This window comes from Rutidosis leptorrhynchoides, chromosome 3 (assembly GCF_046630445.1).
Source record: "Rutidosis leptorrhynchoides isolate AG116_Rl617_1_P2 chromosome 3, CSIRO_AGI_Rlap_v1, whole genome shotgun sequence".
NCBI classification, from domain to species: Eukaryota; Viridiplantae; Streptophyta; class Magnoliopsida; order Asterales; family Asteraceae; genus Rutidosis; species Rutidosis leptorrhynchoides.
Window position 1 is genome coordinate 654,844,220 of NC_092335.1, and position 72,089 is coordinate 654,916,308.

The 72,089-nt window shown below is 34.5% G+C and overlaps 3 protein-coding genes across 5 annotated transcripts; 2 read left to right on the forward strand and 1 right to left on the reverse strand.

The window, feature by feature from the left end:
* The first annotated feature begins 29,015 nt into the window (after window positions 1-29,015).
* Window positions 29,016-32,705, forward strand: LOC139899201 (26S proteasome regulatory subunit 4 homolog A-like). Its single transcript, XM_071882022.1, has 6 exons — window positions 29,016-29,567; window positions 30,189-30,434; window positions 31,381-31,550; window positions 31,654-31,870; window positions 32,089-32,229; window positions 32,405-32,705. The coding sequence occupies exons 1-6, from the start codon at window positions 29,091-29,093 to the stop codon at window positions 32,486-32,488; spliced, it is 1,335 nt and encodes a 444-aa protein (XP_071738123.1). The 5' UTR covers window positions 29,016-29,090; the 3' UTR covers window positions 32,489-32,705.
* A 928-nt stretch (window positions 32,706-33,633) lies between these two features.
* LOC139902983 (uncharacterized) lies at window positions 33,634-36,227 on the forward strand. Of its 2 annotated transcripts, none has more exons than XM_071885715.1 (8): window positions 33,634-33,865; window positions 33,967-33,998; window positions 34,928-34,972; window positions 35,201-35,290; window positions 35,405-35,493; window positions 35,610-35,660; window positions 35,749-35,790; window positions 35,935-36,227. In XM_071885715.1, the coding sequence occupies exons 1-7, from the start codon at window positions 33,750-33,752 to the stop codon at window positions 35,788-35,790; spliced, it is 465 nt and encodes a 154-aa protein (XP_071741816.1). In that variant the 5' UTR covers window positions 33,634-33,749; the 3' UTR covers window positions 35,935-36,227. The 2 variants fall into 2 exon arrangements, with proteins under 2 accessions (XP_071741816.1, XP_071741817.1); XM_071885716.1 differs by having other exon boundaries at window positions 35,951-36,227.
* Window positions 36,228-36,456: 229 nt separating this feature from the next.
* On the reverse strand, window positions 36,457-43,603 carry LOC139902981 (transcription factor PIF1-like). Of its 2 annotated transcripts, none has more exons than XM_071885714.1 (9): window positions 43,598-43,603; window positions 42,589-42,694; window positions 41,611-42,487; window positions 38,383-38,481; window positions 38,220-38,285; window positions 38,070-38,135; window positions 37,417-37,812; window positions 36,777-36,846; window positions 36,457-36,692 (listed from the first exon to the last, which is right to left on the reverse strand). In XM_071885714.1, the coding sequence occupies exons 2-9, from the start codon at window positions 42,675-42,677 to the stop codon at window positions 36,688-36,690; spliced, it is 1,668 nt and encodes a 555-aa protein (XP_071741815.1). In that variant the 5' UTR covers window positions 42,678-42,694; window positions 43,598-43,603; the 3' UTR covers window positions 36,457-36,687. The 2 variants fall into 2 exon arrangements, with proteins under 2 accessions (XP_071741815.1, XP_071741814.1); XM_071885713.1 differs by lacking the exon at window positions 43,598-43,603 and adding an exon at window positions 42,787-42,943.
* Window positions 43,604-72,089: the final 28,486 nt, after the last annotated feature.

Consider the following 72,089-nt stretch of genomic DNA (forward strand, 5'->3'; position numbering starts at 1 on the left):
ATGACCAAGAACACGGTGAACATTTGAGAAAGGTGTTAGAAGTATTGAGGAAGGGAGAATTGTACGCTAAATTTTCAAAGTGTGCATTTTGGTTGGAAGAAGTTCAATTCCTCGGTCACATAGTGAACAAAAAAGGTATTAAGATGGATCCGGCAAAGATAGAAACTGTTGAAAAGTGGGAAACCCCGAAAACTCCGAAACACATACGCCAGTTTTTAGGACTAGCTGGTTACTACAGAAGGTTCATCCAAGACTTTTCCAGAATAGCAAAACCCTTGACTGCATTAACGCATAAAGGGAAGAAATTTGAATGGAAGGATGAACAAGAGAAAGCGTTTCAGTTATTGAAGAAAAAGCTAACTACGGCACCTATATTGTCATTGCCTGAAGGGAATGATGATTTTGTGATTTATTGTGACGCATCAAAGCAAGGTCTCGGTTGTGTATTAATGCAACGAACGAAGGTGGTTGCTTATGCGTCTAGACAATTGAAGATTCACGAGCAAAATTATACGACGCATGATTTGGAATTAGGCGCGGTTGTTTTTGCATTAAAGACTTGGAGGCACTACTTATATGGGGTCTATATATACCGACCACAAAAGTCTTCAACACATATTTAATCAGAAACAACTGAATATGAGGCAGCGTAGGTGGATTGAATTGTTGAATGATTACGACTTTGAGATTCGTTACCACCCGGGGAAGGCAAATGTGGTAGCCGATGCCTTGAGCAGGAAGGACAGAGAACCCATTCGAGTAAAATCTATGAATATAATGATTCATAATAACCTTACTACTCAAATAAAGGAGGCGCAACAAGGAGTTTTAAAAGAAGGAAATTTAAAGGATGAAATACCCAAAGGATCGGAGCAACATCTTAATATTCGGGAAGACGGAACCCGGTATAGGCCTGAAAGGATTTGGGTACCAAAATTTGGAGATATGAGAGAAATGGTACTTAGAGAAGCTCATAATACCAGATACTCAATACATCCTGGAACGGGGAAGATGTACAAGGATCTCAAGAAACATTTTTGGTGGCCGGGTATGAAAGTCGATGTTGCTAAATACGTAGGAGAATGTTTGACGTGTTCTAAGGTCAAAGCTGAGCATCAGAAACCATCAGGTCTACTTCAACAACCCGAAATCCCAGAATGGAAATGGGAAAACATTACCATGGATTTCATCACTAAATTGCCAAGGACTGCAAGTGGTTTTGATACTATTTGGGTAATAGTTGATCGTCTCACCAAATCAGCACACTTCCTGCCAATAAGAGAAGATGACAAGATGGAGAAGTTAGCACGACTGTATTTGAAGGAAGTCGTCTCCAGACATGGAATACCAATCTCTATTATCTCTGATAGGGATGGCAGATTTATTTCAAGATTCTGGCAGACATTACAGCAAGCATTAGGAACTCGTCTAGACATGAGTACTGCCTTTCATCCACAAACTGATGGGCAGAGCGAAAGGACGATACAAACGCTTGAAGACATGCTACGAGCATGTGTTATTGATTTCGGAAACAGTTGGGATTGACATCTACCGTTAGCAGAATTTTCCTACAACAACAGCTACCATTCAAGCATTGAGATGGCGCCGTTTGAAGCACTTTATGGTAGAAAGTGCAGGTCTCCGATTTGTTGGAGTGAAGTGGGGGATAGACAGATTACGGGTCCGGAGATTATACAAGAAACTACCGAGAAGATCATCCAAATTCAACAACGGTTGAAAACCGCCCAAATTCGACAAAAGAGCTACGCTGACATTAAAAGAAAAGATATAGAATTTGAAATTGGAGAGATGATCACGCTTAAATTTGCACCTTGGAAAGGCGTTGTTCGATTTGGTAAACGAGGGAAATTAAATCCAAGGTATATTGGACCATTCAAGATTATTGATCGTGTTGGACCAGTAGCTTACCGACTTGAGTTACCTCAACAACTCGCGGCTGTACATAACACTTTCCACGTCTCGAATTTGAAGAAATGTTTTGCTAAAGAAGATCTCACTATTCCGTTAGATGAAATCCAAATCAACAAAAAACTCCAATTCATCGAAGAACCCGTCGAAATAATGGATCGTGAAGTTAAAAGACTTAAGCAAAACAAGATACCAATTGTTAAGGTTCGATGGAATGCTCGTAGAGGACCCGAGTTTACCTAGGAGCGTGAAGATCAGATGAAGAAGAAATACCCGCATCTATTTCCAGAAGATTCGTCAACACCTTCAACAGCTTAAAATTTCGGGACGAAATTTATTTAACGGGTAGGTACTGTAGTGACCCGAACTTTTCCATGTTTATATATATTAATTGAGATTGATATTTACATGATTAAATGTTTCCAACATGTTAAGCAATCAAACTTGTTAAGACTTGATTAATTGAAATATGTTTCATATAGACAATTGACCACCCAAGTTGACCGGCGATTCACGAACGTTAAAACTTGTAAAAACGACATGACGATATATATATGGATATACATATGGTTAACATGATATTATGATAAGTAAGTATCTCCATAAGTATATTAACAATGAGTTATATACATATAAACAAGACTACTAACTTAAGGATTTCGAGACATATATGTAACGATTATCGTTGTAACGACATTTAAATGTATATATATCATATTAAGATATATTAATATATCATAATATCATGATAATATAATAATTTAACATATCATTAGATATAATAAACAATGGGTTAACAACATTAATTGAGATCGTTAACTTAAAGGTTTCAAAACAACACTTACATGTAACGACTAACGATGACTTAACGACTCAGTTAAAATGTATATACATGTAGTGTATTTAGATGTATTAAAATACTTTTGGAAGACTTTAAGACATATATCAAAACACTCATACTTAAAGAAAATGGTTACAGTTACTTTCCCATTCTTTTCTTTCATCAAGAATTCTAGTCGTATTCTTACCCGTATTATACACAGCTTCAAAACGTACTTACTATGGGTATATACCAATAGTAACTAGCATGGGATTCCACTCTTGATTATGTCATGTATGACTAATCAATTTTAACTTCTACCATGAGCTAGTTAACTAACTAGAACTCCTTTTAACCCCACTCACCACTCACCAATTACCACTCATCATTCACTCCATTTCACTTCCAATTCTCTTTCTAATTCTCTCTCAACACACACACACACTATTATGAACGTATTTTTCCAGTAGTTAATCATCATCTTCATCAAAAATCACTTCAAGAATCAAGCTATAATCATCATAGGAAGAACACTTCAAGAACACTTCAAAAATCCCTTCAAGTTTACTAATTTACTTCCAAGCTTTCTAATCCATTCCAAGTAATCATCTAAGATCAAGAAACCTTTGTTATATACAGTAGGTTATCTTTCTTATTCAAGGTAATATTCATATTCAAACTTTGATTCAATTTCTATAACTATAAACTATCTTAATTCGAGTAAAAATCTTACTTGAACTTGTTTTTGTGTCATGATCCTACTTCAAGAACTTTCAAGCCATCCAAGATCCTTTGAAGCTAGATCACTTCTTGTCACTTCCAGTAGGTTTACCTACTAAACTTGAGTTAGTAATGATGTTCATAACATCATTCGATTCATATATATAAGACTATCTTATTCGAAGGTTTAAACTCGTAATCACTAGAACATAGTTTAGTTAATTCTAAACTTGTTCGCAAACAAAAGTTAATCCTTCTAACTTGACTTTTAAAATTAACTAAACACATGTTCTATATCTATATGATATGCTAACTTAATGATTTAAAACCTGGAAACACAAAAAACACCGTAAAACCGGATTTACGCAGTCGTAGTAACACCGCGGGCTGTTTTGGGTTAGTTAATTAAAAACTATGATAAACTTTGATTTAAAAGTTGTTATTCTGAGAAAATGATTTTTATTATGAACATGAAACTATATCCAAAAATTATGGTTAAACTCAAAGTGAAAGTATATTTTCTAAAATGGTCATCTAGACGTCGTTCTTTCGACTGAAATGACTACCTTTACAAAAACGACTTGTAACTTATTTTTCTGACTATAAACCTATACTTTTTCTGTTTAGATTCATAAAATAGAGTTCAATATGAAACCATAGCAATTTGATTCACTCAAAACGGATTTAAAATGAAGAAGTTATGGGTAAAACAAGATTGGATAATTTTTCTCATTTTAGCTACGTGAAAATTGGTAACAAATCTATTCCAACCATAACTTAATCAACTTGTATTGTATATTATGTAATCTTGAGATACCATAGACACGTATACAATGTTTCGACCTATCATGTCGACACATCTATATATATTTCGGAACAACCATAGACACTCTATATGTGAATGTTGGAGTTAGCTATACAGGGTTGAGGTTGATTCCAAAATATATATAGTTTGAGTTGTGATCAATACTGAGATACGTATACACTGGGTCGTGGATTGATTCAAGATAATATTTATCGATTTATTTTGGTACATCTAACTGTGGACAACTAGTTGTAGGTTACTAACGAGGACAGCTGACTTAATAAACTTAAAACATCAAAATATATTAAAAGTGTTGTAAATATAGTTTGAACATACTTTAATATATATGTATATATTGTTATAGGTTCGTGAATCAGCAGTGGCCAAGTCTTACTTCTCGACGAAGTAAAAATCTGTGAAAGTGAGTTATAGTCCCACTTTTAAAATCTAATATTTTTGGGATGAGAATACATGCAGGTTTTATAAATGATTTACAAAATAGACACAAGTACTTGAAACTACATTCTATGGTTGAATTATCGAAATCGAATATGCCCCTTTTTATTAAGTCTGGTAATCTAAGAATTAGGGAACAGACACCCTAATTGACGCGAATCCTAAAGATAGATCTATTGGGCCTAACAAACCCCATCCAAAGTACCGGATGCTTTAGTACTTCAAAATTTATATCATATCCGAAGGGTGTCCCGGAATGATGGGGATATTCTTATATATGCATCTTGTTAATGTCGGTTACTAGGTGTTCACCATATGAATGATTTTTATCTCTATGTATGGGATGTGTATTGAAATATGAAATCTTGTGGTCTATTGTTACGATTTGATATATATAGGTTAAACCTATAACTCACCAACATTTTTGTTGACGTTTAAAGCATGTTTATTCTCAGGTGAATATTAAGAGCTTCCGCTGTTACATACTAAAATAAGGACAATATTTGGAGTCCATGTTTGTATGATATTATGTAAAAACTGCATTCAAGAAACTGATTTCGATGTAACATATTTGTATTGTAAACCATTATGTAATGGTCGTGTGTAAACAGGATATTTTAGATTATCATTATTTGATAATCTACGTAAAGCTTTTTAAACCTTTGTTTATGAAATAAAGGTTATGGTTTGTTTTAAAAATGAATGCAGTCTTTGAAAAAACGTCTCATATAGAGGTCAAAACCTCGCAACGAAATCAATTAATATGGAACGTTTTTAATCAATAAGAACGGAACATTTCAATTAGGGTTTGGTGAGATGGAGATGAACGTACGGGAGTAATATTTGGGGAAGAATCTAGAAAAATGAAGATAATTCTCCCCACCTACACACTTAAGGGTTAAAAACCCATACATCACAACACACGGGTATTTATCAGTTATCTGAATTCTTTCGTATCTCATTTGGTGACCCAAACGAAGTCCAAATTAAATAAACAAACCTGTTCTGTGACCCTTGTCACCAACTGGTCCTATCCACAACATTAAATAATACAAAATATAAAATTAGAAAAAAAGCATATAATAACACCACATAACCTGAGGGCAAAATAGTAATCTAACAGCTTAGCCCGCTTCGAGGGTGTTACAGCACTTATGATCAGATTTGTGGTGGTTGAAGCACATTCAACACAACCACCAACACCATCTTTAATTCTACTTTAATCTAGAGAGAGAAACCCTTTAAGAGAGAGAAAGCTTGAATCAAGGAGGAAGAAGCTTGATACGGGTTAAAGCTCAAGTATTAAAGTTGTTCATCTAGCCTTTAGCTACATTTCGGTTGTGGTGGTATGTTCAAACCTCAATTTCCCTATTTTAATTTGTCTAAGGGTTAGAGTTTGGGTTATTGATGGACATAAAACCCATATTTGGTGATTTTGGGTGTTCTTGGGTAAGATTGTGTCATGAAGACTCAATAGCAACTAACCTAGGGCTTCAAAGTGTTAATTGGTGTTTATGAGCCTTAATTGGTTAGTTAATTACCAGCACATCTAGATGTTTAGTAAATGGGTGTTATGTGGGTTTGTGGATGATCCGAAATGGGTGTGTTGACCTTAAAATGGTTAAATGGGTAATAATTGACCTAGTTGGGAAAGATGGGTATGAAATACCCTAATTGTGTATTAGTTAGGGTTGTTGAACCTTAATCACTAGCTTTTAGTGGTTCGTGATGGTCTTGACCTTAAATGGATGGTTTTGGAGTAAATGGGTGGTTTAATGCATTAAGTCATTAAATGCACATTAGTGAATGGTTGGTGTTTAGTCCAACTAATTTGTGTGTTGTTTGAGTACTTATTGTAATAGGTACTGTGATTTGAAGCTTGCGGAAGTGTAAAACCATCACCGAATCGTTAAGGTGAGTGGAGTAATTATACATGTATGTATATGGTGTATTTATTTGTATGCTATGGTATGACCCACGGAGCTGGGAGTGCCATAGTGTGTGTGAGTGTACTATGATGTGAACCACGGAGCCGGTAGCATCATGATGCATGTGTTGTGATGTGAACCACGGAGCCGGTAGCATCAAAGTGTGAACCACGGAGCCGGTAGCACTATAAAATGAGGTGTGAACCACGGAGCCGGAAACACAGAAGTGTGAACCACGGAGCCGGTAGCACTATAAAAGAGTATGACTCCAATGCATAGTGACGTGAACCATGGAGCCGGTAGCGTCATAGCATTACGTATGGTGTAAACCACGGAGCCGGTAGCACCATGACGTGTGTATGGTTAACCATATAGTTTGTGTATGTGTCGTTGTATAGCATAATATATTATTTCGGTGAATATGCTATTGATTACGCTAGTTGCGGTATTTGGAGGTTATTAGCTTATACTCGGAGTTTGTATACTAATTGTTATTGTTAGCGATTATACGGTGTATGTAAGTGTATGCAAGTAGGTATATTATATATGTATATGTATAATTATTACATTCACTAAGCTTTTCTTACCCTCTCGTTATTTACCTTTTTATAGGCTCGGGCGTTGACAAGGGTAATGGCGTTCGATTGGATTAGAGATCCCGCTTTGTTTTGATAGGGGACGCATTTTGGATGTGTTAGATTTTGAAGTTTGACCGAGAGTTGGGTAGTTTAACCCCCAAACATCATGCTCTAGTGTCGTTTGGAATTTAAACTAATTCAGTTGAAACTTATATATTTTGTACGAAACTCGTATTTCGGCCATATGTGGGCCCGGGTTCGTAAAACTTGTTTTATCATTGAAATGTGTTAGTTTTACATATTTAAACATGTTGTGAAAAGCGTTTCATCTAAATATGTCGGGAAGTGGGAGATCTTTATTTGAAAAATGACCAAACCGGACAGAAGCTGGAATGGCCTGTGCGCGCCGCGCACCCTAGGGTGCTGCGCGCCGCGCACTGTTTTATTAAAAAAAAAATTCGCGTATTCGTTTGGATATTAGGTTGGGTTATTACAAGTGGTATCAGAGCATGGTCTAAGGGATTTAGGCGACTTGAGATAGATGCCTAGACTTAGACTTTATTGTGTATGCGCTTTATGCGGGACTTGTAGGAGACGGGTCGGACCGGGTGTGACGATCGCTCCAAATCCATATGGACGAACACGTCATTCATCGATTTCATTGCGAGGTATTTGACCTCTATATGATACGTTTTGTAAACATTGCATTCTTTTGAAAAGGCACACCATAAATGAATATTTAAATCAAAGATTTTCGACATCTGATGATTTTTACATATAGACAATCACCGTAAATAATAGTTTACAATAGTACTTCCGTTGACAATACAGTCAAAATAAGATACATGGTGATGATTTGGTGAATGGAACGCTTCCTTGAAAAATATGCCATGTACGACTCCATGCACATAGCTTGTCTAACATATAAGCAAACAGCGGAAGACTTTTAGGAAACCTCAGAATAAACATGCTAACAAGTGTCAACACAAAGATTGGTGAGTTCATAGTTTTAGTGTTTCGCATAATCTGTATATAAAAGTGGATCACAAGATTTCAGTTGTTTCATCCAGAAACGTTTTTCAAAAGTTTGTCAATAGATTCTACGTAACAGAGCACCCTGGTAACTAAACTTTAACGTTTTAATAAGTACCCCTGTTTTAACATACATGCAACCAACATGTACAATACACGCAAACTAACGTGTACTAACCTCAAATAGCATACGTCTGTTTTATAGTTCAGGCTAGGGTTTCTATACCTGGAACAGATGGGGATGTCAAGCCCTATGGATCCATATACTACTACTCGCGCCCACCAGTTCTTATAACCGGCAGTTACTAGTTACCAAAGCTAAGGGATTTTCGGTTCAAACTCAGTATAGAATTTAGTATGTACTTGTGTCCATTGTTTAAAATAAAGTGCATGTATTCTCAGCCCAAAAATATATATTGCAAAAGCATTTAAAAAGGGAGCAAATAAAACTCACCTTAGCAGCATATAAAGTTGTTCACCAAAATGTGACTGAAACTCGGATTATCAAATAATCGTGGATCTCAACCTAGAGAATATATGTTGGTCAATAAATGTCTATCAAGCTAGGTCAGGTCATAGTGTATCACAATCCTAATGCTCGAGATCGACATACAAAAGTTATCCAAAGTCGTTTCAAAAAGTCAATTTTGACAATAGTTCAACAAAACGAGACGTACCTTATATAAGGATTCATTTACTCGGTTGGTAATATTCAAAAATCCAATTTATCAATCTTACAAACAAGTTTTTTAAATATTAATTGCAGATTCAAAAGCAATTTCAATTAACTTCAATCATAATTCAGTTGATCATATCTTTTAATCCGTTCATCGAAACTATTCGATATCTAAATGAAAAGTTATTGGTTTTTCGCCAGCTTTCCAAAAACATGTATATCATATACCTTTTTCCAGTAATATATGTATTTAATTCGTGATTCATTGTAAACTGTTTAACGACGAAATTTAGCATACAAGCATGTATAAATATATATACTCGAGCACTAGACATGTATACACTATTAATTTATAAAAGATAAAATATAAATGCTTACATATCAATATTGTGATTCAATATTGCAGAAAAGTACGTAGACGTAACAAAGATGATAAACACTAGGTTTGACTTTACGCGCATAACCCTTGAACAATACCCATAACCTCCTTAGTAATAACCCATAATTTTCTTAGCTCTATCCCGCTCGTAAAACTCATTTTTAAAGTGACACGCTCATGACTTTGTCGTAGTATTTTATGTATAATAATACTACTACTACTACTACTACTACTACTAATAATAATAATAATAATAATAATAATAATAATAATAATAATAATAATAATAATAATAATAATAATAATAATAATAATAATAATAATAATTTAAATATATACAGAGATGAGAGTGTGAAGAAACAAGTCGCGAATTCGATCAATTTATAGTAGTTGGCCAGCAAAAGGGTGCCATGCGATCGCATGGCTTCCCTAGCCATTTTCCATGCGATCGCATGGAGTGATTTTCCAGCTCACTTGTGTTTAACTTCTTCCTCGTCGACATAATAAAATATTACGTAAATCGAATATTAAAATTTTAAAAAGTCGTATTTATTAAATACTTCAGGGGTATTCTATGTAACTTATAATTAATAATTTCTATCATGTCGTTTTCATGTGAATAGTAAATGAATTAATTTAAATTCAACTATTTAAGCTACACGTTGTACGTTGTGCTTTACAAATTGTACATTATTAATTTAACTTCGTTTCTTAAAAAAAATTACAAAAATTATATCATAAAAATAAAATGACTTAATACGTAAAATTTTTAATTTGAAATAGCATCGTTTAATAGTAAATTTTTAATCATTTCGTATATAAATATTATTCGCATGATTCCGTATATATCGAAAACTCTTATATTTATTAAAATATGTATATAATACATGTTATGACGTTCGTGAATCGTTGGACAAACAGGGTGGTCAACCATTATATAAAAAAAATTATTTTCAAAAGTTTTAAAACTTGTCAAAATTCATTGCTTATCATGCCGAAAATATTAAATCATATAGAGAATTGGTTTAAATAAGTCGAAATTTTCCGGGTCATCACAGTACCTCCCCGTTAAAGAAATTTCGTCCCGAAATTTGAGTGAGGTCATCATGGTTAACAATAAAAATATTTTTATGACGAATATGAGTTGATAAATAGAATTTCTATCACCGTTGCATAATATGGATAAAACAATCCAATTACTCGAAGCGTATGAGGGAAGTTATCGTAAAAGAGTGAAATGGAGAATAGAGATGTGTCTTATCTCTTGACGTAGTAACGATTCATAATCTAAATAAGATTTGATTCTTCGGAATTTGCGGAAATTAAGATTTTCTTTGATTAAATGCGTAATCTGCCTCGATTGCTATGTATGATATTTCACTATAAATTGACCTCTTCCGTTTTATTTATTTTCACCACTCCTATAATCTTCTTCCTTATTTAATACTTCTTAATAAATTGTGCAAATGCTTCATCCAGTTCTGATTCTTGATATACTCCTAACTTTCATATCTATCATTCTTCTTTTTCATCTGCCGCCGGAGGAATCTATTCACTTTTACTATACTCTTGGCTTTATAGTGTTTTTAGTTCTCCCGTGTCTTTACGTTGCAATACTTATTGATATTCATGGTTTGTAATTTATGTGTTTTTATCGGGCTTTATATTCTCCGTTATATTTCGAAGCTTCATGCTTTCGTTCTATCTTCCCGCCTTCAAGTCAAGCGAATAATGGTCCAGAATTCGTAGGTATGGATTTTGAAATGAACATAGTTAATGTTCTAAGAAGGGAATTGTAATGGCACGATCTTGATTTGTCAAATTACTAGAATATCCAGAAAAGACCGAATCATCAAGAAATATATTTTCTTGATATATTTAGAGATTATATAGAATGAAAGAGTTATGTAACATGGTTCATGATGAGGGTAGAATCTGTGAACCTTTATCACATTCCATTAGAAACTCAGCATGACTTACTGTAATATAATCACGTTGATCAAGTGTCATTATATTATATTAATTCATGCTTCAGTTCCCAACACTACTTCAAAACATTTATATTTTAAACTTGAAGGTTTCAGAATTTAGAAACTAAAATAGTTTCTTTTATGATGTAATACAGATAGCGCGAAGAGATGAATGATTTCAGATAAGAATAGTTATGAAGATATCTCCAGAAATATCGAGGATATTTATAATGAAAGATACGATGATATCTTAGAATTTCTAATATCAGAGGATGATGCAGAAAATCTGTCTGTGAAGGTTTAGAATGAGGAGTAAGGTGTTTGCTAACGATTTTAGCAGACACTGAATCACTTGGATCCTTTGAAGGTAGATTTCATCCTTGTGATTTGTCCACAGCCTCCTTCATGGTTTGCTCAATCCGTTTTCCAGTTTCAAACCTTCTCTTTTTCTCAACTTTACCACCATACTATTCTTTATCATCAAACTTTTGACTGTTAAGGTCGTTTACAGTTTTTGCTGCTTCATCAGCATTGTTCCAATTTCAAAGAACTAGTTCATAGTTTGGGATGTTTTTCAGAAACTTCACATTCGGAGTAAATAAGTCTAGGAGATAGACATTATATGTTTATATATAACTGTTGGCGTAGAATTGCTGCGAAATTCGAAATACTGATTGCTAATTCCCGATAGTTGGTATGGAAATTATCATTAGAAGATGTAGATGAGTACATGATAGGGTTTCAATGAGTATAAGGATTTTTCAGAAGGTCAGGGATCAATGAAGTTGTTGGTAAATTTACTACTAATGTGGTGGAACATAAAAGGTTCCCCAGTAACAAGAACGTATATATCAAAATTACAATAAGGCTTAATCTGAAAAGTTGAAGTTGACTGATTGGAAGTGCGGTAAAACTGGATACTTTGAAAAGGAATTGCAAGGTTATTTTTGGTAAAAACAATACCAAAGGATCTTTCACAGTTTTGAAGTCAAAGTATAGCTTTGAAAGATGTAGAGATCTAAGAATGATTTCACCGGTTCAGAGTTATGCCTTGGATTCTGATCCGTCAATATTAGAATATGTAATTGAATTTGTATAAAAACGATTGTATATCGTTGTGAGCATTGTTAATAATTTTTGAATCAAAGTTGAAGAATGTACAGTGTAACATATTAATTGTGAACTTATATATTTCCCGAGTATTACCTACCCGTTAAAGATTTCACAAGTAATATTTTGTACAAAAGAATTTTTATTACCGTCTTTATGAAAATATATGTATGTATATTTTCTTCAGATGTAACACAGATTTAATGAGTTAATATCATATTAAGCTCATTTAATTTTTGGCTGGATTAGAAATGAATAATCTCTAAAACATTAAAGATTTCATAATCTTCGTGGAGTATTTTACTAATGTAATCAATACTTCGTTATTTAGTTTTATTGATATTTCCTCAGTGAATCATGTTGGTGCTTATGGAACTCTTGCTAACTTCGCAAGGTACAAATGATATTTTCTGGAAAGTTTCGAGTATATCGAAAATGAAAATGTAAAATCAATTATGTAATTGAATAATACACTTAGTTTATTATGAAATGGAATTCATTAAGTTGAAACAGAGATTGTAGTTAACAATGGTTAAGTTGTTAAGGAAGGATGTACATCATTGCATATTAGTAATATGAACTAACCGAGTAGTACCTACCAGTTAAGATTCACACGTAATAGCTTAGTACGAAAAGATTTATTTTGATTTCAAAATTCATATATATTAAATATACATAAAATTTCTTCAGGGAAAATGAGTTAATACTTCATCAGTTATTGTTGCTGGTATTTCTTGGTAACTATGGTGCGTATGACGTTGATGCTCGTGGAACAGATTGTGAAGTTGAGGTTTGCGATGCGGATGTTGTTGGTGGTGGTAATGGTACTGTTGGTATTGTTGTCGGTGGTACTGTTGATGTCGGTATGCTGCTGGTGCTTGTAACCTTTGCACCATATTCTCCAAAGCCACTACCCGAGCGCGAAGCTCGTTGACTTCTTCTACTACACCGGGATGATTGGCGGTTCGGACGAGCGGATGAATAAGATCCAGAATTTGAGATAGTATATTATCGTGACGAGATATTCTGGAAATGAGAGAGAAAATGGTGTCTCGAATAGGTTCGCCGGTAAGTGCTTCAGATTCTTCACCAAGAGGGCAATGTGGTGGATGGAAGGGATCGCCTTCTTCTTATCTCTAATAATTAAGTAGGCTACGAACCCATCCCCAATTCATCCAGAATAGATGATGGCTAATTGGTTGATCCATTCCGGTTACACTGTCTTCGGAATTCAGGTGAATATCCATATCGGAATAGCTGTCAGAGTTTAAGGAATTTGAACTAGATACGGGATCCATCTTGTATAATTAGGGAGATAATTTTTTATATGAATTAGATTATAGAATTTAGTTTGGTATTCTTCAATACATAATTTACATATGTATATATAATACCAAATTCCATAAATCACGGAGAAATTTTCAGAAGATGTCAGGAAAAGTTTACAGCTAAGATATGTATTTTGTCTATACACTATTCATGCAATCAATGCAGTAAGACGTGTCTAGACTAGGAATGATAAGCAGGTAATTTCCGACAAGAAATGATAAGCAAAACTTCTGACATGCAGACACAGTCGAAGTCCAGACTTACTAATGCATCCTAACAACTATCAGTTAGACACACTTATGCAAGACCTGGTTCACTAGGACCAACGCTCTGATACCAACTATGATGATCGCTCCAAATCTATATGGACGAACACGTCATTCATCGATTTCATTGCGAGGTATTTGACCTCTATATGATACGTTTTGTAAACATTGCATTCTTTTGAAAAGGCACACCATAAATGAATATTTAAATCAAAGATTTTCGACATCTGATGATTTTTACATATAGACAATCACCGTAAATAATAGTTTACAATAGTACTTCCGTTGACAATACAGTCAAAATAAGATACATGGTGATGATTTGGTGAATGCAACGTTTCCTTGAAAAATATGCCATGTACGACTCCATGCACATAGCTTGTCTAACATATAAGCAAACAGCGGAAGACTTCTAGGAAACCTGAGAATAAATATGCTAACAAGTGTCAACACAAAGGTTGGGGAGTTCATAGTTTTAGTGTTTCGCATAATCTGTATATAAAAGTGGATCACAAGATTTCAGTTGTTTCATCCAGAAACGTTTTTCAAAAGTTTGTCAATAGATTCTACGTAACAGAGCACCCTGGTAACTAAACTTTAACGTTTTAATAAGTACCCCTGTTTTAACATACATGCAACCAACATGTACAATACACGCAAACTAACGTGTACTAACCTCAAATAGCATACGTCTGTTTTATAGTTCAGGCTAGGGTTTCTATACCTGGAACAGACGGGGATGTCAAGCCCTATGGATCCATATACTACTACTCCCGCCCACCAGTTCTTATAACCGGCAGTTACTAGTTACCAAAGCTAAGAGATTTTCGGTTCAAACTCAGTATAGAATTTAGTATGTACTTGTGTCCATTGTTTAAAATAAAGTGCATGTATTCTCAGCCCAAAACTATATATTGCAAAAGCATTTAAAAAGGGAGCAAATGAAACTCACCTTAGCAGCATATAAATTTGTTCACCAAAATGTGACTGAAACTCGGATTATCAAATAATCATGGATCTCAAGCTAGGTCAGGTCATAGTGTATCACAATCCTAATGCTCGAGATCGACATACAAAAGTTATCCAAAGTCGTTTCAAAAAGTCAATTTTGACAATAGTTCAACAAAACGAGACGTACCTTATATAAGGATTCATTTACTCGGTTGGTAATATTCAAAAATCCAATTTATCAATCTTATAAACAAGTTGTTTAAATATTAATTGCAGATTCAAAAGCAATTTCAATTAACTTCAATCATAATTCAGTTGATCATATCTTTTAATCCGTTCATCGAAACTATTCGATATCTAAATGAAAAGTTATTGGTTTTTCGCCAGCTTTCCAAAAACATGTATATCATATACCTTTTTCCAGTAATATATGTATTTAATTCGTGATTCATTATAAACTGTTTAACGACGAAATTTAGCATACAAGCATGTATAAATATATATACTCGAGCACTAGACATGTATACACTATTAATTTATAAAAGATAAAATATAAATGCTTACATATCAATATTGTGATTCAATATTGCAGAAAAGTATGTAGACGTAACAGAGATGATAAACACTAGGTTTGACTTTACAAGCATAACCCTTGAACAATACCCATAACCTCCTTAGTAATAACCCATAATGTAACGACTCGTCAAAATCGCTATTGACGCGGCACGTTAATCATTGATTCCACAGTGAGGTTTTGACCTCTATATGATACGTTTTGATAAAATATTGCATTCATTAAAATAAGTGACTTTCTAAACATAGAAAGTTATAAACATGTGGGCGAGTGCTTAGGTATAAGCAAAACCCCGAAATACATAAGTCTTTAATTTACAGGTTGACATCACAGTCCAATTATTTATTACACAACGCAGTTTTATTTTGAATGCAATAAACTTTGTACAAAGCATGAGAGACTCCATGCAGGCAACAAGCACATCACAGCGGAAGCATTCTAAGGACCTGATAATAAAACATGCTAAAAAGTCAACACGAATGTTGGTGAGTTATAGGTTTAATTGCTCGAGTCATAAACATGTATAAAGATAGACCACAAGATTTCATCAAAAGTTTATCAATAGATTCTACGTAACAGAGCACCCTGGTAACTAAACTTAACGCTATAGTGATAATTACCCCATTCGTTTTAATACACGCAAATCAACGTGTCTTAAACTCAAATAACATACGTTCGTTAAAAGGCTAGCGCTCTAGCTCGGACGGGGATGTCAAGCCCTATGGATCCATATACAATTATTCGCGCCCACCAGTCCATATCCTATGTACTGGCAGCTACTAGTTACCAAAGCTAAAGGATTTCTGGTTTAACTCAGTGTAGAATTTAGTATGTACTTGTGTCTTATCGCGTTTAAAATAAATTGCATGTATTCTCAGCCTAAAAATATTTAAAGTGTTTAAAAAGGGATCTATAACTCACAGTTCAATATTGAGACTCAATATTGTTGGCAAATTGCGTAGACGTAATGATGGTAGACGACTGTATGGTTGGCCTTGGATTCAAGAATAATACCCCGAACAATACCCAATATTTCCTTAGCTTAAAGCGGTTTGAAACCCGAATTAAAACACCCTCGAATATACTTTATTATTATTAAACTTAAATTATAATTATAATTATAAATTAAAATTTAAGTTACAGAAATAATTATGAAAAATTTCGTCGAGCAAAACTGACCTTTTATAGTACTTTTCGATTTACTGTAGCTCATGCGATCGCATGAGTTTTCAGTGTTTTTGCCATGCGATCGCATGGCCGCCTTTTCTGTTTTTGTTTGCTAGTTCGTTGACATCAAATAGTGTTTACTGTAGCAAATAGTGTTTCACTGTAGCAAACTCTTTTTCACTGTAGCACTGTAGCAAAATACGGTTTACTGTAGCAAATAGTGTTTTACTGTAGCAAATTGTGTTTTACTGTAGCAAGTTGTGTTTTACTGTAGCAAGGTAATTTTTACTGTAGCAAGTAGGGTTTTACTGTAGGAAAGTCGTTTTTACTTGTACATATATATATACATACATATAATTGTTCATGAATCGTCGAGAGTAATCAAATGTAATTGTATATATGAAACAGTTCTAAAATTTTGAGACTCAATCTAACAGACTTTGTTTAGCGTGTTAAAATAATAAATCGTATAGAGAATTGGTTTAAATAAGTCAAAAATTTTCGGGTCATCACAGTACCTCCCCCTTAAAGAAAATTTCGTCCCGAAATTTTGAGTAGTACCTGTTTCATGAGCGATATCAGTGAACAAATGTGGATACTTTTGCTTCATCTGATCTTCAAGTTCCCAAGTAAACTCGGGTCCTCGTCTTGCATTCCAACGAACCTTAACTATCGGTATTTTGCTTTGTTTTAATTGTTTGACCTCACGGTCCATGATTTCAACAGGTTCTTCGATAAAATGGAGTTTATCATTGATTCGTATTTCGTCAAGAGGAATTACGACATCCTCTTCAGCTAAACATTTCTTCAAATTTGACACGTGAAATGTGTTGTGAACACTACTAAGTTCTTGCGGTAGCTTTAATCGATAAGCAACTGTTCCAATTCTTTCGGTGATTTCAAAGGGTCCTACGTACCTAGGACTTAGCTTTCCTCGTTTACCGAATCGTACAACGCCTTTCCAGGGTGACACTTTCAACATGACTTTGTCGCCCACTTGAAATTCTAGCGGTTTTCTTCTTACATCAGCATAACTCTTTTGGCGACTCATGGCCATTTTCAATCGCTGTTGTATTTGAATGATCTTTTCGGTGGTTTCGTGAATAATTTCTTTTCTAGTAAGTTGTCTTTCTCCTACTTCACTCCAACATATAGGAGATCTGCACTTTCTACCGTAAAGTGCTTCAAATGGCGCTGCGTTGATGCTCGTATGATAGCTGTTATTGTATGAAAATTCTGCCAACGGTAAGTGTCGATCCCAACTGGTTCCAAAGTCAATCACGTATGCCCGTAACATGTCTTCCAATGTTTGTATTGTTCTTTCACTTTGACCATCTGTCTGTGGGTGATAAGCGGTGCTCATATCTAATCGAGTTCCCAATGCTTTTTGTAATGACTGCCAGAAACGTGATGTGAATCGGGTGTCGCGATCAGATATGATAGAAATGGGTACACCATGCCTGAAAACTACTTCCTTCAAATATAGGCGTGCTAATTTCTCCATACTGTCTGTCTCCTTTATTGGTAGAAAGTGAGCTGATTTAGTTAGACGATCAACTATCACCCAAATAGTATCATGACTACTTGCAGTCCTTGGCAATTTCGTAATGAAATCCATAGTTATTCTTTCCCATTTCCACTGCGGAATTTCTGGTTGTTGCAGTAATCCTGACGGCTTTTGGTGCTCAGCTTTGACCTTTGCACACGTCAAACATTTGCTTACATAAGTAGCAATTTCTGTCTTCATATTAGGCCACCAATAAAACTTCTTGAGATCGTGGTACATTTTCTCGTTTCCTGGGTGAATTGAGTACCTCGTTTTGTGTGCTTCATCTAGTACTAGTTGCCTTAGATTACCATGTTTTGGTACCCATATCCTATCAGCAAAATACAGGGTTCCATCGGCTTTTACTTCAAGCTGTTTTTCTAACCCTCTGCTCATTTCGCCTTTTTCATTTTCTTCTTTTAAAGCCTCTAACTGTGCTGCTTGAATTTGCTTTGTGAGATCAGTACGAATTGTAATATTCAAAGCTCGGACCCTAAGAGGTTTTACTCTTTCTTTTCGACTTAGGGCATCAGCTACAACATTAGCCTTTCCGGGGTGGTAACGGATTTCACAATCGTAATCGTTTAATAACTCTACCCAGCGACGTTGCCTCATATTGAGTTGTTTTTGATCAAAAATATGCTGAAGACTCTTATGGTCGGTGTACACTGTACACTTGGTGCCATATAGATAGTGTCTCCATATTTTGAGTGCAAAAACTACTGCTCCAAGTTCCAAATCGTGCGTCGTATAGTCCTTTTCATGAATTTTTAGTTGTCGTGAGGCGTATGCGATGACTTTTGTGTGTTGCATTAATACACATCCTAAACCTTGGCGGAAAGCATCACAATAGATCACGAAATCATCATTTCCTTCCGGTAATGACAAAATGGGTGCAGACGTTAACTTCTTCTTTAATAACTGGAATGAGGATTCCTGTTCTGTGGACCAATCATACTTCTTTCCCTTTTGAGTCAATGCAGTTAAGGGTTTGGCGATTCTAGAGAAATCTTGAATGAATCTTCTGTAGTAACCAGCAAGACCTAAGAATTGGCGGATTTGTGTTGGAGTCTTCGGTGTTTCCCATTTACTAATGGCTTCGATCTTGGCGGGGTCAACTTTAATTCCATGTTTACTGACAACATGGCCCAAAAATTGTACTTCTTGTAACCAGAAATCACACTTCGAAAATTTTGCGTACAATTCTTCTTTCTTGAGTATCTCCAGTACCAGTCTTAAGTGTTGCTCATGTTCTTCCTTGTTCTTCGAGTAAATCAATATGTCGTCGATAAAAACAATGACAAATTTGTCTAAATATGGTCTACAGATGCGATTCATTAGATCCATGAATACTGCTGGAGCATTAGTTAATCCAAAAGGCATGACTAGAAACTCATAGTGACCGTAACAGGTTCTGAACGCGGTTTTAGGAACATCTTCTTCCTTCACTCTCAGTTGATGATATCTGGAGCGTAGATCAATCTTAGAATAAACACTTGATCCTTGCAATTGATCAAACAAATCATCAATCCTCGGTAATGGGTACCGATTCTTGATCGTTAATTTGTTTAATTCTCGGTAATCTATGCACATTCTCATAGATCCATCCTTCTTCTTGACGAACAGAATAGGAGCACCCCAAGGTGAAAAACTAGGACGAATAAATCCACGGTCCGATAATTCTTGCAACTGGTCTTGTAATTCTTGCATTTCTGAAGGTGCAAGTCTATATGGAGATCGGGCTACAGGTGCAGCTCCTGGTATGAGATCAATCTGGAATTCTACACATCTGTGTGGAGGTAGCCCCGGTAATTCTTCTGGAAATACTCCTGGATATTCTCTTACAACCGGCATGTCATTAATGCTTCTTTCTTCAGTATCGATCTTCTTTACATGTGCCAGAATAGCATAACAACCTTTTCTTATAAGTTTCTGGGCCTTCATACAGCTGATAAAGTTCAGCTTTGAGTTGCTCTTCTCCCCATAAATCATTAATGACGTTTCATCCTTACGAGGGATGCGAATTGCTTTCTCAGCGCAAACAACTTCCGCTCTAGTTTTGGACATCCAGTCCATGCCAACGATTACGTCAAAACTTCCTAATTCTACGGGTATCAAATCGATTTTGAAGGTTTCACCAGCGAGATTCATTTCGCAACCATGGCAAATTTTATCGGCTTTTATCAGTTTACCATTAGCTAATTCAATAGTATATTTATCGTCTAGAGGTAATGATGCACATTTTAGTTTAAAACTAAAGTCTTTACACATATAACTTCTATCAGCACCCGTATCAAACATAATAGAAGCTAGTTGATTATTAACGGTAAACGTACCCGTGACAAGATTAGGATCCTCACGTGCTTTACTGGCACTAACATTAAATGCCCTCCCACGTGCGGGTTCTTTGTTCTTCTCCTTATCAGGGCATTGATTTATAAAGTGACCAGACTTCCCGCATCCAAAACATTTCTTGACATCGGTCAGTTTTGTCTTTACTTCAGAAACGGTGGCATAACAATCTTTCGCCACATGTCCTTTCTTATTGCACTTATCACAGACCACTTGACAATAACCTGCATGATGTGTGTAACATCTTTTGCAGAACGGATGGGGTCCCTTATAGTTTGGACTTGCAGTTGCCCCATCTTGTTTACCTTTAAAAGTTTCTTGTTTCTTCAGGTGAGTACTTTTGCCCTTATAGTCTTCCCATTTCCTCTTTCCTTCAGTTGTCTTGACTTCGGTAATTGGTGCCTTAATCGAACTCTCTGTGATCTGGTCCATGAGTTGGTGTGCCATTGTCATGGCTTCCTGCATCGTATTCGGTTTGGACGATGTAACATTTCCTTTGATATTGATCGATAAACCGTCAATATACATTTCTATCTTTCGTTTCTCGTTTGGCACCAATTCGGGACACAACAAGGCTAGTTCCATGAAACGCTTTTCATAGTTATTGAGATTCGCGCCGATAACCTTCAGATTACGTAACTCAGATTCCATTTTTCTGATCTCGTTTCGAGGACAGTACTTCTCTATTAGCATCATTTTCAGTTCTTCCCAAGAGATATCATATGCCGTATCTATTCCTTCTGCTTTAGCATAATTGTTCCACCAAGTAAGTGCACCATCTTGCAACGTGCACGAAGCATACTTTGACTTGTCTCCGTTCGCACAATTACTGATTTTGAAAACGGACTCCATCTTTTCAAACCATCGGGTTAGACCGACTGGTCCCTCGGTTCCACTAAACGTCTGTGGTTTGCATCATTGAAAAGTTTTGTATGAGCATCCGTTTCGTGAGTTTGTGTTTACGGCTACTGCTTTGGCTGCTGCTTCGGCTGTTGCTTTTGCTGCTTCGGTTGCAGCAATTCTTTCATTCACACGTTTCTCGACTAGTTGCTCAAACTCAGCATCCGACATTTGAGACATGTTTCTTCAATAAACACAACAGATATAATTTAATCATATAGAATATTATAGGTAAAATGAGTTGTCAATAGTTAATCGTAGCATATTAATAATATGAACCAATTATTATAAAAGCCTTTTCTTCTTATTAGCATTTTGTAATTATTTCTAGGGTATTACCTACCCGTTAAGTTCATACATAATAGCTAGTACAAGGAATTAACTACTAAAATCCTAATAATATTCCACTATGAAAAATTATAGCGAGTTACTACATTATTATGTAATAATAATAATAAGAAGTAGTAATAATACAAATAATCATTCCATGCATTTATTATTAATAAACCAAAATAATACAATACCATACAATACTGATATTTTACATATGCTTATTTTACATAACAAGATAGAGTAGCACACATAAGCAATAAAATAGCGCATGGAAGATTTATGGTTGGGAGGTCGTTTATTCAGAACTATCAGAAACTTCTTCCCATTTGGTTCTCTCTGCCAATTGTTTGTGTGCACATGGTCCGACAGACATTCTGGCAGTGTATTTTATTTTTAGTTCGAGTTTTGAGGTACCCGTTGCCTCAGTGGGTTTAATACAAAAAGGGTGGTTACGGATCGAATGGTCCTGTTCTTTTTTAATAATTAAGGACATTTTATTATTGTGGTTGTTTTTATTATCTATAGCAAGTTGGAATTTCTCCTTAGTGATCTCTTTTATTTCATTAGCGAAATTCTCCTCCTTACTGATCTCGTCTGATGACGAACTGTCTGAGTCATGTGTAGGAGAATATGATGACGAACTGCAAGAATATGTACCGGTGGTCATGAACCGAAATCTGCCAGGCGTAATTGGCACAACCCGCCCGTCGGTGGTATATCTGGACCAATGTCCATATTTGTTTAGAAATGGACGATCCTCGTTTACTCCAGGGATCATGGGTCCATGCCAACGATACTGTGGCTCCGGAAAACTAAAGCTGGGTGGAGCTGGAACCTCCTCTGGGTTTACCGGGAGTTGAGATTCCCCGGCTAACACAATTTCTTCTTTAATAGGTATTGGAACGCCCTTTTCAGTTGTGGATAGAATAGATTCAGTGTCCGATTCCGAGTCGTACAAAATGATAGGATTAGAGGAAGTCATCTATCACATAATTGAAACAACAATTACGTTAGCATATAAATATATCACATATAATGTTTTTGACCAAATAATAAGCAAAAATCAGTAAAAACAGATATGGTCATAGTCCAGACTTACTAATGCATCCTAACAATTACCAGTTAAACACACTAATGTAATTTCTGGTTCCCTATGACCTCAAGCTCGGATACCAACTGTAACGACCCGTCAAAATCGCTATTGACGCGGCACGTTAATCATTGATTCCACAGTGAGGTTTTGACCTCTATATGATACGTTTTGATAAAATATTGCATTCATTAAAATAAGTGACTTTCTAAACATAGAAAGTTATAAACATGTGGGCGAGTGCTTAGGTATAAGCAAAACCCCGAAATACATAAGTCTTTAATTTACAGGTTGACATCACAATCCAATTATTTATTACACAACGCAGTTTTATTTTGAATGCAATAAACTTTGTACAAAGCATGAGAGACTCCATGCAGGCAACAAGCACATCACAGCGGAAGCATTCTAAGGACCTGAGAATAAAACATGCTAAAAATTTAACACGAATGTTGGTGAGTTATAGGTTTAATTGCTCGAGTCATAAACATGTATAAAGATAGACCACAAGATTTCATCAAAAGTTTATCAATAGATTCTACGTAACAGAGCACCCTGGTAACTAAACTTAACGCTATAGTGATAATTACCCCATTCGTTTTAATACACGCAAATCAACGTGTCTTAAACTCAAATAACATACGTCCGTTAAAAGGCTAGCGCTCTAGCTCGGACGGGGATGTCAAGCCCTATGGATCCATATACAATTATTCGCGTCCACCAGTCCATATCCTATGTACTAGCAGCTACTAGTTACCAAAGCTAAAGGATTTCTGGTTTAACTCAGTGTAGAATTTAGTATGTACTTGTGTCTTATCGCGTTTAAAATAAATTGCATGTATTCTCAGCCCAAAAATATTTAAAGTATTTAAAAAGGGATCTATAACTCACAGTTCAATATTGAGACTCAATATTGTTGGCAAATTGCGTAGACGTAATGATGGTAGACGACTGTATGGTTGGCCTTGGATTCAAGAATAATACCCCGAACAATACCCAATATTTCCTTAGCTTAAAGCGGTTTGAAACCCGAATTAAAACACCCTCGAATATACTTTATTATTATTAAACTTAAATTATAATTATAATTATAAATTAAAATTTAAGTTACAGAAATAATTATGAAAAATTTCGTCGAGCAAAACTGACCTTTTATAGTACTTTTCGATTTACTGTAGCTCATGCGATCGCATGAGTTTTCAGTGTTTTTGCCATGCTATCGCATGGCCGCCTTTTCTGTTTTTGTTTGCTAGTTCGTCGACATCAAATAGTGTTACTGTAGCAAATAGTGTTTACTGTAGCAATAGTGTTTACTGTAGCAAATAGTGCTTCACTGTAGCACTGTAGCAAAATACGGTTTCACTGTAGCAAATAGTGTTTTACTGTAGCAAATTGTGTTTTACTGTAGCAAGTTGTGTTTTACTGTAGCAAGGTAATTTTTACTGTAGCAAATAGGGTTTTACTGTAGGAAAGTCGTTTTTACTTGTACATATATATATACATACATATAATTGTTCATGAATCGTCGAGAGTAATCAAAGGTAATTGTATATATGAAACAGTTCTAAAATTTTGAGACTCAATCTAACAGACTTTGTTTAGCGTGTTAAAATAATAAATCGTATAGAGAATTGGTTTAAATAAGTCAAAAATTTTCGGGTCATCACACATAATTTCCTTAGCTCTATCCCGCTCGTAAAACTCATTTTTAAAGTGAATCGCTCATGACTTCGTCGTAGTATTTTATGTATAATAATACTACTACTAATAATAAGATTAATAATAATAATAATAATAATAATAATAATAATAATAATAATAATAATAATAATAATAATTTAAATATATACAGAGATGAGAGTGTGAAGAAACAAGTCGCGAATTCGATCAATTTATAGTAGTTGGCCAGCAAAAGGGTGCCATGCGATCGCATGGCTTCCCTAGCCATTTTCCATGCGATCGCATGGAGTAATTTTCCAGCTCACTTGTGTTTAACTTCTTCCTCGTCGACATAATAAAAAATATTAAAATTTTAAAAAGTCGTATTTATTAAATACTTCAGGGGTATTCTATGTAACTTATAATTAATAATTTCTATCATGTCGTTTTCATGTGAATAGTAAATGAATTAATTTAAATTCAACTATTTAAGCTACACGTTGTACGTTGTGCTTTACAAATTGTACATTATTAATTTAACTTCGTTTATTAAAAAAAATTACAAAAATTATATCATAAAAATAAAATGACTTAATACGTAAAAATTTTAATTTGAAATAGCATCGTTTAATAGTAAATTTTTAATCATTTCGTATATAAATATTATTCGCATGATTCCGTATATATCGGAAACTCTTATATTTATTAAAATATGTATATAATACATGTTATGACGTTCGTGAATCGTTGGACAAACAGGGTGGTCAACCATTATATAAAAAAAATCATTTTCAAAAGTTTTAAAACTTGTCAAAATTCATTGCTTATCATGCCGAAAATATTAAATCATATAGAGAATTGGTTTAAATATGTCGAAATTTTCCGGGTCATCACACCGGGAAATGGGTTAGTGCCTAGGTTTAGGTGAACTAACTATGCGCTAATTGTTTTGTGTTGTGTTTTGCGATCATCAAGCGAGATAGACGTTGTACTATCAAGTTAATGCGACGTGCTCGCGTAACAATGATTAGCTACCATTATTACGGGTTCAAATCGTGTCAAACGAGCAATGTACGACGATTGTTGAGCAAGATGGAGCGGTGAGGTGTATATGTATATATTTTGTGTCTTGTCCTCTCGTTTCATTGTTTAATCTATTTCCGTTTTATAGTATGAAGACGAGAAACGGACCAAAGAACAATGATGGAGGTACGAGTGAGGATGTTGAGTTCACGGCCAAAGTTGAGGCCATCTTTAAACGTTAAAAAGCGGAGTTTCTCGAAGACGTTAAGAAGATGTTTCTAGATACGATTGACGAGCAACTAGTCAATGTGGTTAAGGAACAAGTTAAGCTTGTTCTACAAGAAGATAATGTGGGAAGACGGGACTTCTTTTATAAGAATTTCAAGGATTCTCAACCTCCCACTTTTGATGGCGAAAGGGATCCACTAAAAAGCAATCGTTGGATCTCCGATATGGAGGGGGCTTTTCGAACTTGTGAATGCCCTATTGAAAAGAAGACAAGGTACGAGTGTAGTATCTTGCGGGGCGATGCTAAATTGTGGTGGGACGCGAAGATCCAACTTTATGGTGAAGAACAATGTATGAATTTCACTTGGGAAGAGTTCAAGGCGTAGTTTTTCAACGAGTACCGAACTTCGGCCGATCTTACTAGACTTAAGGACGAGTTGCGTGCCTTGAGGCAAGGGTCGATGGATTTGAACACTCTCAAATCCATTTTCTTGTCAGAGACCCAATTTTGCCCGGAGTATGTCGGGAACGATAAAATGTTGAAGGAAGACTTCTATCAAATCTTGAACGACAACTATCAAGATAAGATTAGTGTAAACGTGGTGAAAAGTTTTGATGAGTTGTTTGATATGGCCAAAGGTTTTGATACCTTTTAAAAAGTGATACTAATTTGGAGTGTTACTAAATTACCCTTTAAATTACTAGTTCTTCCAGTTATTTCTTTTTTCTTGGTTCTCATTTGAACCTACCACTATATATATATATATATATATATATATATATATATATATATATATATATATATATATATATATATATATATAGAGGTAGGATCCAGAGGGAAGTAACTAAACGCGGGGAAGCGGGGGAAAGCAAAAACTTTTTTTTTTCGTTTTTTGAAAAAACTTTGTTCACGAACATTATAGATGGGATGAAAATATGAACATTTAGTAGAGACACTTTGTGATAAATATTTTTATTTTGGCGGGAAAACGCTCGAAGAAGTAATATATAACAATTATCGTGTTTTTCGAGCGTATGTTGAGGTTTTAGCTATTGGGGTTTAGATATTAGGGTTTAGATATTAGGGTTTATAGGGTTTAGATATTAGGGTTTAGAAATTTAGGGTTAGGGTTTAGATTTAGGGTTTAGATTTAGGATTTAGATTGAGTTTTAAACCCGAACCCTAAACCCTAAACTCTAAATCGGGCTAAATTTTACTTCACAAAACATGAAGAAAAAAAACGTTCATATTCTTCACGAACAATATTATCTTGAATGTTATTTTTGTCGATCGTTTTCCCGCCTAAATAATAACATTCATCACGAAGTGTCTCTTCTAAATGTTCATATTTTCGTGTGATCTTGATGCCGGGAAAAAAAATTCCAAAAAAAATGAATTTTTTTTTTGCTTCCCCCCCGATTGGTTACTTCCCATTGATCCTGCCCCTATATATATATAGTGGTAGGATCAAGAGGGAAGTAACCATTCGGGGGGAAGCGAGGGGAAGCAAAAACTTTTTTTTTTCGTTTTTTGAAAAAACTTTGTTCACGAACATTATAGATGAGATGAAAATATGAACATTTAGTACAGACACTTTGTGATAAATGTTTTTATTTTAGCGGGAAAACGCTCGAAGAAGTAATATATAGCAATTATCGTGTTTTTCGAGCGTATTTTGAGGTTTTAGCTATTGGGGTTTAGATATTAGGGTTAATATGGTTTAGAAATTTAGGGTTTAGGGTTTAGATTTAGGGTTTAGATTTAGGATTTAGATTGAGTTTTTAACACGAACGGTTTAGAGTTTAGGGTTTAGGGTTTGGTGTTTTGGGTTTATGGAATAAACCCAAAACACCAAACCCTAAACTCTAAATCGGGCTAAATTTTACTTCACAAAACATGAAGAAAAAAAAACGTTCATATTCTTCACAAACAATATTATCTTGAATGTTATTTTTGTCGATCGTTTTTCCGCCTAAATAATAACATTCATCACGAAGTGTCTCTTCTAAATGTTCATATTTTCGTGTGATCTTGATGCCGAAATTTTTTTTTTAAAAAAAAACGAAAAAAAAATTTGCTTCTCCCCGCCTCCCCCGATTGGTTACTTCCCCATTGATCCTGGCCCTATATATATATATATATATATATATATATATATATATATATATATATATATATATATATATATATATATATATATATATATATATATATATATATATATATATATATATATATATATATATATATATATATTCCAGATTATTGATTCTTGGGCGATTGTCCATCTTTTCCCTGCCTTAAGTCGCCTTTGTTTTCATGAAATGGTAGGATGTAAATTTAAAGAAGCGTGGTTTTATTACCAACCAACTGTTAGCGCAGCTGGCAAAAGGTACCCGTCTCCTTTGAACCCCGAGGCCACTGTTGGATGTCCTTTGCCAAAATGTGAGACGCAGGTTCGATTCTCGGCCTGCACCAACTGTTGGGTGTTAGGGGGAGGAGTTTCTATGGCATATTGGCCCTGCGGGGTGGGTGGTATGGGTGCTACGGCACTCGGAGTTAAGGTTTCTCTGCCAAATTTAAACCTTTTACCAAAATTCAAAGAAGCGCTAGTTAATTAGTTATTTAGTTGGTTGTTATAGAGTATTTTTTTCATATTTGTTTTTTTCACTTTTTAGGGAATGACGGGTGTATTACCTCTAAAAAAATATTACCGAGTATTAATGTAGGATTATCCTCCTTCTATTGATAAACTTTATGTTTTTTACTTATTGGACCAACTTTTTAATGGGCCTCTTCTATTAGTGTGTAGTTTTTTTTTTTTTTTTTTTTTTTTTTTTCGAAAAAGTTAAAGGAAAAAGCACAAGGAACACTAAAAGATATTTTTCTACCTTTTATTTTCTAGTTAAAGAAAGAAAATTACATCAACCTTTTTTGGATGCTTATTTAAAAAAAAAAAAACTAGGATTTAAACATTTATCTTTTTTTAAGAGGTTTTTAGAAAAAAGCAAGAGCGTTTTAGATACATTTAACTTGCGTTGAACACTTGAACCTATCTAATATTAGCTGCATACGAAATCTTCAAGTCCACAACCCAAAAGTCAATCGGCCCAACTATATCAAATCAACTAAATCTAGACCCGACCCGAATTCAACACGGATATACAAATATCCCGAATCTCATCTTTCTTGTACAGAAATTCATCATCGCAAATCAAACCTAGAAAAACCCAAATCCACTTTCACTTCAAATTCACACAATCAAATGGGTCAAGGAACACCAGGCGGCGGTTTAAACAGGCCAGGAGGCAGCGATCGAAAACCGGACGACAAAAAAGAAAAAAAATTCGAACCGGCAGCACCACCGGCTCGCGTCGGCCGGAAACAACGAAAACAAAAAGGACCAGAAGCAGCAGCTAGGCTACCAACAGTAACACCACATACAAAATGCAGGTTACGATTATTGAAACTAGAAAGAATCAAAGATTACTTGTTGATGGAAGAAGAATTTGTTGCAAATCAGGAACGATTGAAACCTCAAGAAGAGAAAACTGAAGAGGATCGATCGAAAGTTGATGATTTGCGTGGGTCTCCGATGAGTGTAGGCAATTTGGAAGAGTTAATTGATGAGAATCATGCGATTGTTTCGAGCTCGATTGGACCGGAATATTATGTAGGGATATTGTCGTTCGTTGATAAGGATCAGTTGGAACCTGGTTGTGCTATCTTGATGCATAATAAGGTATAATTTGTTATTTTAGGGTTCTATATGCATTTGATTGTTTGTTTACTTATTTAGTAGGGCAAAATCCATAAAAAGGTAAGATATTATATCAGTTTTCCTATTTTCGATAATTTATTTAATTTCTCTATAAAAAAGGAGTGTATTTTCGAAAGTTAATCAAGAAGAGGTGTATCGTTAACTTTGTCTGTTAAGTGTCAACTTTGCATTACATGTCAAGTCCTTTATCGACCAATGTTTTCAAATCGCGATTTCGGCGCACGTTTTCGACGCTCGATTCTGAAACACGTTTTCGAGGCGTGTTTTTCTATGCGTGTTTTTCGATGCGCGCGTTCGAGGCGTGTTTTTCGATGCGCGTTTTGGATGCGTGTTTTTCCCATATAAAGTAATTCCCGAAGACATGATCGAAAATGTTACTGTAGTAGTATTATGTATATCTAGCTTAGTTGTATATTATTATCAAACTTTATAGTTTCTGTTAATGATTCTAGGGGTTGTTAGATTTTTATTTGTTCATATTGAATGTGTAAAGTTTGGTAATTACTAATTAATATACAAATATGATGCTGTTTATGGTACATGAATGCGCTAATGGTCCTTTATATTGATATGCTGTATCAGGTTCTATCTGTTGTTGGACTCCTGCAAGATGATGTGGACCCAATGGTGTCTGTGATGAAGGTTGAAAAGGCTCCTTTGGAATCGTATGCTGATATTGGTGGGTTGGATGCTCAAATACAAGAAATTAAGGAGGCAGTCGAGCTACCTTTGACTCACCCTGAGCTATATGAAGACATTGGGATCAAACCTCCTAAGGGGGTTATATTGTATGGAGAACCTGGAACCGGCAAGACCTTACTAGCAAAGGTATGCACACTTTAAGTTATTTTTGAAGATTATGATTGTATCCTACTCATTCAAGACTTTCCTTCAGTCAATATGGAATATGGGATTTTGCTCCTGAACTTATGTGATTTGCATATCCAACTTTCACCACCTTTGTTATGAATTTATAATGCTGTTAAGCCTGTAGAATGACTTCAAGGGTTAAATGTTTACTTATTACAAGATTAGTTTCCATAAAACTATATAGGTTGTGATCAGAACTAGCTGGAGTTATTGTAATTGTAGAAAGGAATCAAATGAGAGAGCATTATTAGGAGAGTAACCTCTGATAATGGCAATGCCGACCGGCATAAGATAACGATACAGTTGACCTATATTCGGAACATATACTCCTTCATTATCATTGTTTATTTATTTTCTTTTTTGAGTTAATGTTAAAATTCTTGTATTTTATCTGGGTTTTGTAATATAAACTACACGTTGTGAAGATTATCATTATTAATTAACTAATTAAATAAAAACTGGGAAAGAACTTTTCAGGGTATACACATTAATATCTACTGTAGTTGTAATGTAGGTTTACCCTACTTTGAATGAAACCTTTGAGCAAAAAAATGACATTTTTTTCTTTATCAATTTCTGTCATTATTTTTTTTTTATCAATTTCTGAAAGAATCTTCATTTTGATTTCTTGTTTGAACACTTAAGGGATGTAAGATGTCATAGGTCGTCTTTTAAGCCCATTTTTATTCATTCCTTTTGGCACCATCACTGATGTCATAGGTCGTCTTTTAAGCCCATTTTTATTCATTCCTTTTGGCACCATCACTGCTTGTACTTAACGTTCCAAATGTGGTTGTTTAGACACTTCTTATTGTAGTTATTTTTTGTTTTCTAGTACTATTAGTGCACTTAGCTATAAGCATAAAATCCATTATAATTCCTATATATTTGTTCTACTATATAGGCAGTGGCAAACTCCACATCAGCAACGTTTCTGCGTGTTGTTGGAAGTGAGTTGATTCAAAAGTACCTTGGAGACGGTCCTAAATTGGTTAGAGAACTCTTTAGAGTTGCAGATGATCTCTCTCCATCTATTGTCTTTATTGATGAAATTGATGCCGTTGGTACAAAGAGGTATTCCCTTTGATACTAAATGTGTAGATGGGTTAACCCAACCCTTACCCAAATTGATTTCTTTTGACACGTTACCCAATCCCTGACCATGTTTCTTATGCAGGTACGATGCTCACTCTGGCGGTGAACGTGAGATTCAGAGAACCATGTTGGAGTTACTGAACCAGCTTGATGGGTTTGATTCAAGAGGTGATGTTAAAGTGATTTTGGCCACAAACAAAATTGAAAGTCTTGACCCAGCGTTGCTCCGGCCTGGTCGTATTGATAGGAAAATAGAGTTTCCACTTCCCGACATAAAAACCAGGAGGAGAATTTTCACGGTATTAAAAATATGATTACAAAATATGATTTTTATGCATAAAAATATGATATGATTTTTTGACTTTGGGTAGATATGCTCATATGACTTGTTTGATCTTTTGTATTCATTTGAATTGATCCATTGAAAATGTAAAAGACGATGCATTATGAAATTGCCAGCTTTATGTTGACTTCTTGACTTTAGTAATTTTTTGGTTAATGGTTGTATGAATGGTAGATACATACATCAAGAATGACTTTATCTGACGATGTCAACTTGGAAGAATTTGTTATGACCAAAGACGAGTTCTCGGGAGCTGATATCAAGGCCATATGTACTGAGGCTGGGTTGCTTGCTTTAAGAGAACGTCGGATGAAGGTTAGTAAATATATTTATCGTTTATGATTTAAAGGTTGGAATTTTAACACTAAATGTTTTCGAATGATGGTCATTTAGTTTGTAAAATTATAGGTCTGGTCATAATGGGATAAGATATTGTTTTGGAAGTCATTGAACACATGCTGATGTTTACTTTTTGTGTGGGGTAAATCAGGTGACACATGCAGATTTCAAGGCGGCAAAGGACAAGGTTATGTTCAAGAAGAAAGAGGGTGTACCAGAAGGACTTTATATGTGATGATGCTTTTCTTCTGTTAAACTCATACTGTCTCAACAAAACCTTGTTTTGGTTGTTATTTACTCTAAATGGTGATGTAACTATGATATTATTCTCAGTTTTGAGAATGGATGCAAAGTTGCATTCTCATGCGTTCCTTTTATCTATTGAAAAAGCATGTATGATACTATATATCTCATCTTCTTGTAGTTGTTGCTTCATTTTGTCTTTGTTTAAAGCTTTTGTTGCAGCTTATTTCTCAAATGTATAACGCATTGAAACATTATGCTTTGTTGGTTGCGGGTAGTAGGTTCAAGGGTGTTTGTTCTGGCATCCATTTGCTTGCTTTATTTTCCCGTAACTTTAGTCTTCAAGTCAGGTTCCCACTGTTCCTTTACTTTCAAGTTTGACGTCATGTGATTGAGACTTGTTTGTTGTAGGTGTAGTTTGGGTAACTCATTATCCGGGGTTCGGATGTTGTTTGTGATGGTTGTCATTTGTAGATTCAACCGTTGTTATGTTGTGTTAGGTTGTCAAAGGTGTTTGGCATGCTGTTTTTCTTTGAATTGTTTGAAGTTAAGGGAATTCAATTGTTACGATTCACACTTTGGTTTGCAAGAGGATGACAACACTTGGGTCGATGTTTTAGTAGTTTAATATGGTTGGTTTAAACTTTTACATTAGGATTTGTTCAATTAATTCGAGATAATTGGTTTCCTGTGCAGTGGCGGATCTAGGATTGGTAGTCATTGGTATCACCGGTTAAAACCCCAAAAAAATTTCTACTACATGGCTTATTTTAATGAAAAACTTTCAATACCCGTAACAATTAACAAAGACTTCTTATTAACAGATCCATTTCAGATGAGAGTGATGCTTCAAAACTCACCTTTTAGATGCATCATTAATTAAGAATATCTTCTAAAAATATCTTTAAATGAAGGGAGATGATGTATCCCCTCTCTTTTTACTTCTTCCACCAATATTTCATCACTCTTTTCTAAAATACCGCTCTACAAATTATAATAAAAAGTTTTAATTACTCTGTATAACATAAAATTTTCTAAAAATGCCCTAATAAAATGAATTACTCCGTATTACAAAATTTTGTGGACATCATTAAGGGGTATTTCAGGTATTTTGAGTGTATCTAATCTAATGAGAACCCATTCGAGATGACCTGACATGTACCCGACTGCACCGACGACGTCGACTACTATCTAGCCATCCTTCACCGCCGAGTCGCCGACTGCCGCAATAACCTGTGATCAATCGATTTCATATGAGGAAGCCAAATAAAACTTCTAAAGAGTCGATAAAAGCACCGCCTAAAAAAAGCTGTAAAATATGTGAAATAACTGATTCAAAATACAAGTGCCCTACCTGTTTCGTTCCATAGTAAGTTTCAATTCCTCTTTATTAAGGTTCATCATTTGTTATCACATGAATTTTTGATGTTGAATCATCTTGTCAAATTTTTAATTTGTTTAATTTTGCAGTTGCTCGCTCACCTGTTTTAAGAAACATAAAGGTAAATGTTCTATTGTTTTCTGTTTAATTAGTTCTAATTATGAAAAAGTTTTCTGATAGTTTTGTGAATTGATGTTGAATTAGCTAGTTAGGGTTTGTGTTTATTGTATTAGTTATTACAGTAGTAAACTTGAATGCTTATTATTGTGTTAATGCTTAATGTTGATGTACAGATATAAGTAAAAAAAAAAAAAAAGGTAATTTAACCACTTTGATTTTTATCAATACTGAGGGAAAAAGTTAGGAGTGATTATGCTTTAACTGGATGCACTACTGATTCACAAAGTTTTGAAATGTTTTATTTTAATGTGATACCTTAATGATGATTAAGTGGGAGTGATTAAAGTTTGAGCATTCATATATGATGCTAAGCGAAGTTAAAAAATTGGGCATTCACGTGTGACATGGCGTATAAGAAAGTTGAGGAAATTTCACGCGTATGTGCTAGTTTATTTGTGGGAGATAGTTGACTAGTCGTTGAATTGGATGTGGAGGATGAATATGTAGATTTTTATAAGCATTTTTCAGGGTAGGCAGTGACTGTGAGGTAGACTTGTAGATGAATAGACAAGAACGATGCCTTATTTATTTCTTGGTTATTTATTAGTGAAATGAAGGATTATATTACTTGTGGTGAATGAAGGATTATATTACTTGTGTTAAAAAAATTAGGTTCACTATTTTGTGTTGTTTTATTGAATGTAAATTTGCATTTTCTTTTTTCCTTCATCCATACTAATAGAGTACTTAATAGTGTTTAGTGTTTCGAAGTAATTTATAGTGTTTTTGTTAGTTGGGTACATACAATAGGAATTTTGAAACTTAGATACATATAATAGTAAAAACTGTATGGTTTAAAGTTCAGTTTGAAACAATAAATTCAAATTTACATTCAAATTAGCTAATATAGAAATGTCTGATTTTGTGCAGAAATTACATGTGTTAAACCAGCCCCTGCTTCGGAGAATGATAAAAGTAAGTTTAAAATACTTATTCAAGAATCAATTCCTTTTCTTTATAGATTTTAAAGTTTAACCATTATTGTAAATAACTCACAAACTTTCATCTTCTCAATTATTATTATCTTAAGAAAAAAACCAAAGCTTTAATTCCTATCGTGGATAAGAATTTTAGGATTTTTGTACTAGTGTAATTCGTGCTTGCTTAAAGTGACGATCTAACATTGTGTAACTCTATTTTCAGACTCACCTATTCCACCAGTTGACGTTGATAGACCCTGTTATATTGACGATTTCAGTGATGTGCTACCACAGTCCCAACTAGAGTCCATATGTATGATTTTAGTTCTACCACCTTCTTCTTAGATTCATTCTTTTTAGATCTATCTAATATTTCTTAAACTTGACCACCTATTTTTCTTTGACGTATGTAAGATTTTGGGTGCAGCTACGTCTAATGAGATTCGTGATGCTTTGAAAGACAAAGAGCTGCGAAAACTTGTACGCAACATAGATTGTTCCGCAAACACTGAAATAGTAAGTGATATTCTACTCCATATCTTTTTGCCTTTTTTTATTTTCTTGCTTTCAAAGGGATAAAATCGAATCCATGATGCATACAAGTAACGCTAAACTTTTCTCAAATGTTTCAGGAACTTGACAAAGCTATGGAACAAGAAGTGTTTCGCCTGTTTACAGAAAAGGTATGGTTCTTTAATATCTCAATTTTTTACTTGGCGAATTTATGATTTTCCATGAAAGATATTAGCTTTATGTTTTCTGTATATATAGATCTTGTCAACGGTGAACCAGTCTGCCAATCAAGAGTTGTAGGTATGTGAATGATATCTGATGAAGAATCTCTCTTTTAATGAAGCTTTCTTTTTCGTATCGAAAGAGATTCGCAACATGAAAAAGATCCTTTTATTTCTCTGGCCATTTCACACATGCAATAGTTTTTTTTTATCTTTCTAAAAGGTGGTGTCGGACACAGATCTAGTGGCGAACAAGTAACAGGCTTTCGCTGCTTAATAATGATGTAAAGTGATATGCTCTGTAGCTTGACTGTTATCTTTCACCTCAGAATCATGGCCCCAGTTCTTTTTAGATATAAAGTTGCACCATTTGAACACATATTCTCAAGTTAACTACTAGTGCCCACAACTAAAAAGCTACTTTCTCATTATCAAAGTTTCTTTCACAAGTACAGAAGAGAACATCGAATCCCTATCTGCGTGCATCGCATATGAAAAAATAAGTGTATCACATCAACTTATTAAGTTATAATCAAAAGTCCTATTTGAATGATTATCGTCTCAAGTGGTTAACTCATTTACTGCATTCATCGTATATGCGGGTTATGTTTTAACTAAGGTCGATATTTTGATAAACATGTACCATTATTTAATGTATAATTTTGGTGAACTAATCACAATTTAGAGTTAAATTCACCTTCTCATTGGTTATTAGTTTCCTGTGAAAAAAATATGAACAAGGTCATGGGAAAACACAAAATACTTAAATATAATCTCTAGCACATTTCTTTAAACCTATACACAATGTCACAATGCCTTGTTTAAGGCAATTATGTTGCACATATCATGGTATAATTATACATAAGCTATGGTATATCGTGTGAACCGCGCCACCTTAAAATGCATTGTATACTCATCTCGCACTTTTAACTACAAAATTTAGTCGGCTAATTCAGAGCCTGAACTTCCCTGAAGATCAGCCTACAAAGACACAAAGATTTATCTCAATGTCATATTCGAATTCAGATAGATATTAATATTACTACCAAAAATAGCAAATCTTACCAGTTGGTTGATGTTCGGGACCCCTAACGTCTTTGCTGCTGCTCGGCTTGCTTGTAACGCCAGTAGGATTCTGCACAAATGAATATGTTAAAGGTTTTCAACGCGCGTTAATCAACTGATTTTGATATCGACTAATTAGAATAAGAGAACTAGATATGTGTTTTGATGCTTTTCAGTTGTTGAATTGAATGTTGTAATATTTGATTGTTAATTTTATGAGTGTTTAACAAGTTTCAAATGGTTAATTAAATACTAGTAACATTCATTGATTCAAAAGGACATTCTATTAGTAAATAAAATAATTAGAACTACAATTATTGATTAATTTCTAACAAAAGATTTTTTCATAAAAAGATTACTAATTATGAACAATATGAACACAGGTGAAAAGTTAATAGGTAACAATGAGAGATATACATGAGTTATATATATGCCAGTTCTTCACTAAACAATGAGTTTTCTAAGTATGAAACTGATTTACTCACCCTTAAGTAGTAGGATAATCAAATCAGAATCGTTTTATCCAAACGATAAAAATTGTTATCGCGACTTGAAGTCACAATAATCAGTAATCAGTTTCACAATCATGAAATTTGGATGTTACAAACTGTAATGTATAATTTATATATATTTAACGTGCCTGGGGTTGTGGCATTTGCGTTTGTGGTAGACCAACGTATTGTTGATATGGATCTGCAAATGGAACCCGTGGTTGGTTTACGTTTTGTAACGGAAATGAGTTCATCATCATCATCGGATCTGATGGTTGACCTCCTTGACTTCTTTGTGGGCCCATCATCGGAACTTGCGCCATTGGAAACCGTGGAACTGGAAAACGCTGATTGAGATGGGCGGCTGCTGCTGCTGGATTTGGCATTAGGGCTGGACCTGGTAAAACGGGCGGGTATGGAACCATGGGTCGGTTCATTGCTACCTGATCCATACCCATGCCCATTCCCATAGCAGCCATTGCTGGCATGTATCGTTGCATACCTGGGAACATCATGGGAACCATGCTGTATCCCATGGACATCATCTGCATCAACGGTCAGATTGAGAAAGGTGTCAAAATGGGTAATTAATAAGCAGAGGCCAATATGGGTCGATTGGGTGAGGTCGACCCACAATAGCCTTTTATCCGTTCCTCACAACTTTTAGTAATTTGAATGCATTTTCTATGAATGAATTATAATCATTTGACCCGTTCTCTGTTTGTTCAGACTAACCCATTTGAACCCTTAACTAGTAAATAGGTAAAAACAGCGGCCAGATCTTAAATAAAATCATACATACCTGTACTTGCATTTGAAGTGACTTCAAATACTCAATTGCCTCATCAAGCATAGAAGCTTTGTCCGACTGGAATTCAAAGATATTAAACAAGTTTTAGTAGGTAAATTCAAAACTATTTCAAAAACAACGAGAACAAGTAGTGTAACCAACCTTGTTGCAACGAGGTATTAGTTCTTGTAACGCCTTCATCTTTTCATTAATTCTATCTCTACGTCTCTGCACACAAATCAATATTCATTACATGTAATTGTCAAAGTTAATTACAGTATTAAGAATAATTAATCACATAATATGAAACTAGTGAAGTACAAACCCTTTCTGAGAGATTGTGTACTTCTGCAGCGCGAGCCCTCTTAGTAGACGTTGATCCACGTGATTGCTTCTTTGCATCATGATACTCAAACTCCACATCCTTCATTTAAATTTAGAAATAATAAGAAATAAGAAATCCCAGTACACGGAGCCGATTATATAACATCACACATTAGACGCACTTTCTAACACCATCTACTTAAATCCAATATTTTCATCAGATAATCAGCTTCAGAATGCGAATTTAGACAACCCAAAACAATTATGTTCCCTTTATTCACTGAGTTTCATTGGGCATCAAGCCATCAAGGCGTATCTATTAACATAGTAGTGCCGTATTGGTGTCAAGTTTTTGAATTTTTTATTTTTTATTTTTATTTTTTTTACAAGGTACCCTTCAAATTACCAATAAATTCAACTACGACACTCATATATATTTAGAATTTATGGCTTTTTTGAAGTAAACGGTCACTAAATATAAATAGTCAACTTAAGAAGGCTTTAAGTTTTAATCCTAGATTTCTTGAGCATGCAAGATTAAAGTTGAAAAAATTTAAGGAAAGTAAAAGCATGCACCATCAATGACCATATATATATGGTAACTAATATGCACATGATACTCCTAACATAAATGCTTGAAGTAATTGTATACAATCCCAAATTGGGAAAACAACTTGCAGAAAATTGGCAAATCAAGTCCATATATTATTGAAGTTTGGAAGAAGCGCGTGAGTTAACATTTAATTAGATTTGCAAGATCCCAAAACTTGAAGCAAACAAAACTGAAGATGATGGCGATAAAAACATAAAGGGTTGATGTAAAAGCATATACATAATAGTTTTGAGAGTTGAGACCCTTTATACAGATCCAAAGTTACAAATGTACGTACACGTTGCACAAATTAGACATGGCCGTGTGCACGTTCAAAAGTGAAGCACAATGCCCTTTCTTTTGTGTGTGAAGTTGTCATGATCTCATGGGACGAACCGGAGAGATCCAAAGCCGACCCTGGGACGAACCGGAGGTAAGCTCGGACTAGCCATAAGATCAAGTGTAGAACTCACTCCCAAAAGCTAGCTTAAAGGAGGAGGGGACAACTTGCCTTATAAGCCATCACCCAATCCCATACTTGGGCGATGTGGGATCATAACAGAAGTTTGGGTTACGCTTGTTGTAACTAATGATAATAAGTACTGTATAATGCAGAAAAAGCATACGTTGCCCAAAAACTTTCTTGGCAGTTGAGATGGTGAATTTGTGATATATGACAAGACAATACATTCCAAATTTGAGTAGTATGTATCATGGCCAATATATTAATAATTTGAGTTGTTGTTGTTGTATCATTAGAAACCAAACCAAATACTGTTCACGAGATTATTATATTCAATTTGATTCATATTATGGTAAAACCTGCTTAAATTGCAATATCAAAGAAACATTCTAAAAGTGTATTAAACTCAAACAGAGTAATAATATATGTATTAATTATACAATTAAGGTTATCACATTAACAACATAGAAAAGTATGGTTAATGTCAAAAAATTAGCTTATTTTATTCTTCAACTTGTTTGAATATACACTCACCCTCTAGCTACTCTACACTGTACAATGTGAATGGGTCAAATTTAGAAAATTTTAGCTAAGGGGTATAAATCCCCACCACCTTTGTAGTAACAATACGTTTAAACAAAAACTTGTAAACCCAATATAATCGGATTTGATAAATCCAATTCTGTACACCAAGGCATAAACTGGAGTTGCAAAATCCAGTTTTGTCCCATGTCGAGCGCACCTATGATCACTATTCCTGATACGGATCTCCCAAATCCGGTTTTCAATCACTTTATCTGACAACTATTCACAATTCGGATTTGGGAGATCATGTTTTCAGTCACTTTATCATACCACCATTCACAATCCGGATTTGAGATATCTGATTTGGTCAGAAAATTTTGAAATCCGGATTTGGCATATGCTAGTTACTTTTAAAATTAGTAGAATGTTTTAGAAACACCCTCAAGCCAAAACAATGCAGGTGTACGTGTAAGTATTACATGCTCATTTACACGTGAGTTAAAACCGGACTTGTGAAGTCCGGTTTAGACCAAGGTGTACAAAAGCAAACTTCCCAAATTCGGTTATACTTGTTTTGCAATTTTTCGTTTTGAACATACTTTTACTACAAATGTGGTGGGTATTTATACCTTCTAGCCAAACTTTCGTTATATTTACGTGGTGAAACATCCATAATTCTCCTTTACTTAATAAATAATGATATAAGTAAGTTTTTAAAACATCCAATGCCTAATAGAGGATTCCCTAGTAAAAAAATTATATACTTCTTAATATGATGATTTAAGTAAAAAGTTTGAACGGATGAAGATATTTAAAAATAAAAAAGATAATTTATTGTGTTGTCATCGATAAATAGGTTAAATGGAGTTTATTTTTTTTCAGGTTATTGCAAGAGTGAAAATATTTCTATTCAAGTATGTACGGTTTTGTAGATTTATTATGTGATCAGTTCTAACTATTTCCTTAGTCAATAAAATATGATGCTAGTAACATAGCAAGACTTCTTTTTTCCTTTAAACATATCTACATGAAACCTATGCAATCGATACTTATCTTGTTATCAGTGATGAAGTAGAAAATTAATGAAGTTGTCGTTTAGTGAAATTGATCTCCAAAAATATATGAAGGTGCAGATGTGTAGTGAGTGTGCTCCTTGCAAGATACACGTGCCAACACTATATATATTCCGAAATTGATTTTTTAGACGTATTTACAAAACATTTAAGTAAAAAAAAAAAAAAAAACAATTGGATTTATTATGGTTTTCAGCATATTTTAAAAGGATAATGATATGTATACAACCAATATTTAAACATACACAATCAAACATGTTTTATAGTGTTGTAGTGTATAATACTAAAAAGCATGTTTGATTCTGTACATGTAAAAAATGATTGTATATATATCACTCCCTATTTCAAAAACACTGAATTTTACTCCGTAACAATTAAATCCAATACAGTATAAGTTTTCGTCTTTACACAAAAAAAAAAAAAAAAAAAAAAAATTTTGGTTCATTACAAAAGTACAACCGTCAATGCATATAACAGTTACTGTTAAGCTTGCTGGTCAGAATCAGGATCATGCAAATATACAAGTACATAACTGCACAAATAGTAAATAGTAAATAGTAAATAAATCATTTTTACCTCACTGTAACATTCTGTATCATCTGTATCTCTTCCTTTCCGTTTCCGATCTTCCGTCACCGGCGGCGGTTTCTGCACCACCGGTTCAACGCTCGCACTAGCTCCTGAACCGTTAGTTACCGGCGACGACGAAGCAGTTAAATCATAAGTTTCCGCTTCTCTTCCACCAAAACTACTCATATTCGCCCCAGAAAAAAGCGCGCCACTATCCGTCACTCTCGAAACCCTAGATTGCGACGGTTCAACCGCCGGTGTACCGTTTGACTCTACTACCGTCGACCGCGTCACCGCCGTTGACATCTTATGCGAATTTTCCGGAGCCGATACATCTCCGGCGATGTCTCCGGTACAATTTCCTTTATTAGGTCTTGTAAACTGTAAAAAGTTTGTAAAATTCTGTTGACTATTCTCATTTTCCACGCGCTTCAACGGCGGTACCGGCGGCCGTGGAGACTGATTAACGTTAACTGTAGTCGCCGTTGCCGGAGACTGCGACTTCGGTTGATTATGTTCATATTCCACACGTTTTAATGGCGGTACCGGCGGCCGTGGAGGCGGCATGGTAACCATCGCCGGCGTTGCAGAGATGACCGTATTAGATGACGGAAGAACCGGATACAAAATATCGTTATTAGGAAGATAGAGATCTAAATTGTTATCTTCATTTGGATAATGAAGCCATGAAACCATTTCATCTTCTTGCATGAATAGATTACCACACGGCGTCGTTTCATCCTCAATTAATCGTAAGTCTCTATTTGACGACGTCGTTTCCGATTTTTTATTATTATTATTACTAATTCCAGATCTTTGATTTTGGCTTTGCATTACAACTTGACCGTTTTGCCATAGTAATTCCATTATATCTTCATCTCCCCTGCATAATTAATTAAATACAATAATTAAAACTGTTAATAATCATTATAAATAGATTTAAACAAAAATAATAATTTAAAGTAGGTGAGAAATTAAAATTACATTGATGATTTGTTGTGGCTTTTGAAAGTTGAAGAAGCTGGTAGCAAGTAATCGTCGTCGGTTTCATAATCAGGAACACAATGATTCATCCTCTGTTTTTTTATAACTAAAAAAAATAAAAATAATTAATTAACTGAGTCGAGCTTAATAGAGTAGATAAGTTTTTTGTAACGGAATTTGATTGAAGAAATATGCTACCAAGTATATGAATATAATAATGATTTTGTAAAGGATTTAGGAAATGAAGAGGTAAAGAGAGGACAAGAGGAAATGAGATATTTTCATGGTCGTGGGTGGGAAGTTGTTTGCAGGTAAAAACGAAGGAAGAAGATAAGGTGTGCGCTGTATGTGTTTCTATATCTCTATTTTTTTTTTCCCTCTATTTTCCCCCATTTATCATTGGGAGATAGAGATGTCACACCATTTGACTTTATCTAATCATTTTCATTTATTTTTTATATATATTTTTTTAGTTTTATATATTTTTTTAGTTTTATATTTATATAAACTATTTTTTTTAGTTTTATATTTATATAAACTATTTTTTTAGTTTTATATTTGTATAAAACATTTTTAATCAATACTTTTATATGATTAAGCTTATATTTTTTAACTATTATGATTTTTCCCATTTTTTGTTGTAATAATAATTATGTAAAATAGTCCGTTACAGTTTTCTTTTTGTTCTCTAAAATGTTGATAACTCGACAATATAATACTCAACTACGAATGGGCAAATTATTAGGAAGTAGCATGCTCTCGGCCAAAGAAAGTTATCTCTCAACTCAAAGTTAGAATAATGCTTCAAAAAAAACTTATGACTAGCATTAAAATAATACCCGTCAATTATATTATATACATTTCATTTCAATTGAAAGTAAAGTGTCAAAGACAATGTTAAGATATATTCCAGACTTTTAACTTGCACGACTACTCGCGATAATGAGAGTGTCTTCTAACATCGAGAAATTTTTTTTTTCCTTTAAAGATCCTGAAGCATCTTGCTTACCGGTAATCTCCCATTTTCGCCGTCGAGTGTCTTCTAACATCGAAAAACTTTCTTTTTACCTTTATAGATGGCAGTGGCGCGGGGATATCTGGTATTTCATTCTTCATCTTCATCTTTGCAGTCTTCTCTGATTTTCAGTATTGTGATTTTCCATCTATATCCCTATTCAACTCGAAGTTTATTATTTGGTCAAGTCGTGTTTGGTAACGGGTTTTCCATTGTGTGTGGGCTTTTTTGCGATCATTAACTTTTTTGCAATGTCTCTTATCTGAAAGACTGAAACTAGTTGAATTACACAGACTTTAGAGTACAATTGATGTGAATTGAATTTGGGTTTTTTTTTCAAAGACGAGCTTCCTCCACAACCAACCTTCTTGTGTACAGTTAGAATAAGTAGAAAATTGTCTTTTTGTGTACATATTCGTATCGAGGCTATCACCAAATTAACATTTAAAAGGCTTGAATATATTATAGCCTCTAGGTATAATGGATCTATATTTTAACATATTGGACTCGTCATTTAAGTTCTTAACTATAATGATTAATACCATTAATAAGATAAAACAAGCATAAGATGATGTATATAAGTTAATGTATCATGAACTTCTATGGGGGAGCCAATGTGCTCGTTCATATGAGGATTTCCTCGCTTACAAAAAAAAAAAATGGATAAATATGAGTTTACTTACAACCTATATAGAAAAAAAATTAATAATAAACAAATAATAATAAAAAAATAAATAAATCAAATGGATTTATGAGAAGTGTGTGTGTGTGTTTTTGTGAGGAATGAATTGAGGTAAAAGAACATAAAAAATGATGTTAGGTATTTTCTCCACCACGAGTTGATTATTGACCATGATCGTTCTAAAATAATTTAGTGGTTGAGGAAAATAACTGTTCATATCTTTGACGATCGGAGAAATTATGAGAAAGAGTTACATGATAATTAATCAGTTATATTGCATAGTAAATTGAACAGTTAAAACCTTCTCCGAAAAAGATATAAAACATATTAGTAAAATGGAGAATAAATTATAACTTTGATTATGGTTTGTTAGTTTTGTCTAGCTATTAAAAGGTGTTAATTTGTGTATCATTTATTTTTATCACACTAATATACATGCCTACAGATATTTAATGTATATTATTATGAAATATGTTTAGTACGAAGTATAAGAATAAAAAAATTACTCTAGGTTACTCTCTTTTTTTTTTTTTTTTTAAAAAGCAATAAGGATTTTATTAATAACTCACAAGTATCACAATCTCAAGGATAAAACTCAATAATCGACAAAAACATACAAGAAACTAAGATTTGTTAAGATGCCAAGGTAGCAACTCAACAAACAAACTAGGTAAAATAAAGTGTCGGATTATGTAACCAATTATATTACTAGATATTCTTCATTTTGCAGCTCTTCGTGATCCATTCATAGCTTTTCACTTGAATCTCACTAATCGCAACTGGAACGTTCCAACATTTACCTTTGAATACTTTGTCGTTGCGATTTTTTCACATCAAGTACACACTCGTCCAAATTACCCCTTGAAATATGCTTTTTCCCAAATCCAAAAAGTTTTGACCCGAATCCACCTTTAGAAGATCTCGAACACTACTAATGTAGTTAACGTTTCCCAAACCCAACCAATCAAAGATTTTAGCCCAAATGCCCATTGTAAGATTACACGAGAGGAGGGAATGATCCAAAGACTCGATGTCATCATCGCAAATCGGACAACGCTTCGAGTTTAAATCAATCCCTCTTTTGTCAAGTTCGGGTAGCGTCGGAAGCCTACCCTTTCTCGCACTCCACACAAATATTTCAACCTTTTTTGGCACTACATTATAGTACCACAGTTAACCGTAATAGAAGGCAGAGTTTTTTCCTCCAGCAGCTCCGTCATTTTCTTCACTGTATAATACCCCATCGAGCCCGAAGATCAGGCCCAACTATCCTCTCTCTAGGTTACTCTCTAGCTTCGGCCACTTACTATATCGACTTCATCAACTCCGTTAACAATTATGAGCAACTAACATGGAATGGTAGGATTCCGTCAAAAGACTTGTAGCCATGCCTGCGTGACCTGTACTCAGTAATATGTACTACTATTATATGCACGCCGTAATACGATATATATATATATATATATATATATATATATATATATATATATATATATATATATATATATATATATATATATATATATATATATATATATATATATATATATATATATATATATATATAGGGAGAGGATCTCCTGAGAACTCTGATCATGTGAGAACCGGCGGACGAACAAAAACAAAGAAATTCGAACAAAAATTCTGGCGGGTGAATAAAAAAAACTGAGTCGAACAAAAAAAGATGCATTTAATCACATGTTCTACCTTTTCTGTTTGGTTCTACAAAACTGTAGAACGAAAATTCGTTCGAATTGGGGCAATTTTGTTCGCCCGCCGGTTCTACAAAATTTTGGTTCGGTTCTACAAAATTGTAGAACGAAAATTGGTTCGAATTACTCTTTTTTTGTTCGAATTACTCATGTTCTGTTGAAAATCAACTTTTTTTTTATTTAGCCCGATTTAGAGTTTAAGGTTTAAGGTTTACGGTTTAGGATTTATGGTTTTCGGGTTTACTCCGTAAGCCCTCAACTCTAAACCCTAAACCCTAAACCTTTAACTCTAAACCATTCGTGTAAAAAACTCATTCTAAACCCTAAATCTAAACCCTAAACTCTAAAATCTAAACCCTAAAACCCTAAATCTAAATCATAAATCTAAACCCTAACTTAATTTGATGAAAATTAATGTAGAACAAGTGTAGAACAGCATGTTCTACATGCTGTTCTACATCCCGTTCTACATAAAATGTAGAACCAAGCAAACAATGCATCTAAAAACAATAAATAAAAATTGTTCGACTAGAACAATTTTTATTTCGCCCGCGTCCCACTTTTTGCCCGACTACCTTAGTTCTCAGAGTTCTCATTTGGTCTCTCTACTATACATATATATATATATATATATATATATATATATATATATATATATATATATATATATATATATATATATATATATATATGCTCCCTCCCTCTCAGTATAAGTGTCCACATTTGATTTTCAAAGTCATTCTATGTTAAATCTGACCATATATATCTTTATTTGTGTTATATAATATTTGATAATATTTATGTGAATGGATTAAGTTTATAATGCGGTTTTATTTTTATTAATTTCATCAAATAATATATAACACTAATAAAAATATTTATAGTCAAAACTAATAATGAAAGACTTTGACAATTAAATGTGAACACTTATACTGAGACGGATGGAGTATATATTGTATATATAGATGGATGGGTATCAACGTTAGCCGTAATGAGTTTAGTATTCTTTCTTTTAGACCATATTTAACCCCGAGGGACGTATTGGCGTGTTGCTGGGTGGGGGTGGTGCTTGATGAGCGTGCTACTAGACTACTGTGTAATGAGTGGCGTGCTGAGTGGCGTGTTGGGGGTATTTTTTATTTCTTTTTCATTTTATTTATTTGGTTTAATTAGTTATATTATTATTTTGTAATTATAATAACAAATAAATTTAATAAAACACACTAAAATTAGGTCGTGGAGGTGCCTGACTTGAGTCCTCACCAGCTTCTCGGTCTAGCTCTTTGGCGCACGAATCCATAACACCAAATAAAATTCATCGTCTGAAGAATCATCGTCGATGATTTTTAAATAGCCATCCATTTTGAGTAAATGATATTAAGAAACTGAAATTGGAATTAAAGCGAATGAGAGTGTGTTTGAAATTGTGTTTGTATATTGTATATATATAGAAAGAAAATTAAATTTTTTTAATTAATTAATATATAATATATGTATATATCCATTAATTTTTGGAGGTTGTCAACCCTCCACGTCGCCAAATTTTTCAACACGCACCATGAAGTCTCGTGTTGGCTTGATGCACGCGTCCCATTTTCTCGACCAACACGCCACGGTACGGCGTGTTTGCCGGCGTGTTGGCCAGCACACATGCTAATACGGAAGCGTTAAGTTAAATTCGGTCTTAGTTAAAATGTTATAAAAATATCTATAACGTTAATTATTAATATAATGATTATTAATAATCTAATGTTTTTATAACTATGAATGTTACATTTTTAATTTTAGTAATGTATTACTTTTATTTATTTATTGTATTTGAATTATAATTTAAATAGGTTAAAGTTTGAGGTGTGAATGTAAGATATGAAGCTATTAATTAAAAAAATGTTAAAATTTGTTATGCTGATGTAAAAAAAGTTTATTAATGGGTGTTCAGATAGGACGTAACGTTATATATACACATACAAATACAAAATACAAATAAAAAGAGTTTTTTATTTACGAATTGCTAAATGGTTAATGTATTTGACACGGATCCGACACAAAAGCAAATTCTAATGATTGCAAGGTACTTAATTAGCTCATATTTATATTAGTCAAACAGTTTAGTAAGTTGACATCTGTTTATCACCGAGTTTGTACTTTACATCTTATCCAATACATAATCTGTGGAGTACTAAATATGACTAATATTATAATTAAGTTTATGTGATTTATGTGATGCTACTATTTTATAATATATCTTAATTTTAATAACAGTCACTCATTTAGTCATTTAATTACGATTTTCCTGTCATATATGTTCACAGACAAGGAGTGCACTTTACAGACAAGGAGTGCACTTTTTTAGTAAAAAATGCAATCTGCTTGTGACTAGGCAAGGTCAGGATCTGACCTTCATTAATCCTGTGTGTCAAATTTTGATGTCAGATTTCAGTAGGGTCCATCAATTTTTTATTTTCTTTATTTCTTTTGATTTTAAAATCATATTTAATAACATAAAATACAAAAAAATATAAAATAACATAAACTAATTTATTTTAATAATTCAACGATTACATGAAAATTCAACGATTACATTAATTGAAACGACTACGAATTAAACATAACAATTACAAAAAAAAAAATATTTGGACTATTAGGAATAGAATTAGAAATACCTTGCGCTAGTCGGAGAAATAATTGAATCTGCATACAAAAACGCCTTTTAAATATATGCGGACGAAACACCGGCGTCTCGGAAAAATAATCGTTCCATAAGTCTTCCGTGGCTTTTTCACGATTTCTTGGAATATAAATTCGGTTTCTTGGAGCACGCTCGGATTGGACTTCCGAATCATCCGATTCATCTAATTCTTGAATCATTTGCACAATAAGCTCATTCGGAATTTAGTAGATACGATACGTAGTTTGAAGACGATGCCATAGAAATATAAAAAATATATATGTTGTAAAAATATATGATGTAAAAGTATAAAAAAGTGGAGAACATGAAAGAAATTGGATGTGCTGGTGGGTATAAAATGAGATGAAGAATGGGTTTTTATAGAATAAAAATAAATCAATTTAGGAAGAAAGAAAAAAGTAGCCGTTGGAGGTCTCCAACGGTTTGAATTTGGACCAATCAATGCTCGTCACGTGTCTGGACCCCCCACTTTAACGCTTTTTATTTTTTTCTGCCGACTGACACCCCAAAGGCGTTGGGTGTGACGCCGCGTTGCGGGCGTCAGGGGGCGTCAGAGGCTCTGACCCGGCCTCCCTGACGCCGCGATAATGGTGGTCTCATATATTTGATAGTACTACTAAATATGTCTAACTTATAGGGACCGAATTGGGATTTTTCGATCAGGGAACAAATATACTTTCCCTATATATCTGTATATCTATATATCTTCATAATAAATATATATTTTTAGAAGTGTAAAAATGTAAAAAATACATTTATATTATGTCATATATACGCGATTATATAAATTTATTCATAGACTCATAAAGTTGTCCACTTATAGATCGGCTCTAATTGAATTCATGCACATAAGAGCATTTATTATTTACATCCTTTGTATTATTTGAAACTTGAGTATCCGACAAAATTATGTCTAAACTGACGTCGTTTCTTCTTTTTTTTTTCTAAAAAAAATATGAGATTAAATTAAAAAAAAATAAGATCAGCCCTATATATTGCTACAAAATACAACACACATTTTGCACCAATAAATACAACACCAAACACAATACCAACAAACATTGAAACCAACCATAAGGGTGGTGGTGGCATCACTGTTGTAAAAAACCCGTTTACTCGTCGATTAATCCCCGAATAGCGAATTTTACAACCTTGGGTGGCATGATATGTTGAGATATAGAAACTTTAAACAAAAGGAAAGAAATCAAATTAGCTTGGAGATTAAATTCGCTTGGAAGCCAAGTTTTACTTAGGGATTATGTATTTTATTTTTGGATTGTCTTTGGCTTGAAGGACAAGTTAGCTTGTTCAACAAGTAGCTAGCTTTAATATTTCACTATAAATAGACCTCTAGCCTCATTGTAATCGTTTTCACAAAAATAATAAGAAAAATTCTCTGGTTTGCGCCCGTGAATTAAACCCTTCTCCGTGTTTTGCAGTTGGGATATAACCACGTTAAATCCATGTGTCGTTTATATTTATCGTTCTTGCTTTAGCTATTTCGTTTGTCGTTGTGGGTTTGGTGATTAGCATAGATCACCTGTCTTGGTTGGGTCCATAATTCCTAACAAGTGGTATCAGAGCCAGGTTCGAGTATGGGCACGATGGCGATTTGAAAGCAAGGTGTTCGATATGGTTGATGATTCGGTTTTTTTTCCATCAAGGTTAGATCAAACGACAGGGTTGTGTGTCTTGCAACTTGTGTTTGAGATCCAGAGACTTAGTTGATCGCGGTGAACTTGGGGTATGTCTATGTATCCATGAAGTTGATCACACCAGGGTTGGTCTGATCCTGTCGGGTTATGATGTAAACGGGATGCTGGTTACATCGTGATGGTGATTTATTCGCGAAGGGTTACGAAGTCAAGGGGATCGGTTCGATAGGGTTCTGTTGCAGAAGACACAATGAGAGATTTTTTTAGAAGATCCGGGTGACGGGTCGGGTTCTTGTTCCTCGTTATCCCGTACGAAGGAACAATTGAGCACAATTCGAATGTTCATGCGCAGTTGCAGAAGAAAATTCATAACGGGTTCGTTAACCGTTAGATCGCCTTAAAAATTTTAATGTAGGTAAAATACATATAGATCCAGCTTCTGTAAAATTTTGAGGCCGATCGGACCGTTGGATGTTGAGTTACGATTTTTCGAATCTGGGCAGTTTTCAGGATGAATTTTTTCGGGTTTGAAGACGCGAGTGCAAGACGGTTTTGTCTCGTGAAACTTCAAGAGATATGAGCTATGTTTTCAGAGGTGTGGGTTTGTTATGGGAGCTCAGGAGGGTGTTTTTCTCTCGGGTTAGAGCGGTTAGGTAACAAACAAGATGCATCGGTTTTAAAGTCGATAGTGGGAGTTATCGGGGGAGTTTGGTGCTTGCGTGTTTTGAAACGGGGGGACCAAGTGTATGATCAAATATTCCAATTCAATGGAATATGTGGGTGGGTTAGAGTTCATTGTCACTAAGGAAATTGATGTCGAAGGGTGTCGGATAGAACGCATCTGACTGTTGCTCGGTTATTGGTTGATGTTTCAATAAAGGGAGCGGTTTTCTTCGAGGGTGATCAATAGAAATCTTTAGGTGATGGATAGGGGCGGATAATCTTGTAAGTCCCAGAACTTGAGCTTTCTAGGATCGTTGAGGGTGTCGGAAACTCGATGAGAGTTTGGTTACCGACGGAAGTTATCGAGCTATGGGAGTTAGACAACTAGTAGGGTTGTGGAGATGGTTGAGCGACTTGTTTCTCCAATGTTCTCAAGTTTAGTGTGTTAATTCCGGTAACACTAGGGCTTCGAATACTTGTTACTCTCCGATGACAAAGTAATTTATGACTAACCGGTGATACGAACAAAGTTTCTTCTCGAAGCTGCGATTTAATTCTTACTCGTACAGTGGGAGCGTGCTTGGGATGAGAAGATGGGGTTTGTGCAATTCATAGAGCTATGAGAAGGTTAGTGTACCAACGAGAAAGCGGAAAGTTGAAAAGATGGTAGACTTCAAGGTGGTGATGGCGTTCGCACTAGGGTATCTTGAAGAATAGTCTATAAAGGCGTCTGTTGGAGTTCCTTTTTTTGTTGGTGGAGGAAATCATAGATAGACGGAAATTCTGTACGAGGATGGTCATTGACATGTGTGTTCGGGATTGGACGTGTCTAGATCGATCGGTGAGGCGGCGTTGTCTCATGAAAGAATCCTATGATTGAAGTCTCGCTCACTTCAATTGATCTTCTAGTGTAAGAAGATGATCTTCATGATAGAAGATGGTGGTGAAAGAAACCGAGATGGCCCAAGCTAGTAACTAAGAGATTGGATTATCGCTCAGCGGTGTTTTTGGTTTCGAAAGACTTCACTTGCTCGTAGTTTAACGAGCGAAGTGCGGCGTGATTCGGGTAGCTTACTCGGCGGTATCATAAGGAGTTGATAATCAGCTACTCTGGAGTTATTGTGGGTTTTTGAATAAACACAGTTGAGGTGGTTTGGATTTTCTGTTGAAGATCGGTAGGGGTTTGTTCAAAGTCTCCAAGTGGGAGATTGTTGAGATATGGAAACTTTAAACAAAAGGAAAGAAATCAAATTAGCTTGGAGATTAAGTTAGCTTGGAAGCCAAGTTTTACTTAGGGAGCAAGTATTTTATTTTTGGATTATCTTTGGCTTGAAGGATAAGTTAGCTTGTTCAACAAGTAGCTAGCTTTAATGTTTCACTATAAATAGACCTCTAGTCTCATTGTAATCGTGTGCACAAAAATAATAAGAAAAATTCTCTGGTTTGCGCCCGTGGATTAAACCCTTCTCCGCGTTTTGGAGTTGGGATATAACCACGTTAAATCCCTGTGTCGTTTATATTTATCGTTCTTGCTTTAGTTATTTCGTTTGTCGTTGTGGGTTTGGTGATTAGCATAGATCACCTGTCTTGATTGGGTCCATAATTCCTAACATGGTAAGACCCTGACCTTCCAATGTGGAGGTTAAGGGTTCGATTCCTGCCATTCACAAAGTTATTCTCCCTCATGGCCACGGAGGTTCGCCTGCAATGACTCTGGGCTGCTAGCAAAGCGGGTAGTCGTCCTGGGATTAGTCAGTTAAAAAAATTGTTGGATACCCAGGTAAAAAAAACATTGAAACCTACACATTACACTAAGTGACTAAACAAACACTTGAGACATATCAGATAGTAGCCCTAATCTTTAACTACCTCCAAAATGTGACCTTCAAAAACAGTAAGAGTCCCAAATCAACCGAAGGACAGTTGAAACCCGAACACCAATACACTGTAAACCGCAAACGAACTCTGCCAAGTAAATACTCAATCTACATTCGAAAACCACCAAATTGCCACAAAATCACCACCAAACACCACGAAGAAGAAACAATTTGGATTTCGGGTGGAATAATGAAATCTGCTACCAAAAAATAAAAACTGCCACACATAAACGAGTGTCTTTAAAACATAAAAACCACAAAGAACCACCATTTAGTAAAAACAGGAACCAAAAAGGAGATCTAGAATGAAAGTAGATACAAATAGGATAGCAGGGGTGCAACGACGCCAAGTGAAACACATTTTGAACAAGCGACTAACGGAAACGAAAGAAACGAGAAGTTTAGAAAGTGTAAAGGGTCAAATACAACAACCGTGAACCAACTGAGAAAACGACTGTGAAACAAACCCGACGATCTAATGTCATTGGTTGAAGTCCAAAGACTACATATTCCCCGAATAAACGAGCATACTTTAACGCCTTTAAACGAGTAAAATTTTTTTTTTTTTTTGAAAAATAGAGTCACTGCCCGGACAAGGCATATGCCGTGGCGCGGTTTGCCTTGTCGCGGCGCGACACAACGTGGGAAACATTACACATCTTAACCCAGTTTCTGATATCAACTTCAGGCCATTGCCGCGGCGCGGAGGGTTTTGCCGCGGCGCGACACAAATCGTGTCCAGGATCTGACCTGCAACTTTTTATTTAAACCAAATTTTACACCTTTCATCATTTTTCCAACACAATCAAAACTGCATAATTCATACACAAACTTAAGGAAACAGTTTCTAATATCATTAAACATTCGCAAACATCTTTTAAACATCAAAACGTGTTTTCATAATCTAAACCATCATTTGGTCCCAAATTTGGCAATAACAAACATGACACATTCAAAACACTAGGCGTTGATAAGCGGTAACCGTAGAGCGTGTTTACAAAAGGGACTTGCAATACCACTTACACTAATGCCAATGCTCCCCTAGCGCTTCAAACGGGCTCCTTACCTTCGCGATGAACCTTAGCACCTAAAACATAAAACATCATGGGAGTAAGCTTTTACACTTAGTGAGTTATAGGAAAGTAGTAAAACATAAAACATAACACTTATCCTTCAACCCATCGGTTGTTTGCTTACTTTCGGATCCGATTCATTCATACCATAGGCATGACTTACTAGGCCAACCCTAGTAATCATACCTAAGCTAACCATAGACATACTAAATATGCCTAAGCTATCATCATTTCATTTCATCATCATTTCAAACATAGACATTTAATGTGTCTAAGCTAAAACAAACCATAGGCAAGATTACTAGCAATGTAATAACCTTGCCTAAGCTAAACATCAACCATAGATACAATTATTAGGCTAACCTAATAATTCTATCTAAGCTACATATATAGTGCACTTAGTCGTTACTCTCTTGCACGGATGCAATCCGAGAACACTAAGCCACTCTTGACCCGCCCATATTACCCCCTATAAACTCACCTTGCTTAATTGAATTTCCTTGATCACTTGTAACCTCTTTTCCTTGATTAGCACCTTAAATAATTGGGATGTTACAACTCTCCCCCTCTTGGATCGTTCGCGTCCTCGCGAACCATTCTTGATGCAACGACGGATAATACTTCATGAGCCATTCTTCAGGTTCCCATGTACATTCGGAACCTTTTCTAAATTGCCATAATACCTTCAACAATATAACCGACTTATTTCTCAAGCGCTTAACCTTTTGCTCCAAAATCTTTATTGGCTTCTCCGCATATCTTAACTTATTATCGACCTCAATTTCATTCAAAGGAACATAGGTTGATTCATCCGCCAAACACTTTCTCAATTGCGACACGTGAAATGTGTCATGTATATTACTCAATTCTTCGGGTAAAGCCAAACGGTAGGCTACCTTCCCAACTTTCGCCACTATCTCAAATGGTCCCACGAACCTTGGACCCAATTTTCCCCTCTTTCTAAAACGAATGATGCCTTTCCATGGAGAAACTTTTAGCATCACTCTATCACCTACTTGAAATTCTATCGGTTTTCTCCTTTTATCTACATAAGACTTTTGTCGATCTTGTGCCGCCTTCATTCTTTCACGAATTTGGTCGATCATCTCGGTGGTTTGTTGTACTATTTCTGTGCTTCTTAATTCTCGTTGACCCACTTCGCCCCAACAAGTCCGGGTTCTACACCTCCTTCCATACAACATCTCATATGGTGCCATTCCAATTGTAGAGTGATAACTATTGTTGTATGAAAACTCAACTAAAGGTAAATGAGTATCCCAACTTCCACCGAAATCGATGACACATGCTCTCAACATATCCTCAAGAGTTTGTATAGTCCGTTCACTTTGACCATCCGTTTGCGGGTGAAACGCGGTACTTATATGTAACTTAGTACCCATTTCCTCTTGAAACTTTCTCCAATATCGTGAGGTAAATCGGGTGTCTCGATCCGAAACTATAGAAACCGGCACTCCATGCCTTGCAACAACTTCCTTCATATACAACTTAGACATTGCTTCCGATGACGAAGCTTCTCTTATTGCCAAGAATAATGCACTCTTAGTCAATCTATCAACAATAACCCAAATTGCATCGTGTTGTCTAGGGGTCTTAGGCAACTTAGTCACTAAATCCATTGTAATATGCTCCCATTTCCAAACCGGTACCTCTAAAGGTTGCATCTTACCATAAGGCATTTGATGATCGGCTTTCACTTGAAGACAAGTAAGACACTTGTGCACATACTTAACTATATCCCTCTTCATTCCCGGCCACCAATAGTCTTTCCTTAAATCTCTATACATTTTCGTAGCACCGGGGTGAATCGAATATTTAGATTTGTGAGCTAAGTCAAGGAGCTCACTTCTAACACCACTTTGCAAAGGTACCCAAATTCTCCCATATCTAAGTCTTAATCCACGAGAATCTACCACAAAATCATCAACTTGCCCCTTGATCCTTTCTTTTCTCACGTTTTCGGGCGATAATGCTTCACCTTGTGCAACACGAATATCATCAAATATTTGAGGTGATATTACCATGGCCAAACTCGTTATCTTAATCGGTTGATGACTCGACTTCCTACTAAGAGCATCCGCTACCACGTTCGCTTTTCCGGGGTGATATAAGATCTCACAATCATAATCTTTCACCAAATCGAGACCTCTCCTTTGCCTATCATTCAGATCCCTTTGATCAAATAAATATTTTAAGTTCTTATGATCGGTATAAATGGAAAACTTAACACCATAAAGATAGTGACGCCAAATCTTTAAAGCAAAAACTACGGCCGTCAATTCTAAATCATGCGTAGGATAACGTTTCTCGTGTTCCTTCAATTGTCGGGAAGCATAAGCTATGACCTTCCCATTTTGCATCAATACACACCCTAAGCCTTTCTTAGAAGCATCACAATAAACCGTCATGTTCTCATTCCCTTCCGGTAAAACCAATATGGGCGCTTGAACAAGCTTCTCCTTAAGGAGTTGAAACGCTTGTTCTTGCTTTTCTTCCCATTTCCATGGCACACTTTTACGAGTCAACTTGGTGAGTGGGGTGGCTATTCTAGAAAAATCTTGTATAAACCGTCGATAATACCCCGCTAAGCCTAGAAAACTCCTAACCTCGGTAGGATTCGTAGGTGGTTCCCATCTCATAATTGCTTCTATCTTTACCGGATCAACACAAATACCCTTCTTATTAATGACATGACCCAAAAATTGAACTTCACGAAGCCAAAACTCGCATTTAGAGAACTTAGCAAACAACCTTTCTCTTCTTAAAGTCTCTAATACTTGTCTTAAATGCACCGCATGTTCCTCTTCATTCTTAGAATATACCAAAATGTCATCAATGAATACAATTACAAATCTATCAAGCATCGGTCGACAAACTCTATTCATCAAATCCATAAACGCGGCCAGAGCATTTGTTAACCCAAACGGCATAACCACAAACTCATAATGACCATACCTCGTTCGAAAAGCCATTTTAGGAACATCTTCTTCCCTCACTTTCAATTGATGGTAACCCGACCTTAAATCTATCTTTGAAAAGAAACTTGCACCTTGTAGTTGATCAAACAAATCGTCTATCCTCGGCAACGGATACTTATTCTTAATAGTGACCTTATTCAATTCTCTATAATCAATGCACATTCTCATAGTTCCATCCTTCTTTTTCACAAATAAAACTGGAGCTCCCCATGGTGAACTACTGGGACGTATAAAACCTTTATCTATCAAATCTTGTAATTGAGTCATCATTTCTCTCATCTCCGACGGGGCTAATCGATAGGGAGCTTTGGCAATTGGCATGGCCCCGGGTATCAAATCTATTCTAAACTCTACCTCTCGTTCGGGAGGTACACCGGGCAATTCACTTGGAAACACATCCGGAAACTCGTTAACTATCGGTACATCATCTAATTCAACAATTTTTTTCGAATTATCAACAACATGTGCCAAAAACGCACAACATCCATGAGACAAAAATCTTTTAGCCCTAGCATACGTGCATATAGGAATAGCATGCCTAGCTCGCTCCCCATAAATCCATATAACTTTCCCACTTGGCGATTGAACTAACACAATTTTCTTACGACACAAAATTATCCCTTCATTGTCATCTAACCAATCCATACCCACAATTACTTGAAATTCCCCCATATGCATGGGTATTAAATCAATGACAAACTTTTCATCATCCAAAACAATTTCACACCCCTTAATGATACTATATACCATCACGGTTTTATTATCCGCTATTTCAACCTCTAATGGGTGTTCTAACATACTTGGGGTCATATTAAAATGCTTACAAAAAGAATACGATACAAACGACTGCGTAGCACCGGAATCAAACAAAACATGCGCAGGTAAAGAGTTTACAATAAAGGTACCTGACACCACATTTTGGGACTCCTTCGCTTCGAGTGCGGTAATCTGATGAGCTCGGGCCCTTGGTCGGCTATCACTAGTCTTCGGTTCCGTCTTAACCTCTTTCTTAATGCTACCACTAGCTAAATCCTTCTTGTATTCCGGACATTCGGCTTGAAAGTGACCTTTCTCAAAACAATAATAACATTGCTTACCTTTCTTAGGACATTCGACGGCCCTATGACCCGGCTTCCCGCAAGAGTAACAATCAGTGGTACCCGCTTTACATTCACCCGTATGATTCTTACCACACCTAGTACACGACTTGGCTTCTTTCCCACCGCTCTTACCCGACACAAAACTCCCTTTTGACTTGTGCGGGGATTCGAAACCAAACTTACCCTTCTTCGGACTAGCATTATGCATCGCCTTAGAGTCTTGATCTAACTTTCGCTTAAACGCCGCCTTCTTCCTAAGTTCATGCTCTCTAACAAGTTGATAATGCTAAAAACGAACATATATTTCATAGCATTATTCCTCAAGAAAGACAAGCTTTTAGTTGCAATTTGTAGTGACCCGAACTTTTCCATGTTTATATATATTAATTGAGATTGATATTTACATGATTAAATGTTTCCAACATGTTAAGCAATCAAACTTGTTAAGACTTGATTAATTGAAATAGGTTTCATATAGACAATTGACCACCCAAGTTGACCGGTGATTCACGAACGTTAAAACTTGTAAAAAAACTATATGATGACATATATATGGTTATATGTATAGTTAACATGATATTATGATAAGTAAACATATCATTAATTATATTAACAATGAACTACATATGTAAAAACAAGACTACTAACTTAATGATTTTGAAACGAGACATATATGTAACGTTTATCGTTGTAACGACATTTAATGTATATATATCATATTAAGAGATATTTGTACATCATAATATCATGATAATATAATAATTTAAAATCTCTTTTGATATTATAAACATTGGGTTAACAACATTTAACAAGATCGTTAACCTAAAGGTTTCAAAACAACACTTACATGTAACGACTAACGATGACTTAACGACTCAGTTAAAATGTATATACATGTAGTGTTTTAATATGTATTTATACACTTTTGAAAGACTTCAATACACTTATCAAAATACTTCTACTTAACAAAAATGCTTACAATTACATTCTCGTTCAGTTTCATCAATAATTCTACTCGTATGCACCCGTATTCGTACTCGTACAATACACAGCTTTTAGATGTATGTACTATTGGTATATACACTCCAATGATCAGCTCTTAGCAGCCCATGTGAGTTACCTAACACATGTGGGAACCATCATTTGGCAACTAGCATGAAATATCTCATAAGATTACAAAAATATGAGTAATCATTCATGACTTATTTACATGAAAACAAAATTACATATCCTTTATATCTAATCCATACACCAACGACCAAAAACACCTACAAACACTTTCATTCTTCAATTTTCTTCATCTAATTGAACTCTCTAAAGTTCTATCTTCAAGTTCTAAGTGTTCTTCATAAATTCCAAAAGTTCTAGTTTCATAAAATCAAGAATACTTTCAAGTTTGCTAGCTCACTTCAAATCTTGTAAGGTGATCATCCAACCTCAAGAAATCTTTGTTTCTTACAGTAGGTTATCATTCTAATACAAGGTAATAATCATATTCAAACTTTGGTTCAATTTCTATAACTATAACAATCTTATTTCAAGTGATGATCTTACTTGAACTTGTTTTCGTGTCATGATTTTGCTTCAAGAACTTTGAGCCATCCAAGGATCCATTGAAGCTAGATCCATTTTTCTCTTTTCCAGTAGGTTCATCCAAGGAACTTAAGGTAGTAATGATGTTCATAACATCATTCGATTCATACATATAAAGCTATCTTATTCGAAGGTTTAAACTTGTAATCACTAGAACATAGTTTAGTTAATTCTAAACTTGTTCGCAAACAAAAGTTAATCCTTCTAACTTGACTTTTAAAATCAACTAAACACATGTTCTATATCTATATGATATGCTAATTTAATGATTTAAAACCTGGAAACACGAAAAACACCGTAAAACCGGATTTACGCCGTCGTAGTAACACCACGGGCTGTTTTGGGTTAGTTAATTAAAAACTATGATAAACTTTGATTTAAAAGTTGTTATTCTGAGAAAATGATTTTTATTATGAACATGAAACTATATCCAAAAATTATGGTTAAACTCAAAGTGGAAGTATGTTTTCTAAAATGGTCATCTAGACGTCGTTCTTTCGACTGAAATGACTACCTTTATAAAAACGACTTGTAACTTATTTTTCCGACTATAAACCTATACTTTTTCTGTTTAGATTCATAAAATAGAGTTCAATATGAAACCATAGCAATTTGATTCACTCAAAACGGATTTAAAATGAAGAAGTTATGGGTAAAACAAGATTGGATAATTTTTCTCATTTTAGCTACGTGAAAATTTGTAACAAATCTATTCCAACCATAACTTAATCAACTTGTATTGTATATTATGTAATCTTGAGATACCATAGACACGTATACAATGTTTCGACCTATCATGTCGACACATCTATATATATTTCGGAACAACCATAGACACTCTATATGTGAATGTTGGAGTTAGCTATACAGGGTTGAGGTTGATTCCAAAATATATATAGTTTGAGTTGTGATCAATACTGAGATACGTATACACTGGGTCGTGGATTGATTCAAGATAATATTTATCGATTTATTTCTGTACATCTAACTGTGGACAACTAGTTGTAGGTTACTAACGAGGACAGCTGACTTAATAAACTTAAAACATCAAAATATATTAAAAGTGTTGTAAATATATTTTGAACATACTTTAATATATATGTATATATTGTTATAGGTTCGTGAATCAACAGTGGCCAAGTCTTACTTCCCGACGAAGTAAAAATCTGTGAAAGTGAGTTATAGTCCCACTTTTAAAATCTAATATTTTTGGGATGAGAATACATGCAGGTTTTATAAATGATTTACAAAATAGACACAAGTACGTGAAACTACATTCTATGGTTGAATTATCGAAATCGAATATGCCCCTTTTTATTAAGTCTGGTAATCTAAGAATTAGGGAACAGACACCCTAATTGACGCGAATCCTAAAGATAGATCTATTGGGCCTAACAAACCCCATCCAAAGTACCGGATGCTTTAGTACTTCGAAATTTATATCATATCCGAAGGGTGTCCCGGAATGATGGGGATATTCTTATATATGCATCTTGTTATTGTCGGTTACCAGGTGTTCACCATATGAATGATTTTTATCTCTATGTATGGGATGTGTATTGAAATATGAAATCTTGTGGTCTATTGTTACGATTTGATATATATAGGTTAAACCTATAACTCACCAACATTTTTGTTGACGTTTAAAGCATGTTTATTCTCAGGTGAATATTAAGAGCTTCCGCTGTTGCATACTAAAATAAGGACAAGATTTGGAGTCCATGTTTGTATGATATTGTGTAAAAACTGCATTCAAGAAACTGATTTCGATGTAACATATTTGTATTGTAAACCATTATGTAATGGTCGTGTGTAAACAGGATATTTTAGATTATCATTATTTGATAATCTACGTAAAGCTTTTTAAACCTTTATTTATGAAATAAAGGTTATGGTTTGTTTTAAAAATGAATGCAGTCTTTGAAAAACGTCTCATATAGAGGTCAAAACCTCGCAACGAAATCAATTAATATGGAACGTTTTTAATCAATAAGAACGGGACATTTCACAATTGTTCTATTTACAAGTGATATTCGTTTAAATAATAAAAGGTGAAGACAGAAGACAGATTCGACGAATTGAATACGCAAACGACCAAAAAGCTCAAAAGAACAAAAGACAATCAAAAAGGTTCCAATTATTGATAAGAAACGTCTCGAAATTACAGAAGTACAAGATTCAAAACGCAAAGTACAAGATATTAAATTGTACGCGAGGACGTTCGAAAATCCGGAACCGGGACCAGAGTCAACTCTTAACGCTCGACGCAACGGACTAAAAATTACAAGTTAACTATGTATATAAATATAATATAATATATAATTAATTATATTAATTATATATATATTATATATATATATATTAAAAACCGTCGGCAGCAAGAAACTCCAAGGGTGTGAGCTGTAAATATATCTCCGCGACTCGCGGAGTTTTAAGGGCATTTTGCCGCGAGTCGCGGAGCCCCAATTTTCAACTCTGGCTATAAAGCCAACCGAATTCTGATCAAATTACATATCTTTTTTTTCTTCCTCTTCATACGTAAATATATTTATATTTATAATTTATATTTTAATTTTAATTATAATTCTAATAATAAGGGTATGTTAGCGAATGTTGTAAGGGTGTAAGTCGAAATTCTGTCCGTGTAACGCTACGCTATTTTTAATCATTGTAAGTTATGTTCAACCTTTTTACATTAATGTCTCGTAGCTAAGTTATTATTATGCTTATTTAAAACGAAGTAATCATGATGTTGGGCTAATTACTAAAATTGGGTAATTGGGCTTTGTACCATAATTGGGGTTTGGACAAAAGAACGACACTTGTGGAAACTAGACTATGGGCTATTAATGGGCTTTATATTTGTTTAACTAAATGAAAGTTTGTTAATGTTAATATAAAGATTTACAATTGGGCGTCCCTATAAATTACCATATACACTCGATCGGACACGATGGGCGGGGTATTTATTTGTACGAATAATCGTTCATTTAACCGGACACGGGAATGGATTAATAGCCACTAGAATAATTAAAACAGGGGTGAAATTACATTCAAGGGTAATTGGTGTAATTGTTAACAAAGTGGTAAAACCTTGGTTTACACGCAGTCGATAACCTGGTGTATTCATTAAACAAAGTATTAAAACCTTGTTACAATTCGAATCCCCAATTAGTTGGAATATTTAACTTCGGGTATAATAATAATTTGACAAGGACACTTGCAATTTATATTTATGACTGATGGACTGTTATGGACAAAAACCAGACGGACATATTGAATAATCCAGGACAAAGGACAATTAACCCATGGGCATAAAACTAAAATCAACACGTCAAACATCATGATTACGGAAGTTTAAATAAGCATAATTCTTTTATTTCATATTTAATTTCCTTTATTTTATATTTAATTGCACTTCTAATTATCGCACTTTTATTTATTGTTATTTAATCGCACTTTTAATTATCGTACTTTTTAATTATCGCAAGTTTATTATTCGCAATTTCATTATCGTTATTTACTTTACGCTTTAATTTTAGTCTTGTATTTATATTTTACATTAGGTTTTAACTGCGACTAAAGTTTTAAAATCGACAAACCGGTCATTAAACGGTAAAAACCCCCCTTTATAACAATAATATTACTTATATATATATTTGTATTTTTATAAAAGTAAACTAATATAGCGTTGAGCTTTGTTCAAAGATTTCCCTGTGGAACGAACCGGACTTACTAAAAACTACACTACTGTACGATTAGGTACACTGCCTATAAGTGTTGTAGCAAGGTTTAAGTATATCCATTCTATAAATAAATAAATATCTTGTGTAAAATTGTATCGTATTTAATAGTTTTTCCTAGTAAAATAATAACTATTTTATATACACCTCGCATAACATCAAGTTATTTTTGGCGCCGCTGCCGGGGAATCGACTCTTAAACGCCGGAAGCGCAACGCTAATATAAAAAAAAAAAAAAAAGATTTTTAGTTACTTTTATTAAAAATTCGCTTTTGTAAAAATACGTTTTAATTATTCAAAAATATAAAAAGAAAAACAAAAATATATGTATTTTTAAGATTTTATAAATATTTAAGTTTTATAAGTTTCTTTATTTCTATTTTAGTTTATAAAAATATAAGTTTTATTTTAAAATCGTTTATTTAAATTAAAAAAAAAAAATAAAAAAAAAATAAAATAAAGAAAAACGCGTAAAAACACAAAGCTGTCAACTGAATTCCTGAACCCCGCGACTCGCGGGGTTTTCTTCTTTAATTGCCGCGACTCGCGGAGGGTTTCTGACAGGCGACAAGGAAGCCCTAATCGAGCATTAATTACGGGATATTATTAATATTAATTATTAATTAAACCTTATTATTATTATTATTATTATTATTAGTTTTAATTTTACTTTTACTTTTTATTTATATATTTTAGTTAAATTAGTTTTATTAAATTGTAAAATTAATAGTTTTATAAAATAAATAATATAAAAATAATATTTTTATAAAAATTGTACTTTTTACAACTTTTTATATATTTTTATATTTTGTCCCTTTTTAATCGTTGTAGCGTAATATTTGTATTTTTTAGCTCATATTTAATTTTAAACTTAGTTTTAGCTATAGTTATTTTTACTCCTATATTTTTAGGCTTTGCCGTAGAATTCCTTAAGTGCTTTTTCTTTAGACTAAGATTTAGGTGCTTTAGAATTTTGCGACGCCTTTTTAAGTTTTAGTTTCTTTTTAAGTTATTTCCATTTGGGATTTAGTTTTTCCTGTAAGCTTTAATATTTTTAGACACCTTTTACTATGTATCAATTATCATTCCAATTAGTAATTTCAATTTGCGATTATAATTTTAAGTTAGTTGTAGTAATAAGGTTAAATTAGTTAAGTATTTTTAAGTTTTTATAAGTTTCTTTTATTTTTCCGTCACCTTTTATTTTTCAATCATTTTTTCTTTTTCGACCTTTTTCGACGCGCAATCTTTTTCTCTCTTATTTCTCGCCATTCTAGTTTTTAGGACTTAGAATTTTATTCTACTTCTTATCTAAATTTCTTAAAATTACGAAAACTTATTTTAAGTGGTTAAATTAATAGACATCAAAATTTTCTGGTTCGTAGTAATAGTTGGATTTGTACGTGGACCGGGTTATTGGAGCCAAACAGTCCTCAATTATATTGAGACCAAACGAATCCTGCCCCTCTGCTGCATCTTTTGGATATTCGAAACGTGGGCAAAATCAGAAAAGTCTATTGATTGGATAACTTATTATAATTTTTCTTTCCTTTTTAAAACTAATAAGATATTCAGTGAATGCACCGAGCAAGACGTTCATCACCTTTTGTACGTTCATCACCTTTTGTACGTTCACCACCTGTAACTCGATCAAGACATCGTTTAACAAATATAACCGCCGTTGATTTTTCTTTAGAATCGTCATCCAGTAGACCAAGTACTTCAGTTCAAATTTCCGATAATCCATTTTTTGAACCCAACCTCACAATTGAGAATCCAGAAAATATTCAGGAACGGTTCGTAGATCCTGAACCACTAAACTTTCCTCCGGAACCACCAATCATTCAAACAGAGATTGTTGAGGAACGAACTATTAAATCAGAATCATTCAGTGATACCGATTCAACAAATTCAATTATGGAGAATCTGGAACCTTTAAGTATGGAAGACCGAATGAGAGCTAAACGCACTGGCCAAGGTCACGCAATTACTCATCCAGACATTAATGCGCCAGATTATGAAATCAAAGGACAAATTCTACACATGGTGACTAATCAATGCCAATTTAGTGGTGCGCCGAAGGAAGATCCAAATGAACATCTACGTACCTTTAATAGGATCTGCACACTATTTAAAATCCGAGAAGTGGAGGATGAACAGATATATCTCATGTTATTTCCCTGGACTTTGAAGGGAGAAGCCAAAGATTGGTTGGAATCGTTACCTGAAGGGGCGATTGATACATGGGATGTTTTAATTGACAAATTTCTTAAACAATTCTTTCCTGCATCTAAAGCCGTAAGACTTCAAGCAGAAATTGTTACGTTCACACAGAAGCCAAATGAAACTCTATATGAGGCGTGGACAAGATATGGAAAGTTATTAAGAGGATGTCCGCAACATGGTTTAGACACCTGTCAAATAGTACAAATATTCTACCAAGGATGCGACATCACTACAAGGAAAGATATAGATATAGCAGCTGGTGGTTCTATTATGAAGAAAACCGAAACTGATGCTTACAAAATTATTGATAACACTGCTTCCCACTCACATGAGTGGCACCAAGAAAAAGATATCATTAGATCATCTAAAGCAGCTAGAGCCGATTCTAGCCATGACTTAGATTCCATTTCCGCAAAGATAGATGCTTTCGAGAGACGAATGGAAAAGATGACTAAAGATATTCATGCTATACGAATTAGTTGTGAGCAGTGTGGAGGACCACATTTGACAAAAGATTGTCTAAGTATTGAATTAACAATGGAACAAAGAGAGAATATTTCATACATAAACCAAAGGCCTGGAAATAATTATCAGAATAATTATCAACCGCCAAGACCGATTTACAATCAAAACCAGAATTATAACCGAAATATTCCATACAACAACCAACAAGGTCCTAGCAATCAACAAGTATCCAATAATACTTATAATCAGCAAAGACCTAATTTTCAAAACAAACCACCACAACAAACCGATGATAAAAAGCCGAATTTAGAAGATATGATGACAAAGCTAGTTGAAACTCAAACGCAGTTTTTCACATCTCAAAAACAAACAAATGAACAAAATGCTCAAGCATTTAGAAATCAACAAGCTTCTATTCAAAATCTGGAACAAGAAGTAAGTAACCTAGCAAGGTTAATAGGTGAAAGAAAACCGGGAAGTCTACCAAGCGATACAAATGCTAACCCCCGGAATGAAACAGCTAAAGCTATTACCATAAGAAGTGGTACAACACTTAAACCACCTGAAATACCTGTAACTTCTGATGAAACTATTCCTACTCCACAAGAACCACAACCTGATCAAGATAAGGAAAAAGAACCGGTAGTTGAAAAGGTTAATGAAAATAACACAGTTAAGGATAAACCTTATGTTAAACCATACCAACCACCACTTCCTTATCCGAGTAAAATGAAGAAAGAAAAACTTGAAGCCGAGCAATCCAAATTCTTGGATATGTTTAAACAGATAAATGTAAATCTTCCTTTCATTGATGTGATTTCAGGAATGCCAAGATATGCTAAATTCTTGAAAGATCTAATCACGAATAGAAAGAAAATGGAAGAACTCTCGGCTGTTACTATGAATGCTAATTGTTCAGCAGTGCTGTTGAATAAGATACCAGAAAAACTATCTGATCCAGGAAGTTTCACAATTCCATGTTTTCTGGGTAGTCTTAGTTCAATAGAAGCATTGGCAGACTTAGGTGCTAGTATAAATCTAATGCCGTATTCACTATACGCTAAACTAGACCTTGGAGAATTGAAACCAACCAGAATAAGCATACAACTAGCCGATAGATCAATAAAATATCCTAGAGGGATAATGGAGAACATGCTAGTTAAAGTTGGTACTTTAGTATTTCCAGTAGATTTTGTTGTTTTGGACATGGAAGAAGATTCTCAAGTTCCTCTCATATTAGGAAGACCATTCTTAAACACGGCTAAAGCAATGATAGACGTGTTCGGTAAGAAACTGACCCTAAGTATAGAGGATGAGAGTGTTACCTTTTCAGTTGATAGAGCAATGCAACAACCACAATCTGCAGATGATACATGTTATTATATTCAAACTATAGATGCACATGCAGAATTATTAGAAGAATTTCCAGAATTACAAGGAACGGGAGAATGTTCTTTAGGAGAAGGTAATGAACCAATTGATGAAGCTGAAATGTTAGCTACACTTATAGCTAATGGATATGAACCAACAACAGAAGAAATTCAAATGCTAAAAGAAGAAGACAGATATCGATATAAATCATCGATAGAAGAACCTCCGAAATTAGAGTTAAAGCCACTTCCAAACCATTTGGAATACGCTTATTTACATGGTGAATCTGAATTACCTGTAATAATATCGTCTTCTCTTACTGAAAATGAGAAATCACAACTCATTTCTGTGTTGAAAGCTCATAAACCAGCCATTGCATGGAAGATTCATGATATTAAAGGAATAAGTCCTTCGTATTGCACACATAAAATCCTTATGGAAGAAGGTCATAAAACGTATGTGCAACGTCAACGAAGACTAAATCCTAATATGCAAGATGTAGTTAAGAAAGAGATTATTAAACTACTAGATGCAGGTTTGATATATCCAATCTCTGATAGTCCATGGGTAAGCCCAGTTCAATGCGTGCCTAAGAAGGGTGGCATGACTGTCATCACAAATGAGAAAAATGAGCTTATTCCTACTAGGACTGTAACAGGATGGCGTGTATGTATTGATTATAGAAAATTAAATGACGCCACCAGAAAAGATCACTTTCCCTTACCTTTCATAGATCAAATGTTGGAAAGATTAGCCGGAAATAGTTACTATTGTTTTCTAGATGGATTTTCCGGATATTTTCAAATTCCAATAGCACCCGAGGACCAAGAGAAAACCACATTCACGTGCCCTTATGGTACTTTTGCTTACAAACGCATGCCATTTGGACTTTGTAACGCCCCTGCAACCTTTCAAAGGTGTATGATGGCGATTTTTCATGACATGATAGAAGAATGCATGGAAGTATTCATGGATGACTTTTCAGTCTTCGGTGATACATTTAAATCATGTCTAGTTAATCTGGAACGAATGCTAATTAGATGCGAAAAATCAAATCTAGTACTTAATTGGGAGAAATGCCATTTCATGGTTAAAGAAGGCATCGTTCTTGGACATAAAATTTCAAAAGAAGGAATTGAAGTGGATAGAGCTAAAGTAGATGTAATTGCTAAACTTCCACATCCCACCAATGTTAGAGGAGTTAGGAGTTTTCTAGGGCATGCCGGTTTTTACCGACGTTTCATAAAAGATTTTTCTAAAATTGCCACTCCTATGAATAAACTCCTAGAAAAGGATGCGCCATTCATCTTTTCAGATGAGTGTATCAAATCTTTTAATATTCTTAAAGAAAAACTCACTAATGCGCCAATCATGATAACACCAAATTGGAATCTACCATTTGAACTAATGTGCGATGCAAGTGATTTTGCAATGGGAGCCGTTTTAGGACAAAGGATTGAAAAACGATTTCAACCTATATATTATGCTAGTAAGACGTTACAAGGAGCACAAACGAACTATACAACTACTGAAAAAGAACTCCTTGCTATTGTCTTTGCTTTTGACAAATTTCGATCATATCTCGTTCTAGCAAAAACGGTGGTCTATACCGACCATTCTGCTCTTAGATACCTATTTTCAAAACAAGATGCTAAACCAAGATTAATCCGTTGGATCTTACTCTTACAAGAGTTTGATATTGAAATCCGAGATAAAAAGGGAGCAGAAAATCTCGCCGCTGATCATCTTTCTCGTCTTGAAAATCCCGAATTAGAAGTTCTGAATGAATCGGCCATACAAGACAACTTTCCTGATGAATATCTATTGAAGATAGATTATAAAGAAATCCCATGGTTTGCAGACTATGCAAACTACTTAGTTTGTGGATTCCTTGAAAAAGGATTATCGTACCAAAGACGAAAGAAATTCTTCAGTGATATAAAACACTATTTCTGGGAAGATCCACATCTGTTTAAAAGTTGTCCCGATGGAATAATACGCCGATGTGTATTTGGAGATGAAGCTAGTAAAATTTTAAACCATTGTCACACAGGACCAACAGGAGGGCATTATGGGCCTCAACTAACAGCAAGAAAAGTTTATGAAGCTGGATTCTATTGGCCTACAATTTACAAAGACGCACACCTTCTTTGCAAATCCTGTGATGCATGTCAAAGGGCCGGAAAAATAAGTCAACGTGATGAAATGCCACAAAATGTCATCCAAGTATGTGAAGTATTTGACATTTGGGGTATTGACTTTATGGGTCCATTTCCAAAATCTCATAATAATCTATATATACTCATAGCCATTGATTATGTATCTAAATGGGCGGAAGCACAAGCTCTCCCAACTAACGATGCACGAGTTGTAGTCAACTTTTTAAAACGTCTTTTTGCAAGGTTTGGAACACCGAAAGCTTTAATAAGTGATCGGGGTACTCATTTCTGTAATAATCAACTTGAGAAAGTTCTTAAAAGATATGGAGTAACTCATAAAATCTCCACCGCATATCATCCACAAACAAGTGGACAAGTTGAAAATACCAACCGAGCCTTAAAACGTATTCTAGAGAAAACCGTAGGATCAAATCCGAAGGAATGGTCCATTAAATTGGAGGATGCACTCTGGGCTTTTAGAACAGCCTACAAAACTCCAATTGGAACCACACCTTTTAGACTTGTTTATGGAAAAGCATGTCATCTTCCAGTAGAAATTGAACACAAAGCATTTTGGGCTTTGAAGACATGTAATCTTGATTTACATGAAGCCGGACGTCTACGATTAAGTCAACTAAACGAATTAGAAGAATTAAGACATGAAGCATACGAAAATTCGTTAATCTATAAAGAAAGAACGAAGAAATGGCATGATAAAAGAATCAGAAGTTCAAAAGAATTTAAAGAAGGAGACAGAGTTCTTCTTTTCAATTCACGATTCAAGCTATTTCCTGGAAAATTGAAATCAAGATGGTCTGGACCATTCATAGTCAAAAGAGTTTTCCCATACGGAACGATAGAATTGATGAATTCAAATGGGATTGAATTTAAAGTTAATGGTCACAGAGTTAAACATTACATACATGGTCCGATGGAAGTCGACAACGAAGTTAATCACAATTTCGACACCACAGCTAACTAAGTGTGGGGAGAATCAAGTCTTTAAAGGATAATATGTATTTCTGTTAGAGTTAGATTGTCTGTTTTCGTGTAGTTCTCGAAAATGGAACACGTATGGTCTTTCCCTAGCAGACCCTAAAGAACTAGTCTTCTCCCCCCATTCTGAATTTTTATTTTTTTAGGTTTTTTACGAAATGAAGACTGCCTGTGAACTAAACCATGGTCTAATGCTACACGCTTTGATCACTAAAAGAAATAATGATATACTACCGAGCGAATTAGTATCAGTAATCAGAGAAAGAATGGACGGAGTTAGAAAAGGATCCAGATGCGAAGATAATAAGTTACAATTTGGTAAAGGAAAATCAAAATCCGCAGCGAAAAGAAGAGCACGACACCTAGAACGATGTCACAAATGCGGAAAATGGTCACATGGAGGTAAATGTTCAAATAATCAAACCTATTCAAATACCGAATTTGTTACTTTATGCAGAGACGGACCGTTCATATGTTTAGAAGAAAAGACAATGAATGCTCGAGGTTACGCCTATGCAGCCATGGAAAACCAATTAAACCGACTATCTTATGAATATAATAGATCATATAACTAAGAAATCTATTCCACAGGTATGTCTGTATAGTTTTTATTTTTATTTTTATTTTTAACCTTTTGATAATAAACGCTAATTTGTTCGCTAAAAAGTATTAAATTGGTATTAAATAAAATTAGGTTTGGCGACCGAAATTATTGATATTGTTCAAAAATTTATTACATCACTGCGAAATTTAACGTTTATTCTTAAGGTATAAATATCTTTAAACAATCAACCCAAAATATTTCAAAAATTCGTCATGAGTTAAATTAGGTCTTGGAACCGAAATTACTTTACCGAAAAGAGGGGCGCATATTTTTGATAATATTTGATTGATTAAAGTGGGATAAAAAGACAAAAAGATTTTTAATTTACCATGTTTTTAAAATTAATATTTAAATCTTAAATTAATATTGTAAACTTTGTAAAAAACAATATATTTAAAATTGTAAATATTTGAAAAATTAATATAAGTTTGGTATGAATTTATGAATTTTTAAATTAAGTTTGGTGTGAATTTTTAATTTTTAAAATATGAAATTTTAATTTTATGCATTTCAAATTTTAAGTTTGGTGTGAATTTTTAATTTTTTAATTTTTAATTTTGAATTTTATATTTAAGTTGTGTGAATTTAAAAACAAAAATTTACTTTATCTTATTAAGTTAAAAATATGATTTTTAAAATTCGTCGTAAGTTGAAGACTAGGTCTTTGAACCGAAATTGCTTTACCCGAGGAAGGGACGAGAACTTTTATTATCATTATTTTTAATCTTACTGAATTAGAGTATACCAAAAACATTGAAAAAACCCAAAAATCTTAGCTTTTAAAACAATCGCTACAAAAAGACAAATTTTAAAATTTTGTCGAGGGACGGACTAGGACATCGATCCGAAACGACCTCGTCCTAAATAACAAGGGAAACAAAA

What these genes read in the sequence shown, in the direction of transcription:
- LOC139899201 (XM_071882022.1), top strand. Translation starts at nt 29,091, where the DNA reads ATGGGTCAAGGAACACCAGGCGGCGGTTTAAACAGGCCAGGAGGCAGC. An exon ending in CTATCTTGATGCATAATAAG is followed by an intron (nt 29,568 to 30,188) that starts GTATAATTTGTT and finishes ATGCTGTATCAG; the next exon opens with GTTCTATCTGTTGTTGGACT. An exon ending in TAAGAGAACGTCGGATGAAG is followed by an intron (nt 32,230 to 32,404) that starts GTTAGTAAATAT and finishes GGGGTAAATCAG; the next exon opens with GTGACACATGCAGATTTCAA.
- LOC139902983 (XM_071885715.1), top strand. Translation starts at nt 33,750, where the DNA reads ATGAGGAAGCCAAATAAAACTTCTAAAGAGTCGATAAAAGCACCGCCT. An exon ending in CCTACCTGTTTCGTTCCATA is followed by an intron (nt 33,866 to 33,966) that starts GTAAGTTTCAAT and finishes TTAATTTTGCAG; the next exon opens with TTGCTCGCTCACCTGTTTTA. An exon ending in CTGTTTTAAGAAACATAAAG is followed by an intron (nt 33,999 to 34,927) that starts GTAAATGTTCTA and finishes GATTTTGTGCAG; the next exon opens with AAATTACATGTGTTAAACCA.
- LOC139902981 (XM_071885714.1), bottom strand. Translation starts at nt 42,677, where the DNA reads ATGAATCATTGTGTTCCTGATTATGAAACCGACGACGATTACTTGCTA. An exon ending in TACACAATCTCTCAGAAAGG is followed by an intron (nt 38,286 to 38,382) that starts GTTTGTACTTCA and finishes ATTTGTGTGCAG; the next exon opens with AGACGTAGAGATAGAATTAA. An exon ending in CGCAAATGCCACAACCCCAG is followed by an intron (nt 36,847 to 37,416) that starts GCACGTTAAATA and finishes TCATTTGTGCAG; the next exon opens with AATCCTACTGGCGTTACAAG.